Below are 50,607 nucleotides of genomic sequence, written 5' to 3' on the forward strand. Positions count from 1 at the left end.
CGGCGCCCGCCCACGTGACCCAGGACCCGCCTCCTTCTAGAGGCGTCTGGGCCGCGCGCGCGTGGTGCGCTCTCGCGAGAGCGGCGAACAAAAGGACAGCGCGGCGCAGGCCGTGTGTTGATGGGGTGGAAATGTATCGTGATCTCGCGAGAATTCGCCGCCGCCCTCCTCCCGAGGAGAGCCGGGCGGGAGTGGGGGGAGGGGAAACCTCGCGGTACCGCCGGGGACTCCGCGCGGGCCCGGCGCCCCAAAGTCTCGCGACAGCTCCGGGAGCGCGTCCCTCACCAGGCACTAGGCTGCGCGGAGTTCTCGCGATAGCGCCGGGAAGGGAGGGCGGGGGGGGCGGTCGCCGTGCGCGCTGAGGTCAGCGCGCGCGGCAGGGCGCGCGGGGGGCGGGGCCTATATAAAGGCCGGGCCCGCGGCGGGGGGGGCTCAGTCAGGGCAGCGATTCGTGGCGGAACCAGTGACACCCACGGCAGCGACCTCCCGGCCCAGCGGATCCCCATTTCTCGAGGCGGAGCGGGACGAGCCCGAGACCGATCTCTCGTTATGAGTCATGTGGCGGTGGAAAATGCCCTCAGTCTAGACCAGCAGGTGAGGGAGGAGAAGCGGAAAGGCCGCTCCGTTACCCGGAGGAGGCGCGCGTCGGAGGCTCTTGGGGCGGGGAGGGCGGCAGGGATGGTCGGGAATCTTCGCGCGGGGCTCCGCTCCTCGCTCCCTGGCGGTCGTGTCGCAGTTCCCCCCGCGGTAACCCCCACCTCCCCCCCTACGCGGCCTGTTGTGGCGCACTCGGTCGTTGCGCAGTTAACGCCGTGCGGCGGCCCCGCGCCTTGCCGGGCCTCTCCCGCGGGGGTGCGTTGTCCCCGCGGCCGGGGCGGCGTTGCCGGGGGTGCGGGGCCGCCGGTGCCGCCCGGGCCGGCCCCGGTCCCGCTTGGGCCCCGTGGCCCCCGCGCCGCGCTCGGACCCGCTTTGTGTGGGAGCGCCGGGAACGACAGCGGCCCCCGGCGGCCGCAGCGGGAACTGCATCGCGGGGGGAGGAGGAGGAGGAGGAAGGGGCGGTCGGTCAATGACCGCCATTGTGCGGGGCGGGGGAAGGGGGGACACACACACGACACCGCGCTTTGTGTGACGCCCCTTCCCCGGGGAGGCGGCGCTGGCGGCCGCCTTTGTTCGAGCTCCGGTGCTGCCGGGCCCCGGTGACGCAGTTGGGCCTGGAGTCGTGTTGGTCCGCACCATTTTTTATTATTTTCTTTTCATTCCTGCATCCCCCCCTCCCACTCCCCGCGCTGGGCGGGATCGATGGTTATCTAATCCTCGGGGAAGGAGGCAGGGGCAGGAAGAGAGCCCCATCTGCTGCAGCGGGACCGCGGCCGGGCAGCGCTCGCCCTCGGCCGCTCCCGCGAAGTAGGTCATGGAGACGATCCTGCCCTCCCCTCTCCCTTCTCCCCCGCTGCCCCCCCGCGCCACACGTGACGGGCGCCGGCAGCCGGATTAGCCGCTCCTGCTGCGCCGGGAATCCAGCCCGCAGTGCCGCACTGAGATGGCGCCGGGGCTGCGCCACCCCGGCCCGAGGCAGCGCCTGGGAAGTGTTGTCCGCACCATGGGCATCCAGTCCGAGAAAATTTATCCATCGCTTCTTGTTGGTTTTGGAGAACCGTCTTGACCTAGTGTAGAGAGCCTTTAAAATGCTGTTAAATATAAGAACCATTCTTAAACCCTGCGTTGATACTTCGATCAACTAGAAAGGTGGCATTTTAAGAGGTAGCTCTAAAGAGGATGTTACGATGACGGCCGATTCTTAAAGAATTGAATGTCATTTGGCGGCAGCTCATGCAGCTGAGCGCCGGAAAGCACAGTGCATTGGAGTCTTTGCTTGGGAGTAATTCAGCTCATGTTGAAAAATACCTCTGTGCAATACAAAACTCATTTGTATTTAAGCATGCCTTATTTTTCTGATACGTGTTTATAATCCCTGCCATGTAGGCAAACAACTGTAATAATTTGGTTCTTAAACTTTATCGGTTTCCCACTGCTTTCTGCTGAAATGAGTCCATATTGTGTTTGACTTAACACCTCTGAGCGGCACACCAGTACTGCATGAACTGAACATCTTCAGGGGAACTTTACTGAGAGACTGAAGACTATAAAGGCTATTGGGTTTTTTGGGGAAAACAACCCAAAAAATTATGTTTGCTGAAGATGTCGGCAGACATCACCCAATGTTTTGGGAGCAGTAGTTGCCTCAATCGTGAAGACTGTAATGTCTTAGTAGTTTTACTACAGCTAAAAATACCTTGAGTCTCTGCAAGTAAAGTGCCCAGTTAAATTGGTATTACTTCTGCTGAAGTTTCCGTAGCAAAAAAAAAAAAAATTGTCACTGACCCAAATCCTAATGCATTTGAGCGCACTGAAATTCAGTCTATTTAAAATAGCTCTTTAGCCTGCAGGTCGAGTGAAGCAGAAGTCTGTGGTAGTGCTTTGGTGGGTGGGATACTCTGCTGGCCTTGCTGCTCATGTGGGTGTGTGTTTATTGGTGGGTATAAAAACACTAAAGATGGTGTAGCCTGAGTAATAATAGGAGACCTAATTTGGCACGATATAAAAAAAAAATTGCAGTAGCTTGTTTATGATAAATGAAAAGTTTTTTCTTATCTTAGCATAAATTCATGGTAAAACATGTTGATACTTGTCTTATTTCTTCTAGTTTTCTGGTCTAGACTTGAATTCCTCAGACTCTCAGAGTGAAGGAAGCTCTACAAGTAGTAAGTACATGCAAATTCTCAAGCTTACAAACGCACTTTTAGAAATTGGGGGCTTGTAGCTGTGAAAAGCAATTTCTAAAGCCAAAGTTTACAGAGACTGATGAGGAAATAGGAGGTTGCCAGTTAAGCTTGCTTTGAAAACACTGTGTGTTTTAGATAGAACCACTTCATTTTGTGGTGGTACAGTATGTGTGCACATTTCTGAGGCACTTAATTAGCTAGAGGGAACTCAATGTTCCAGTTCTGTCCCAGATTTTCAGTTGCCTCTCATCTGAGGCCGCTGACTGTAGTAATGTGGTGATTTGTCTTAAAATACCAGGTGTGGAGCAGGAATGTCAACTGTGCTGATATCAATTCACTGACTAGAAAGTGATATTGATATACAAGGTTTAAGTATGTTAAGAGGGGAGAATCTTCCAGGAATTCACATTCAGCTTGTGGTTGGTATTTTCTCATTCATGTTGCTTTAGCAGACAGATGTTTCTGGATTGTAAATGGGGAATGCTATTCAGAGGCAGTTCATTGTGGCTTCTGGTTTGATCTGAGCTGAATGGAGGGGATGGGTGAATTTAAAGAGAAGGAAAAATACTGGTAGTAGTGTTGTGAGTGCCAGTACTTGAATGTCACAGTAAATATCTTGAGCTGCTCAAGTATCTGGCACCAGCTTGAGCCTTAATGGGTTCTAGGAAGACAGGTTTTGTCATAGACACTGTAGCACCCATAAATGGGTGTGTGATTTGGTCAGAGGAACACAAGACATCTGTGCCTTAAATCAGCTCCCTAAATGGGTATGCAGGAACTTTACCTGAGAGCATGCTACCAAGTGCTGTATTAATGGATTCCTGTTTAAAATACTGCAAGAGGCCTTAAAGGCAGATGTTTTTACCAAGCAGAAGCTGTTGTTGACAAGATGAGCATTTCAAAATGTGCTGACCCAACGGCCCTGTAACACTGCCTTTCTTTTGTCCTTTAGAAGGCCGATACATTCCTCCTCACTTGCGGAACAGGGAAGCTTCAAAGCAGGGTATGTATCAGAAACACTGTGCTAACACTAAACTGGCTCTTGTATCTCCAGGAGCAGACTGTGGAGGTTTTGACAGTACTGCTGAAGGCAATTACACAGACTGCTTGACTGTCCTGTGCAAGACATGGCAACTTTATCTTCTGCTTTTAGTTGCTCTTCTAGATCCCTTCACTAGCTTAAATCCTAAGCTCAGGTTTAGTATCCGACTGATGAAATACCTTCTGGGACTGTGTAACAATTAGCTGTGACTGAAGCAAGATGGAGTCTCCCATCTTAACTTGCTGTATAATTTTGAGTGTTGGTCTGAATGGATTTTGTGGGTACTAGTTTTTCCGCTAGTGACTGTGTTGTGGAACTTGGAGCAGTCAGTTGTTTATTATGCACAAATAGCAGTTTCACTTCGTAAGTGCATATCTTTACACAGAGAGGTGTTGTCCTTGTTCAACTTCCTGCAGTTTTTATGGAAGCCCCTTGGAGTACTTGCAGAAGGAAATGCAGGCTGTTGGTGAAGCAGACAAGAAGTACATGGCCTGTTTTGGTCACATGTTTACATAGGTGTTTATGCTGACAAACGGCCCTTCCGTCTTCCGTTGGAATCTCTAAACAGAACATAATACAGAGTAAACGTTTCTTGGGACACTTCAGTGAAGTAAATAATGACCTTTCTGTGTAAGATCCCAGGGGGGCAGGTGCTGCAGCATGTGTTGTCATGTCTCCTGGCTTGGGTGGATATGAGAGAAACATTTCCTCTACCACCTATTGAAATATTCCACAGTACAGCAGCTAAAACACTTCCTGCAGTGCTACAAGGTAAAGAAATGAGGTTTTGTGGCACGGGAAGACTTGGATCTCTCATCTGTTTCTGAAGCTGTAAACTTGCACAGATTCTTTTCAGTACTGCAGGAGGATGGCTTCCATTATGAGTGGGTGGTAGGGCAATCATTATATGATAATATGTCTCACAGTGCTTTTGGAGCTATGTTTCTTTAACTCTGACTAGATGAAAAATGCTCCATTCTAGCCTTAGACCATTTGAAGAAAGACCAGTCTGTTCTTGTCTTGCCTTTGTATGTGTCCAAGCTACTAGTGGGTTTTCAAGGTTTTGTGGGTTTTTTGTTTGTTTGTTTTATGGTTTTGGGTTTTTTTCTGGGGTTGTTTGTTTGGGTTTTTTTTCTGTTTGGTTTGGGGTTTTTTTCGTTATGTGAAAGTAGTATGGCCTGAAGCACCAAGTGGTGAACAGCATGTTAACAGCTGAATATTCGAGGAAAAGGAGAAGGACTATTGGTTGGCAGCCAGTTCAGTGCTCTTGTTCCCAGTCACACTGACCTCAAATATGAGCAGTCTTGCAAGAAACTGACTTGCCAAATCTGAAGAATGTGCAGGTTTCTCAAAAGCAGGGAACAGCTTTAAGGTGGTTGTGAACATTTGCTGTTCATAGATTTCTTCTTGTATGATGTTTAGTACCTACGTTTTGTGGGTAAACGATGCAGTAACCTTGAGTTCTACCATGACCTATTATGGGTAGGACTGGCATTGTACTTTCTTGTGTGCAAGGCCAGAGTTCAGACATGGCAGTGGGGGTGTGATTACATGAGGCTTTTCTGGAGACTTCATCTTCACCTTGCAAAAAGGTAAATAGGTCATGAGACCATAATCTGGCTTGTGGCTTGTCCAGTTTATAGAATTTTGGCTGCCAACTTCCCTTGGTAAACCTAATGCTCAAAAATTGCATTTAAACCTGGCTGAGTGCTGTAACACTGGCATCTTCCTGGTTCCCTGTGACAGGGTTCATAATTGCTGAATAGAAAAGTTCCAGTTCAGTACCCTGTTGGAAGCATCATGAGTTTGGACTTGTAAAGGTGAGCTGTCTTGTAGGATGATCTGGAGACTGTTCTGCAGTTGTACGTCCATTAAAGTGATATTTGCTTCTGTTTACCTAACTCAGTGATTTCTTCAGCTGAGTTGGAACTTCTGAATTTTGGCCACTCTCTGGAATTTTTAATGACAGATTTTTTTCAAAGCTTAGCTATGAGGCAGCAACCTTGCATGGCAGTGTTTAACCATACAACAGACTATTGAAGCAGCCTTACAAATCTGGCAATGTGATTGGGAAAAAAAAAATCTTCCATTTAGCTGCAGATCTGTCCCACTAATACTAATCTATTAGTTTTGTAAGTGGGGAGTAGGGTAGTAGAGAACTGCAGGAAATAACAGCCTGCATAAAAATAATGTCCTTAGGTTACTTAATGGTATTTATATTTCTCAGCTGTGGGAGCTCAGTATGCAGGGCTGCCTGAAGTGTCTTGCTTCCATGAGCTCACTCGGTAATACTCAAGCCTGTTGTCATGTAAGTTTCTTCTTAAACTTCCTGGAAGCAGCTTCTGGATATTTAAACTGTGATCTGATCTATAGTAGATCAAAAAGTGAATGTTATGAACTCAACTTAAAGGTCTTATCCTCCCTAAAGGATTCTATCATTCTATTTCTCATATCTTTAAAAAACAATGATTATTGCTACTTTATGTGGCAGGTTTTCAAGTGATCTGGCAGTGATTAGTGTTAGTGTTACAAAATGTGAATTGAAATGCTCTTTGAGGGAGATGCATTGGCATTTGTAATGCTGTTCATAGGTGTAAGGAGTACAGAGCTGCTCTGGAAGTCGATTAACTTTAGTGAGTTCTTATCCCTGCCATGAGGAAGATGTGCTGGATGGAATCTCTACTGGCTTTTACTCAAAAAAGCCAAAAGCATTGGCATTTTAGGGAATTTCCTGGTAGTCTTTGCACAGCATTGTAGTCATTATCTTCAGAGAAGGTGGTCTGTGATCTATTACAGATTTTCCTCAGAGCATTTACTTCCAGTTTTATTTTACCATTTGATGTCTGAAATTCTGACTATTATGCCTGTCATTCACTTCGAAATGACTTGTATAGCCTGGTCCTGTGTTCTGTGCTGATCCACAGATAAAGTCAGAGTAGGAATGCCAGACTGAAGGGCCTGGAATTGGTGAAGCAGGATGTGCACACCTGTCTTTGGTGTAGAAGTTGCTGTGCTACCTTAAAATTATGGCAAGGTACCAGCTTCAGAAATTAGTTATTCACCTGCTGTAATGAGCTAGGTGAATGAGGTTGCTTTCTAGGCTATTTGGAGTATAAAATTTTGACTCTTTGAGCTTCTGAGGCTTGGTAGAAAATGTGAAATAGTGTCAGTTGAGTTTTTCACTGTTAAGAAACTACATCTGCATCCCTGAAGATGGCTCTGTCAGTACCACTGCTGTTAGATCCCTTGACAGGATGACATATCCAAATAGTTAAAAGTTACTCATAATAAAATCTGTATTTAGCTATCTTTTAAACAAGCCAAAATAACCTTTTTGAAATTAATGTCTTTAAAAGCCTAATACTGCTTCTTGAAGCACTTTAAAGGTCTTGAAGCACAATCCATGATCTTATGTGCTAAAACTTACTGGATTATTAGTGCTGTGTATTTCAGTTATCCAGACAAAAGAGTTACAGTTAGCACAGTAGTTTTTAAAGTTCCCTTGTGACCAGTATATTTCTGGATTCTGGGTACTAGAATTCTTAATTAAAAAACAGGCAAGGTGAATGGCACTCTTTAGAGAACAATAAAAAAGTAGGGTAATTCTGGTACCAAAACCTTTTCAGTTAGGGACTGTTCTAGGCCCAGTCTTTCTTTGGAATGAATTTGTTCTGTGGTTGCTGTTACTGTCTCATGAATAGGTCTGGACTGTTTTTGTCATGGCAAATCATGCTCACAAGAGTGGCATTTTTTGTTTATCTGTTCTGTTATTTAACTTATTCTCTGCTGGAATCCCATAGCTGAGATCAAATATGTTACACAAAGTTGGGGAGGTTGGACCTCTGAAAGGGAATTTATAATTTCTTAGTCCAGTACCAGAGCAATGTTTAAAGTTTAACATTTCTGCTACCTCACAGCCCTGGTAGCAGAATAAAAGTGAGGTTTTTTTACTCTGGTATTGGCAAGCTGAGGTACTTTGTATTCTTTTGAGTTAACATATGTAAGTAGGCACCTACTGTAGACAAAAGTAAAAATGCTTTGGAAAAATACAGTGTGGCTAATTTGTTGTGAAGAGATCCATATACCTTCTCTGAGTGTGGTGCTGTTAGTTATAGTCTGTGCAGGTCACATTGCTTTGTGTACTTGCAGTATAAAACATTCTAATCTCTGTTTATATTTCTGATACTATTTATTGATCTGAGAGGCCTTGTTAATCTCCAAAAATTTAACATGTAGTCAAGGATTTGTGTTGGAGAGACGATGTAGATGAGGCTTGGCAAGACTTAGCATCCTAAAGTTTCTTCTGATACCGATCTTTCCAGGGTAGGCAACTGAAATACTTGTACTAAGGCAAGAGCGTGTTTTTTTTTAAAATCCCATCGTGCTTGTACAGGCAGGGAGAAATTTTAGTTCTAATGGGTGGTGAGAAATGCTCCAGTCCCTTGTTGAACAAGTCTCAGCATTCATGCATCTTCTGTTCATGAAGGAATTGAGTCCTATAGACTTTTCAGTGAAGACTTCCTGGACAGAGTGTTTTTTCTTGTAAAAGCCTGGGCTGCGCAGTGTTTGGCTGAACTGCCTTTCTGTGCTAGGTTTCGATAGCGGTGGCTGGAGCTCCAGACGAGACAAGGATGCCTACAGCAGCTTCGGTGCGCGCTCCGACCGCGACTCCAAATCCAGCTTCTTCGACCGCGGGACCGGCTCCAGAGGAGGGAGGTGAGTACCTCTTTGTCTGCGTGGTGCACACGAAGTCTGCCTCAGCTCTAGCACTGCACTTGTCATCTTGATGTCAAAATTAGGGTTCCAGGTGTGAGCAGTGTGAGGTAGGAGGAGCTTGGGAGGGGAGGAGAGAGGGAGAGGACCTTGCCTTTAAAGCTTCGTGACTTCAAGGATGGGCAACTTGCATGTTGAAAGATGTGCCCTGTAGTCTGCCACCAGCCACTCACTGCAGCTGTAGTGCCTGGCTGATTTCAGCATTCACCAAAGAAGTGCTAGGTGGGTGGCTACTTCCAGGAGAACCATGAAGAGCTGTTGGGAGCACACACAATACATCACTATGGATTTTTTATTTCACTATTTTTTTTCTTGTTTAAAAAGTGTAGTTAATAAAACTGGGTGAGACTCTTGCAGGTTCTCTGCCTTACTTGAGCAGTCTTACACACATCATGCGTTGTATGCACGAGTGTGGTGAGAGTGACCTTTACCGACTACTTAGTAAAGCTGACCTAGTCCTGTATCCAGACTTTTCTCAAACATGATTTACCAGGCCAAAAACTAAACAGTTGAGGTAAGGACTTCTTCCACCTTCTTTCCAAGTCAGTAATACAGGTGAGCTCCCTCTTTATGAAATAATTATATGACATAATGGAGGTATTTGGTCACATGTGTGGTGGGGGAATAAAGGAAGAAATTGTACGCCTGGAGGGTTTTGTCTGGACATGGGAAGCCTGCGTAGAATGAGGCAGAGGAAAGGGTGGGGGGAATACAAAATAGTGCTGCTTAGGAGGTTTAAACAGAGCTCCCTACAAAGACTGCGCAACTTGGGTTGCAGCTCCACTGGCAGATGGCTGTTTACATTTGTTATGCTTAATCAAAAAAACTTGTGCTATAAAGTTCAATGTGTTAAGCTAAACTGAGCTCTGAAATCATGACAAACTCTGTCTGACACAAAAAAAATATGACCTGGTCTGATGGTTAGGACTAATTTCTGTGCTTAGGTCAAGAAGCAAGTGTGGATAACCTAATGATTTTGAATTGTTCCACAGTTGTGTGTGTAATACACAGAGCATACAGTGCTGCATTGTTATGGCTTTGTGCATGTCAGTATCCCCTGTTGCTGGGAAGGGTGGTCTGATTCTCGTGCTGTATTTAGATATGAGGAGCGTGGCAGAGGCGGGGACTATGACCGGAGTGGCTTCGGCAGATTTGACCGTGGCGGCGGGAACAGCCGCTGGTGTGACAAATCAGATGAGGATGACTGGTCTAAGCCTCTCCCGCCGAGTGAACGCCTAGAACAGTAAGTCATGGAATAGGACTGATTCATGGGGGAGGGCCACTTGATAATTCCAGCAAGTAAAAATACTTTCTTCATCTGTTTTTAGGGAACTGTTTTCAGGAAGCAATACTGGCATTAACTTTGAGAAATATGATGATATTCCTGTTGAAGCAACAGGCAGCAACTGTCCTCCACATATTGAAAGTGTAAGTTGGTTTTTTTTTGAGTCTGTTTTGCTAATATATATAATAGTGACTATTTTGCCTGGGTAGCTTTGATGTCTTGATGCCTAGAGTTTAGGGATGAAAGGAAACGTTGTCTTCCCTTCCTGCAGCTAAGCTGTTTTGCAGAAGAGGGTTGCATATGATGAACTAAGACAGGGAAGAAATTGTGTAAGCTTTTTCAATTAGCACTCATAGCTTACTTTTTAACTGTAACTTGTCCTTAAACTGTGAACCTGTGAAGAAGTGGAAATGCTTTGGAGGTGCTGACTGGGAAGCAGCTGCTAAGGCATGGGCAGTGTTAGGCTAAACACGGTGTGTGTGCTAGTGCAGTCTGCACTTCAGGCTTGGCTGGCTTTTTAAGAATTGCTTAGAAAACTGGACTTAGTTCTGTGTTACTCTGTAACTTTATAGGCAATTTCTATATGAAGGGCAGAAACAAGAGGTACCTTGAAAATGACTTGTTAAACTGAACATTGTGTTACATGGTGGTTGAAGAGAAGGATTCTGATCTTAACCCTTTTAAATATCTTACAGTTCAGTGATGTTGACATGGGAGAAATTATCATGGGAAACATTGAACTCACACGCTACACCCGTCCTACTCCAGTCCAGAAACATGCAATACCTATTATTAAAGAAAAGAGAGACTTAATGGCCTGTGCTCAGACAGGTAAGTCAGTAACTCTTTGTTGCTTAGTCACAGTAGAAGTGGGGTCTTGTATTACTGCAGGTAAGAGGTGGAACCTCCTGTGCAGTGTAGCAATACTTGTGTTGGAAGCTAATTTTAGTTTTAGTCTTGCATCTGCTTTAGATGTGACTTGACTAGATTTTCTGTGTTTGTCCCGAGACATGTTCATGTCTTAAACCACATTTTCTTCAGGGTTTTGGGTTGCTGAGGGTGCTACAGTGCCACAAATAGCAGCCATAGCCTGACACAGGTGTTACTGGGAATGTGCTACTGATAGTGTTAGTGCTGTAGTAGATAATAACTCCTAATCAATACTGACTTGTGTTCTACTAGGGTCTGGGAAAACAGCTGCATTTCTTCTACCAATACTGAGCCAGATATATGCAGATGGCCCTGGTGATGCCTTGAGAGCAATGAAGGCAAGTATTCAAATACCCTCTCCTGGGAAAGTAGTGACCAATGCCGTAGATTTGGGGTTTTTTCACATGAGCTGATGTGTGCTACTGAACATGATAGGTGGTCTTATATGTTGTCGAAATTTGGTACGATAGCCAAGCATCTCAACTTCTAGAAGACTTCAGGTGTTTCCCTTACATCCAGGCTGTGGATTACTTTTCTTCCTGCCTGAGGAGTTGACTGCATAACTGTCCAATTTATAAAAAATGAATGGTTTTGTTGCATAAATTTAAAAGACACTTATCTTGCTACCAAAAGCTACTTGGTCGCACATCTGTGTCATAGTAATTTCAGAATAGGGAGTAACTGGTTCTGTGGCTGTTACTTCTCTGCTGAAGTTGTTGTAGAGACCAAGATTGTGTGCAGCTGTTGCCATAGTAACCCACAGCTGAACCTTGGGCTCTGTAATAGAGCTTTTTTCAGGGGCAGTGCTCAAATTGGCTCTCAGCCTTGCTTTGTCTTTCTTAAACTTGGTGATGTTTCTTAAGTATGGCCTGTAGTAGCTTTTTTCTTTCCCTTTGTGTTTTGGATGCTCATGCCAAGGTTGTTTTTTTTTCTTCAGGAGAATGGGAGGTATGGGCGCCGTAAGCAATATCCAATCTCACTGGTCTTGGCTCCCACTAGAGAATTGGCTGTGCAGATCTATGAGGAAGCCAGAAAGGTAGATCTAACAGTTTATTATTATAACATAGCTCAAGCAGAATTTTTCTTGGTGCTAACTTACTTTGCTTTACAGTTTGCATACCGCTCCAGAGTTCGCCCCTGCGTTGTATATGGTGGTGCAGACATTGGCCAGCAGATCCGTGACTTAGAACGTGGATGTCACTTGCTTGTAGCAACTCCAGGACGACTGGTTGATATGATGGAGAGAGGAAAGATTGGACTGGATTTCTGCAAGTAAGTATTGCTTGTCCATGTGCAAATGACATCTAAATCAAGATACAGTTAAGAACCACAGATAGTAGCTTTTGGACTGTCTAAACATCTAGTTAAAAATTTGTAACCCAGTGCAGACACCAGAGCACAGCTTACAGAAAAATGTTCTGAAGATGTTTTTTTAATGCTGTTTAGGTACCTAGTCCTTGATGAAGCTGACAGAATGCTTGATATGGGGTTTGAACCTCAAATTCGTCGAATTGTTGAACAAGATACTATGCCACCAAAGGGGGTTCGTCACACCATGATGTTCAGTGCAACTTTCCCCAAGGAAATCCAGGTACTTAATGAGAGTTCAAATACTTAAAAAGCTCTTAAGGCCAAAGAAATTTTACCTTTGGAAGGAGGGAAAAGTATGATTTGATTTTGATTTTTCTTTTTCCTTCCCACTTCTTAGATGCTTGCTCGTGACTTCCTTGATGAATACATCTTTCTGGCTGTTGGCAGAGTAGGTTCTACATCTGAGAACATCACACAGAAAGTAGTATGGGTGGAAGAGCCAGACAAACGATCGTTTCTGCTTGACTTGCTAAATGCCACAGGTAAAGAACAGCTGCAGATTAGCAAATGAGGCAAAATTTAGAATAGGCAAATCTAATGACTCCAAGCAAGAAAAATTTCTATTGATTAGGTGAATGAAAGGGTATTTTGTTGACATGCAGTGAGTGTATTGCACTGGTTAAATGCCAGTATCAAGTTAATGTAAGCATGTCTCTTAATAAAAAAAGGGGAGGGAGGTCCCCAGTGATGTTACTTAAGAATAAATGGGCAGAGAATTAAAGCTGCCTATTACCAGCTTATGGAGCCTGTATTTGTCTGTGCAGCTTTTCTTCTGCTAACCTGGACTTTAATTTTTATTAGGTAAAGATTCCTTGACTCTGGTGTTCGTGGAAACTAAAAAGGGGGCAGATGCTTTAGAGGACTTCCTGTACCACGAAGGCTATGCCTGTACAAGTATCCACGGAGATCGCTCCCAGAGGGACAGAGAGGAAGCACTGCACCAGTTCCGCTCTGGCAAGAGCCCCATTCTTGTTGCCACAGCAGTAAGTGAAATCTGTAAAACTCAAGCATGTGAGCCTGTTTCTTGGCCTGTGGAGTCTTACTGAGATTTGATTGAATCATTTAACCACTAGGTAGCAGCAAGAGGACTGGATATCTCAAATGTAAAGCATGTCATAAATTTCGACTTGCCAAGTGACATTGAGGAGTACGTACATCGTATTGGCCGTACAGGCCGTGTAGGAAACCTTGGTAAGTATCACCTGGGGCTTTCACAGACAGCACTTCATACCTAAGCTGACAAATGCAGTCCTATAGGCTGAGTAATAAATTTCAAATATGTACTTAAGAGAAGCTTGTGAGCTGCCTTCTCTGACCAAAAACTGGTCACTGCTGTGTAGCCACTGTGGAAAGCTTACCAGTTCCTTTGGGTAATGTTCTTAGTGCCATCAAAAGGCTCTCTTACTACATGTAAACCTGGTGTCTGCTGTGTCTGTCAGTAAACATGATCTTGTGATGAGCTGTGATGGATTAATGGTCTCAAACAGCTTTCTCTTTACGTAATGCTAGTGTTTTCAGGCTTGGCTCTGAGGATCTGCAATGTGGAATGGGTGTAAGTGCTGTGGTGTACTTGGTTTGTGTGTAGCCAAAACTGAGTATCTCCTTCAGGTCTTGCCACTTCATTCTTCAATGAGAGGAACATAAACATTACAAAGGACTTGCTTGATCTCCTTGTGGAGGCTAAGCAAGAAGTACCATCGTGGCTGGAGAACATGGCCTATGAGCAGCATCACAAAGGAGGAGGCAGCCGTGGGCGATCTAAGAGGTAAGAGGCACAGCTTTGGCTAGAGATGTATATTCAGTCTGTTAAGAGACGGTTCTTTTACTGGTTCTCAGTCTGAAAATAACACTTAGAGGATGATAAGTGCAGTATAAGCTAAGCTTGGTGTGTGCAAAGGTGACAGGGTCTGTCCGGTTCTGTCTGTTCATAAGACAGTTAACAAAACCTCTTTCATCTCAAGTGAGCAGCTAGATACAACTGAATGATGCTATCAAAAACCATTTTAGAACTGTAAAAGCAGCTGTTCTGAAGTTTGGGAGAACGTAATGCAGTGCCTGCTGACAAAATGAGAGAGAAGAGAATGAAGGTGTGAGGCCACTTGTATAATAGTTTTGCTGTGGAAACCTGAAACACTGTAATACAACCCTTTGTTTACTGGCTTGCGGGGGGTAGGATGAGAGAACACTTCTCTTAATATAGTTACCATCATCCAACCACATTTGGTTTGGTGTGAGTTTTTGTTTTTCCATTTTGCAGTACGCTTATAAAATACTCACTGTGTACATCATAAGATATAGTCATAAATCCATTGCTTATACACTGAGATAGGGTTGGAAATCTTGCAGAGGCAGAGACTTTACCGAATCGCATCTTTCCAAGTAGCCTTGGGATGCTTGGTGTGCTCACCTCAGCAGTGGCTGTTGTCCTGCTGTGGTTGGTACCCAGAGTCAGAGTACATCAATCTCAGTGTGTGCAGTGCTCAGAACGCCACCTGTTTGACCCCAGTGCTTGTCTCTTGCCCTCTGCAGCAGTCGGTTCAGCGGAGGCTTCGGAGCCAGGGACTACCGGACGAGCAGCGGCTTCGGCAGCAGCAGCTCCAGCAGCAGCCGCTCCACCAGCAGCCGCAGCGGCGGGAGCGGCAGCAGGGGCTTCGGAGGTGAGGGGCTGAGCAGCTACGGAGTGCTTGCTGGGGGAAAACTGGATGTAATGTTGGAATAAGAGATCATCTGGTGCTTGTCATGCAGTCTCAGCGACCTGCTTGGATCTAGGCCAGTGCAGGTTACCTGACTGATGGTTTCATGCTACCTGCCTTTCCAGAGTTAGTTCAGTGTTGTGCATTTGACAGTACTGCTGGGTGGGGTTCTCTAATAGCAGATACCTAGGTTGTTTTCTTGTTGTAAAGGTGCAAATCTTTAGAGTTAATTAAGCATCACTTTCTCTTGCCTTTTGTAGGTGGTGGTTATGGAGGCTTCTACAACAGTGATGGATATGGAGGAAACTATAACTCCCAGGGGGTGGACTGGTGGGGCAACTGATCTGCTTGCAGCAGATACCCCAACCCCACCAAACAAGCTAATATGGAAACCACATGTAACTTAGCCAGACTATACCTTGTGTAGCTTCAAGAACTCGCAGTACATTACCAGCTGTGATTCTCCACTGAAATTTTTTTTAAGGGAGCTCAAGGTCACAAGATGGAAATAAAGGAACAAGTAGCCCTATCTCGAAGGTGGTTTTGAAGACTCTTATTGCTGTAGTCAGGATTAACTCCCCTCCCACCCATCCCCACCCAGAAACTGCATTTATAATTTTGTGACTGAGGATCATTTGTTTGTTAATGTACTGTGCCTTTAACTTTAGACAACTTTTATTTTGATGTCCTGTTGGCTCAGTAATGCTCAAGATATCAATTGTTTTGACAAAATAAAAATTACTGAACTTGGGCTAAAATCAAACCTTGGCACACAGGTGTGATACAACTTAAACAGGAATCACTGATTCATCCATAATATTACAAAGAAAAACTTATGCGGTAGCCTGCATTAGGGCTTTTGGTATCTGCAGATTTGAAAAATAAAACATCTTGAAGCATATCAATGCAATTAGTTTCTAATGTGGCAAAACTGTACTAAGTTAAAGTTCTGATTTGCTCACTCTATCCTGGATAGGTACTTAGAACCTGATAGCCTTTAATAAGCCATTCCAGTCATGATGAGATGATGTATGGATACATGCATACATTAAAAGCACTGTTTTTGAAGTTAATGCAAGTAAATACAGCAATTCCTTTTTCAATATTTAGGCAGATCATTAATGTGAGCTAGCCAAACGTGGGCAGAACATTACAGGGAACGTTTAAAGGTCTGATATCTTGAAATAGTTTTTAGGAGAATTCATCTATTTAGACTTTTTAAAAATGCCTGCCATATGAAATTGAAATGGTAGAATGGCTGACCATGGCAGTGATTGGTCCTCCGTAAGGGCCTGACTGAATTTTTGGTCTAATAACGCATGCTAGTGTTGATGTTTTTTGGTCAAGAGGGTATGAACAGGAAGAATTATGCAGCAGGCTTTATTTTAATGCAGATTCACATTACTCTGTTCAAGCTGCGTGGAGATGTTAAACTGGCTTACTGTAGACTTTGTAAAATGGCTCCAGAAGAGTAACAAACAAACCTGAGATCACAGAGGTTGGAAATGTACATAAACTGCACAAGGTTTCAATTCTGCTATTAAAGTGCAGTTTTAGTCAGTTTTAGTTGCATAGGTTTCCATTGTATTTATAGTCTGTTATGCTAAATCTGGCCAAAGATAAGTATTGTCCACCAGAAATATGCCTCTGCCACTTGGAATATCTGTGCTAACTTTGCGGCCAGAGCATTTAACAACTAATCTACAGTGGCATAGGAAAATGGCAAAAATCTCCTAAAGTGCAATAGATTTTTTCAAGTGTATTGTGCCTTGTTCTAAAACTTTTATTAAGTAGGTGCACTTGACAGTATTGAGGTCATTTGTTATGGTGCTATTTCAAGTCTAGGTTTAGGCCCTTGTACATTTTGCCCATAACTTTTTACAAAATACTTCTTTTATTGCACATTCAGAGAATTTTATATATGTCTTGTGTGCGTGTCCTTAACTTCCAATCTTATTTTGTCTCTTGGAGATTGAACGCAGCTTGTTTAAGGAGAAGGAAATAGATTCTAAAACTTATTTGGGACCATGGGAATGATAGCTGGGAAGAAAACTATTTGCACACGACAGATTTCTAGATACTTTTTGCTGCTAGTTTTGTGTAATATTTATTGAACATTTTTGACAAATATTTATTTTTGTAAGCCTAAAAGTGATTCTTTGAAAGTTTAAAGAAACTTGACCAAAAGACAGTACAAAAACACTGGCACTTGAATGTTGAATGTCACCGTATGCGTGAAATTATATATTTCGGGGTAGTGTGAGCTTTTAATGTTTAAGTCATATTAAACTCTTAAGTCAAATTAAGCAGACCCGGCATTGGCAGTATAGCCATAACTTTCTGATAGTAAAACAAAAATTGGCAACTTAAAATTAAACATGCCAAGGTTTTGATACACTTGTCTTAAGATATTTATGAAACACTTCTAAACACTGATGTGAAGTGTCCAGATTCTCAGATGTTTGTTGCGTGAGTTTTGTTTAGTTGTGTGGTTTTTTTTTTTTCAGTGAATGTCTGGCACATTGCAATCCTCAAACATGTGGTTATCTTTGTTGTATTGGCATAATCAGTGACTTGTGCATTTTAGCAAGTTTTATCAGCCAGCAATATTTTCAGTTCAGATACAAGGATTCAAACCAATATGCAAGAATGGATTTAAACTTGCTGAATGTGAAAATTGAACTTCAAGTCACTGTAGGTTTAGAATTGCTTATTGTATTAGTTTAGATGCTAGCACTGCATGTGCTGTGCATATTCTTGATTTTATTAAAATAAAAAAGTTGAACTGCACAGTCTATTCATTTGTGAAGCGTCACTCCTGGTTTCTGAGCTCTGTAGCCCCAGCAGTCTCATTCACGTGCAGCTCTGGAAGCAGGTGACTCTAGTGTGGCACATGTCAGTGTGGTGGCAGATGGCAGCCAGGCTCAGGGCTGTAGCTGGGAGAACCTAAAATGGCCTGTGCCTCACAGTGCAGGGTTACTGTCAAGTGTCAGAGGTGGGAGAGATGAAAACCTCCTGGGTTTGTTCATTAGGGGAACCAAATTAGGCTATAACAACCTAATACAATCTTGTGGAGTTGGGCTTGGTTCCTCAGCCTCTGCTCATTTCACAGTTGTCCCTCTGAATTTCACAGGAGTGCCTTGTAGAGACCCTTAAGTTTTGAGGTCATACCTGTTCGTTGTTAAAGGTTTTGAAAAGCCAAAATGAGGTGAAATATTGGAATATCCGAGGGAGCAGAGTGGATGGAATAGATTCAGGTGTTCCCAGTTTCTTTGAAGTGAGATAAATTTGCTCCATTTGAGAGAAAGTGATTTAGAAAGAGCCTGGGTTTTGAGTTTGATGCTGAAATGACTGTAGAAACCTGTGGTTTTTCTGGTGAGTAAGGAAGGGGGGGGGGGAAAGCAATACCTGGGACCTCTGATCCTTAAAAGTGTGATGCAGGTGAATGGCATGGGGTGAGGATTGGTACAGGTGTGCTGTGCCCCTGCAACCCTGCATCCATCTAGGACATGAAACCTCCCCCACCAATCCAGTACTGTGTATGGGCCTTGGAGAATAATGGACAGGATGGAGATGATGGATTCCCAGGATAGCTTGCTGGAGCAGCTGCATTGAGCACACTGACTGGACCACACTAAATTTACCTGCTTTAGACTTGCATTAATTATCAACCTCATCATGCAGGGCTTTGTGTTGTCATGCCATGTCCCTGGATGTGCAACATGCACTTAAATACCTTCCAAAGGCAGCTCTCCCTCCCCTGTCTGTCTGTAGAAATACTAGAACCACACTTAGGAGATGGATATGCCAAGGGAAATGTGCACTGTGGAGGTGGCCTGTGGGATCTGGAACTCCAGCTCTGTGTGTGAAGGTTTGCACTTGGTGCTTCAGCTTAGGATTGTCCCTGGCAGAGTGCAGGAGTGGCAGAGGAGTCATTTGGCAGCCAGATCCCCAGGAGCACAGATCTGTGAGAGCCCCAGATCTGCACTGGGGCTTGCAAAGGTGGTGGAAGGGTAATGTAAGGCAGTAGTGGGCACAAAGTGGGTGAAAACCAAAGGAGGAAATCTGGTCCTCAGGGAGAGTGTTGCTACAGACTGGAGGAAACCATTTACCTTTGGAGATGGAAGTTAGGTTGGGGAAATGGCAGAGGTGGAGATCTTGAGGCACCAAAGCTACCTGGGGTAAGAGAAGCATAGAGCACGTTCCCACAGAGGTGGAAGTTTGTATCTCAGCAGTTCTTGGCATACTGGGTAGCAACATTTTTCCTACAGTAAAAGAGAAAATATTTGGGAAGCGGTGGGCAAGGCATCCAAAATTGTAAAGAAAAAGGCTTTGAAGTTAAATGGTGAAAATTATTATTGATTTGTCTTTGTGAAGCTTTGTTGTGTGAGGCCTTCAAAACATGCAGTAAAGTCAGCCTTTGGGCAATAAATGTGCATGTGCCAACAGTGACAGAGGTTATGGCAGGAAGGTTGTAGTAAATTCTGCTCTTGGTTTGCCAGTGAGGTCACTGTGACCTGTGCAGGTAGGGAGTGGTCTTGAAACTATTTGACTTGTGGTGACAGGGGTGGGACTTGGATTGATGTCCTGGTGTGGAGTTCATAGAAGTGGAGAGAGCAATGGGGTTACCAGAGAGACTTGGTTACTGTTTGTTTGGTGTGAGGATTGAGCACAGGAGAGGCAGCTTGTACAAGCAGGATGCTGCTGGGGCTGTGGCAGCCAAAAGCTGCACTATAAACCTCATTAGAGCTGTGTGTCTGTAGCCTTCCAAGTTTGTGAATCCTCATCCAGTGCAGTGTTCAGTGTTGCTCATATTGGTCAATGTGTTCATGAAAATAGCCTGCAGTCAGCCATGACAGGCCACGTTGGATTACAGATCCCAGGTGTTAGTACTCATTCTTAGGGGGAGGGGAGCAAAGGATGGGTCAGGGGTTTCACTCCTGCTGTGCCGTGAGCTCTGTGAACTTCAGTGAACCTGGCTGGAGCTGTCACACCAGCACTCAAACCAACCTCACAGCCTGTAAGTGGATTGTTTTGGAGGGATGATTGCCAAGGCTGTTGAGGTGACAGTTTCATGCTGTGTTCTGTCTTGGTTACCACTTTGTGTCAGAAAACAGCAGCACAGATCCTGTCTGGTTCTGCCAGCCCTTGGCTGGCTGCTTCCTGGAATCAGTGGCCTTGTGCATAACATGGGTAGCAGTTGTGTAAGTAGTCCCAGGAAGTGGGAAGTGGTTTGTGTATTTATCCTGTGCTCACAGAAAGATGACCCTTAACACCTGCTGGTGGTTAATGAGGCAGGCCTGGAGCAGAGCCAAGACCAGAAGTGTAAGTGGTGGGAGGCCTTTACTGATGTACCATGAAGAGCTCCTCTACTGCTGTCCTCAGCTCTTTCCTGGCATTATTTAGGGAAGGTCTGGAAAGGCTGTCAGTGCTGTGGATCTGCAAGTCTGGCCTGTCCATTTAGGATAAGCAAATTCTGCTGTATATTTAATCATTAAGGGCACTGTATCTCCTCAGAGAGTTTTTTTAAACAATTGAAATTCTGCTCTAAACTGCATTCCAGCAAGGATAGGTTTTGTTCTTTGTCCTGCCACTTCAGGGGAAATTCACTATAATTTGATTTGTCAGCAAAAAATATTGCTGCTAAAGGAATTGCGTGGTTCAAATAAACATTCAGTGTGTTCAGAGCATAGATTACACTATTCTGGGCCTGATTAATGTGCAAGTTTCAGTAAGTGATGCCATCAAATTATGTATTTGGTGTGATGAAAGCTTTGCTCCCACTGGACTTTCATGCAAACTAGGGTTTGTCATAGGGACTACAGGCTTTGCAGGGAAGGCTGAAGTACAGCCTGGAGCAAGTGTTGGCATTAGGTGCTTAGATAGTGCAGAAAATGAAACTGTTGCCTCAAGGTGGGACCTGATTACCAGAGGCTAAAGGGTTTGTCTAATCTCCTTCAGCTGATGACTAACTGGGAAAGAAGGAGTAGTGATAAATTTGGAAAGGAAGCAGAATAAAAGGTTTGGCAAAGACATAAAACATCTGCTCCCAGCTGTGCTGCTGCTCTGGGTTACCTGGGGTCAAACACATCGTCATGCTGCAACTGTTCTCTTTGTCTCTTGTTCATCCTGTCAGTGTGAAGACATCAGCTTTTTCAATCAGCAATTGCAGCACCAATATCCTGTCTCATCTGTCATCTCACCTGGGACTTGTAGGTTCTACTTGAAACTAGTAATTTGCAGGTACATTCAGCTTAAAAAATGACAGCCCAGTAAGGGCACAGGACACCCTGGCATATTCCTTGATTATTCTGCTCTAACAGGAGAGAGAAATGAGATTTCTGATAGCATTTCTCAAATATTTACCCTAGTTCTTTCTAACCCAACTTCCATTGTTTACTTTTTTTTTTTCCTACATACTTGTTTCTTCTTGCAGTCAAAACAAACATTGCTTCTGATGGCACTTGAGATCTCAGAGGCTCATGTGATTGAAAACATTTCTTGTGCAGCAAGGAAACAATCTCTCAGGGTTATTTACAAAGAAGGAACAGCCAGAAATTAAGTGGACTGGGACTCTTAATGGAGCTCTTTGTTAAATACCACTTGTGTGCTGAGCTTAGTCAGAGATTAGATACAGGTTAAGGGAAGTGTTCTCTGAAGAAATACAAAAACATTGGAGAGCTGAGAACTGGCTTATGGAAACAGAGTACCACGTTGCTGGTCTTTTCCAGCTCTCTCCATTTCTGCATGCAGAAGATATACCCAGGACTCTCTGGGTGAAAAGACTGTACCAATTATGTTGAATTGTGTGAGTCTACAAACATAGCAGGATCATGTACTTGAAAGCTTGCCTGAATTTTCTGACTGTATCAGCTGGTCTGAGAAAGGATGCAGCCTCTTCTCACAGCTCCTTAAGCAGCTGAGGAATCTGGTAATTAGGCTACTGTTAAATCACAGTGTGCTTTATGAGAATTCCCACAGGGACTCAAGTACTTGCCTATTTCATGTGGATAAATTAAAATGATGGGCTCATTGCAGCCACTGGTGCTTCTGCAGAACTTCTCAGGAGTAAATCTCAGCAAAGTTTGAAGGAGGTCAGCCTTGCCAGGAAATGGGGAGACAGAGCAGCCAAGCAAGAGGCCAGTGGCTGAGTTAGTGAGGAAGCCCAGCTCTCCTCTGAGTGAGTGACCCCGTGTTGCTCTGACACACAAACATCAGCTTCCTCTCACAATGACCTGGGGATCTGGGAGCAGCCCAGGCTCCTGCTCATAGCATGGGAACTTCACTCAGCCTGCAGCCACTGCCTTGGGACTCATTACCCTTAGGGGATAATTCCCTTGGAATGAGAGTTCCCCATGCAGGATGAGCCTTGTGGTGGTCACCAGGCTTTTAGGAGGTTTTCTGCTACTGCTCTTTGGTCTTTGGTCTAGCACCAGAGTTATTGACTTTTGCTTCACTTGCTATAAAAGTCTTAGGTGTTAACTGTGAGGTTTTAAAAGGAGTTAATTGTGACTTTGAAATGCCCTTGGCAGGAGCCCATCACAGACTGGTGGCAGCTTTCAGTGCTGCAGTCTGTGACAGCATCCCCAAAACTCACAGCAAATAGAGCTGAACCCTGCAGTGCCCTGCTGGATTTTCTGGCCTGGGCTGTGCTCTAGGGTTATGAATGTCTTAACAAGCTGGAAGCATCAGGACATTGTTGTTGATGTTGTTGACATCTGGTTGTTGATGTATGCCAACAGAATGTCTGTCTGATAACAGCAGACGTTCTAGGGCCTTGTTAACTCAGTGGAGACTCTGGGATGCAGCAGAGGTCAAATCTGGAGCCTCCCTCCCATGTCAGGAAAGGATCATACTACTCTGACCAGTACTTGCAATATTATTGGCACAGCTTTTGGTTTAGAAGTCTGATCATCTTTCTTAACTGGAGCCCACATGGACAGCCTGTAGACCCCACGTACAGGTTCATCCCTACCTCAGTTTCAGTTCTTGTGCTGAAGGCAATGGATTGGAGATGGGACTTGCAGCAATTAAAACATTCAAAAGCAGTTTAGATTAAGATTTATCAAGGATTATGTGAATTAATTATAAATTAGTTTTAAGGACAAGGAATCTGTTTCCACATGGATGGTTTAATTGGAAACCCCAATTGTTTTTTGTGGTGCACTCAACCTTGGCTGTTGGAGTGGTTTTCTATTTGCAGTCACCAGATTCTCTATGATTGTGCTGTGCTGTGCTGGGTTTTATATCCATCAGTGTGTAGGTAGGGTGTTAAATTGCCAGCCAATTAGGGTAGGCCATCAGTGTGTAGGTAGGGTGTTAATTGGGGAGCTGGGGACCCCCACTCATTTACTGCTGTGTGATTGTGCCATTTGTCCCCCTGGTCTGAAACCATTTTGTTTTCCTTCTGGCTTCCCTGACTCTTTCTACTAAGCCCAGGAACTTACACTTTCCTCTGAATCCCAAAGACCTGCCCTCATCCTTCTGCACCAGGTAACCCTTCCTTTTTTCCCAAACTCTGCCCACTATCTGCAACCTCTGCTTGGTTTGGGTAATTTCAGAGATCCACCTGCCTTCTCAAAGTCAGAAATTTTCCATGCTGTTGTTTCCCTCAGTGTTCCTGCTCCCACAGGCCTGCTTCTAGAGGAATGGTTTGCAGGGCTGCTCAGGCAGAATCTGATAAGTAATAGCTGCAGGAATATGGCTGTGCAAGGCTTTTCTCAGCAGATTTGTTATTGTAGGTTATTTAAACACAGCTCTACTGGGTCACTAAATTCTTTCAGCCCAGGGCAGTAGCTGGCAGAACTGTAAATGGATGTGGCTGTCAAATTTGCATGTAGTCCTCAAAAACTGCTTTAAGAACTACTTGGTATTTGAATTCTCATCAGTTCAGGAGAAGATACAGCTTCTTTGGGTTTTTTACTAATATTTTACCAATGGCATAAAAATAACAAGAGTGCAATGACTGATAAACCTCCAAAATGAGGAAGAGGCTGGTTTTATTTACATTTCATATTTAATCTTGTTTACTAGAGCATTCTGTGTTATTAAAATTAGACCTGGATGAAATGTTTTTTCTTTTCCATGGAATCTTTCAACTTTAAATTAAATTTTTTTCTCCTTGCCAATACAGATGAAAATAGCATGTCTTTGATGTAACATAAAGTCTGGGTTGTTTGATAGCTTTGGGCTTTGTTCTACTGCTTCCTTTATTAAAATGGTTTTAGTTTCTAAATCCAATTCTAAAAACACACTCTTTTAAAGAAGGGTGACATTTTGACAATTCTGAACCAGTTATCACAATGCCCCCACTCTTATAAATGTTTTTTCGAGTATCAGCATTTTCCAACAGCCACAGAACAGTTTTGTTGAACAGCTGCTGTCCAGCTCTGTGGTCACTTCATATCAGTGTGTGGCACCATTTTCTTTGTCACAGTGTGACTCAACATCTGCTGTGCCTGTCCCCAGTTCAGCCTTGGGTGCTGTAGGTTCAGGTGTTGATGCAGGGTGACCCCAGTGTAGGGAATCTTGACTCCATGATTCAGAAGGTTGAACAGATGCTTTATTAAGCTATACTACATTACATTATACTAATACTATACTACACTAAAGAAAAACCCATGACCCCTTACAGACAGTCATGACACAGCTTTGGCCCAATTGGTCAATCAGTCCAAACAACCATCAGCAGAATCTAATTAACAAATCCCTTTTGGTAAACAATCTCCATAACACATTCCACACGTGCCAACAACAAGAACAACAAATAGAGATAAGAATTGTTTTCTTCTCTCTCTAAGCTTTCTCACTACTTTCCCCAAGAAAAATCTTGGGAGAGAGAATTTTGTCTGTCTCTGTTCAAAAAGTATGTAAATACCACATTCAGGTCTCCTGTGTGTGACACCTGGCAAGAAAAACCTTATTTTAGCTCCAGTGAGCACCAGGGTTCCTGTTTTGCTTTGCTATTCACTGTACTGTTCTATATTTTCATTTTACAAAGTTAGCACCAATTTACAAATGTTCAGCCTCAGCAGTCTATGTGTTCAGTATTGTAAAATAGATCTGATTTATAGCTTCATCCTGGTGTCAGAAATGTAGAAACTGTCTATAGGATTTTCAGGAGCAAAAGTGGTCCTTTAAGGTCCAGGTCTCCCTCTGTGCACTGTGCAAGGCTGATTCTGCTGAGGCCAACACTAGCATTACATCATCTCTACTAATGCTCTTGCAAAGCACTTTTCCAGGCTCAGAAGAGGCAACTGAGGCAGTATTTCCAAAGCATCCTGCCTCTTGCTATGCCTTCACCACTGTTTTCTTGGAAGGAGTTCCCTGCAGATGCTGAGTGGGAAGAAATCTCAGCAGCACAACTCTGCTGACATCCTGCCCCACAACCCAGCACGGGCAGAACAGGGTGAGAAGAGCACCAAGGTCAGGTAAAAAAGGAAGAGAAGAGCACCAAGGTCAGGCAAAAAAGGGGACTTTCCTTAGGGAGATTGGGCCAGGAGAGGTGTTCAGTGGCCTGCCAAAGACACCAGTGTCAAATTGAAAGTTTTTGTTGGTTTTCATACAAAAGGTTTCCCCTTCCCTCAGTGTCACTGAGTGATGCTGTTTGCACACTAAGCAACAGCTACAAAGAGTTATATGAACAGCCCCACACATCTTTTCATGCAATAAAGAACCCTGCTAATGTCACCTGTGGGCTCTAGGCTTTGGCTACCAATAGGCCTGGCTTTTTCCCCCAAAAAAGAAAGACTACAGAATCTTTGTGTCCAGGAGGTCGAAGCCTACTCACCTGGCTTGTGGCAGATTTGCAAAGCCCAGTGAATAAAATTGTCACACTGTCCCTCCATACCCAGCAGCTGCAGGAAAACACCCCTTAATGGGATCCTTGGGGGTCTGGTATCAGCCTTCACATCCCTGTGGGAGCAGCTACAGACATCACCAGACCTTTTTTGCCCCACCCTGTTCTATTCTTTTCTTCCTGGTATCTCCTGTCCTGAGGATGTCAAAGTAAGCAGGAGGAAAAACACCATTCTGTGTTTCATTGTGTCTGCAGCCTGCAACATCCATTCAGTCCAGGCACTTTCTGGAAACCATGCTGGGTGACTCTGGGTTTCAGGAGGAGGTTTGTTATCAAGGGAGGAAATTGTATTTGGACAGTAAACAAAAGTTTCAGAATTCTTGATTTCTGTCCCCTTCCTTTCCAGTAAATTCCACTTTGGTTTTCAGAGTGGCACCCTCCCAGCTTAGTGCTCTTTGTGTCCTCCTTTCTCTTCTGCCTTCCTTTGCCTGCTCTGTTTCTTTCACAGTGTCTGACTTCACCCATGGCAGCTCCAGCCAAAAACCCTCCCCTGATTTTTCCCCCAGTCCATGTGCTGAAACAGCCCTGGCAGGGAGATGTCTTTGTAAGCTCTTGCTCCACTTGGGTTTCAGCCCTTTCAGAGCTTTGCCTTAGAGGGCAGGAACATCTTTTCCTTGCTGGGAACTGGAATTCCAGACCATTGCAGTGTGTGTCATGGATCACTGAGGGGAATTGCTGAGGTTCCCGGGGTGCTGTTTCTGCCTTGCCTCCCAAGGGAGCTGTGCAGGTGACAAGGTGACAAGTGGGACCATGAGAACCTCATGAGCTTCAACGAGGCCAAGTGCCAGGTTCTGGTCGGGGCAGTCCCTGAGTCCTGGATTCATCCCTGCTTTTGCCATTTTCCTGAAAGGAAAGTTTTCTGCTGATTCTCAGTGGGAAGAAATTTCAGCAGCTCTCACCACTGCTGATGGGGAGTTCCTGGTGGGCAGCTGAGGGTGATCCATCCTCTGCTGTGTCAAGGGCTCCTCTGGAGGAGACTTTCTCAAGCCTTGAAGGCAGCGGGTGCTCAGCCATGGGGTTGGTTCTGGCAGATCTCAGTGAGTCTGATACCCAGGGGGAGGCAGCTCAGCCTTGCTGAGGAAATTGCAGCGTAGGCTTTGCCCTCTAACGTCAAAAGCAGAGTGGGAATGAGATCAAAGCTTTGGATCTTCCTGCTTTTAGTCACGGGACAGATCCCAGTCTGTGTCCCGATCTGTGTACCCTGGGGGCTGGCTGGAAGCTCAGGGGGAGGGTGGGGGGTGGCAGCTGTGTGTGCTGGCACTGGTGCAAGCTGGCTGCTGCTGACGCTTGCAGGCTGGCAGGAGGATGTGCTTGATCAGCTTTGTGAATAGAGAAAATGTCCTGGATCAGTTTGTGCTGGCAAGAGATGAAGTGAGAAAAACACTGAGACTGAAGTGGTGGAAGTGAGTCCTTCCCTGGTTTTCCATGCAGAGCATTCCACAGGCCCCCTGCTCACAAGGTACATACCACATTTTTCTTTTGAACATCACTAAACTGATCCTCTCCATACAGAAATGATCTGTTTCCTTCTCATAGTGGGAGTTATTTAGCCATTTAACTTGTGAGTGGGAGATGTTATCCTTTATTCCCATTACCCTCCTTGAAGTTCTAATTTGTGTTTCCTTGGACTGGGAGGTGAGGAAAACCTTGTGGCTCTGGGGTGACACCAGCTTGATTTAACCTGTGATGCTGCCCTCAGAATTAGTCTGGAGTGGGTTGTACTTCTCCTTTTCTCCCAGCAGAAAGTTCCCATTGTGGATCTGCTGGAATCACTAAGGGGTCCTTGGAGTTCTGGCCTGGAATAGTGTTGGGCATGGGAGAGTGAGCAAAGCAGCAGCTAAAGTGAGTGTGTTGGTGGGTTTTATTTCTGTTGTTCTTGTGCATTGTGTCACCACTGACTTTCAGAGCACATTTTCAAGTATGCTGGGAAGTTTACCTGCAGGATAACATGGCAGTGTTAATAAGGGAGCAGGCAGGAAAGAAACATGTTCAGGTTCTTGCAGATCAAACTGGAAAAGAAGCAGCTAGGGAGTGAGGAAACTGTGATTTCAGTACAGTAGTGAAGGATGTCAGGCTTGGCTGGGTGATTGCTGACGGGCAGGGGCAGGAATGGAGCGCAGCAGGGTCAGAACATTCCTTCCCCTGTCTCCTCAAGTTTCCAGGGCCCAGCTGGTGCAGGATGCATATTTGCATTGTGAAGTGCCAGTGAACCAGGCTAGAGTGGAGCCAGGCTTCTCCTAGCTGACTTAAATAACATAGAACTACTGTCCTTTAGTGGGAGACACTGAAAATCCCAGGGATAGTGCTCAAGACCCGTTCGTGTGATGAGAAATTAATTCAATTTCAAATTCAACACTGCATAGCCAATAGTGAGCTTAATTTATGCTTCAGTTTCTAACATTAATCTTTAATTTAGCCCAGTGCCTCTTCATCTAGCTGAGAGCTCAGCTTTTGATTGAAGATGCTGCTCTTCAAGGGCTGGGGCCCCTCACACTCTACAGTCACACACAGCAGATGGTTACCCAGGGGAGCAGAGACAGACCTGTCTGCTCAGATTGCTCAGTCTGCTCAAAACTGACAACTTGTGGATTGGAAACTGGATGTTCCATTAGTTTTAGAGCTGGGCTCTTAAACAGTGCAAGAGTCCTTCCTTTTTAACTGAGGATAATTCAGTTTGAACTGGACAAGGATTTTGCATGTTCAAATACAACTTTTCACTCTTCCCTTCCAGCTTTCTTGTTTTGGTGTACAGTCATGTGTCACATGTGTTACAGCTGCTCATGTTCTGATGGACAGAAGCAATTTCAGGGGAAATCTGAGGCCCCAGAGCACACAGGGGTGTAAGCCCAGAGAACTGCCCAGGTCCCAGGCTCCATAGTTCCATCTGTTTCATTGTCTCTCACTTACCTTGCTGCCAGGTGCTTTGGTTTTAGCACCACAGAACTCCTGCATAAACTCTTTCTTGGACCATCTTTTTATATCTCATCCCACTTTGTCAGCTGTGGAATATGTCTCCTTTCCATTATTTACCTCTTTTGCCCAGATGGGATCATAGAAAGGTTAGGGTTAGGTGGGACCCTAAAGATCACTCGGTTCCAACCTCGCTGCCATGGGCTGGGAACTCTCCACTAGACCAAGCTGCTCAGAGCCCCATCCAGCCTGGCCTTGAACACTTCTAGGAACAGGAGTGCACCTCTCTGAGCAAACCTCTCTGGGATCATCCCTCTGGAGGGTGACAGTGCCCATGCCAGGACTTGTGGGGTAACAGGAAACCTGGGGAAACTGGTAGGAAAGCAGGAACACAGTCCCAGGAGATCTGTGATGTCCTGCAGCCTTTTGCTGCATGTTTGTAGAGCATCTAGGAAAACAGCATCTTATCTGAATTGCTGTGCAAATCCATAGGATTAGTCATGGGAGCAGGGAGGTTGAACTGTGTAATTCAGAGTGATGCTAATGAGAGCTTCTTAGAGAGGTTGTTTCATAGTGGTCTCTTTAGTCTTCTTCTCTCCTGGTCTCACCTGTGAGCTGTGAGAGTGTGGCTGACAAACTGTAACCAGATGTTACAGGCCTGAGCAGAAATTCCTGTCTGGGAATAAACAAGCAGTGTTTTACACTTTGCTGTAGGAAATTCAGGGATTAGCTACGGCTGTGTTTTAAACCTCTCCATAAACAGACTCCAGCAGTGGCAGTCCTGGGATCTGAACCCTCTTGCTCCAAGCTGTGCCAAATTAGGGGCAGGCTTTGTCCTGAGACGATCTCTTGGTTTGTGAGTGTGTTCTGACTTGGCAAAAACCCCCGTTGTTTAAGATACTCATCGAGCCAGCTGTGAACCTGCACACACCCATGGTTCAATGAGTGACCACAGGAGCCACAGCCAGTGCTGGTGTCAGGGCTCACAGCTCCAGCCCAGGCCATTTATGAACCCCTCATCACCCCTCACCTGTCACAGCTGAGAGATGGAGGTGCAGCTTCTTCTAGGAGACAAAAGGAAGTAAAATCCATCAGCAGCCTGGAAAAGCCTTGCAGTGTTTGCATTGCAGTCTTCCATGTGCAAGGCTAAAATAGGACATGTCTGTGTCTAGCTTAACAGGGGCAGAGTCCTCCAGTGACCTTCCTGGACTGTAAACCTCAGACTGGACCATGGTGTCTATTCACAGGTACAGAATCAAATGTCTGGGCCAAAAGGCTTGCTGCCAATTTGCTGTGCAGACTGTTTGATTAAATCTCAATATATGACTTTCCCTTTGATGGAAAAGGAAGGCCATCCCTGGCAACAAACCCCTGTGCAGTGTATTTATGACAAGTTAGGCAGATAAATAACAGTATTTGGAGGAAATTTCTGTAAGCTGCTTAGTGGTTCCAATAGCCACTGCTGATTTACATGTGTCATTTGTCCAAGTGGAGTCACTGCTGTGTCCCCCTTTACCTCACACACAGCACCACAGACACTGTGCCTGGGTGGCTGGGCACTAATGATGCCACTTCTCTTATTTAGGGATGATTATTTGCAACTTTCACTCGTCCTTTCATGTTAGTCCCAGGTGAGAGCACTGAGTTATCCAGGCTTATCAGTGGATTAAAGCTGGCAAGAAAGTAGAAAAACCCAATAATTTCTTCTTAGCTAGCTTATGATAGATAAAGGAACTCTGAAGTATTTCTATTTCTCCCCAAATAGGGAACTGTTTCCTGCCTTTCCTCTCAGAAGAATATGGTGTGGGAGGTCTCAGAAGTATTAAATTATTTTTACTTAATCAGGAAAACAAGAGTCTTGGAGCCTTAACAGAGACATATTTTCCCCTCAATGATTCACAAACATTTGAGCTACATCAGATTTAATGATACAGGAATTTTAAAGGGGCTGAATAAATCACTACTTTTGCTTTTCCTCAAGTGACATGCTGGTGATAAAGCTTCTGTTAAAAACCTGGTAGACCTTTCAGGAAACAAACATCATTAAAACCAGACTGAATCCACTGTGTCTGAAACACAGCAGTGGAAAAACATGCCTCAATTACATAAATGTTACTGTTCAGCACAAGAATGTCAAATGTGCATGAGGTTCTTGGAGCCCTTGGTTATATTCAGTAAATATATTCAGTTACTAGTGGTAACTTGGAAGACTCTTAGGAGCAGGGAAGAGAAGGAGGGATCACTGAACAGAAAGCTGACAAGGGCTGCAGCTGTGCAAGCATGGCTTGGCTGGCTGGAGCTGCAGCATGAAGGCTCTGGTAGGTCACAGCACAGTTTGTTCTCTCTGATTTACGAGTCCCACACTTTGAGCATGTCCTGGCTTTGCTGTGTTAATGGCTTCCAGTGCCCAGGAGTGTGTGCATGTCTTATCAGGGATCAGGGTATCACGAGTGTCAGTCATGGGGCAGCAGCTCTGTGCACACTCTGCTGCATTCCCACCTGCTCAAAAAGGCTGTTGCTTTGCAAAATGCAGAGCCATGTCACTGCCTTCCAAACAGGACCCTGAAGAGAGCAGTCAGCAGCTAGAAAGGGCACAAGAGCTTCTCATTGCTGTGTGCAGTCAGACCAAGCTTGTGGTGCATTGCCAGGTGAACATTGCACCCTGTATTTCCAGCACAGCTCAGCTCAGGGGCTGTTAAGCCAGGGAGAAGGAAAATAACTAAAGCAATATGCTTGCATGTACTGCTAATACATCACATCCTGTTTGTTGCATAGAACTCCTCCCACCCTATTAATAAAACGTCCCTAAGGTTTCAAAGTGGAAAACTCAGCAGCTGCTGATGCCAAATGACAAGAGCAGAGTGATGGTGCTTTATGCCATCCACAGATCAAGACTGAAAGCTTCATTTACATGCTGCAAAGCTGTTTGCACAAGGCCTTACCCACTTTGGAGCATGAGAAATCCGGTGGTGAAACAATTCAGTTGTGTTACAAAATTAAAAAGCCTTCTAAAGACTTAAGGCATTAAATGCTCTTTGTGTGCTGTTGTATTACATTCATAAAATACCCAAGCCTGGCTCTAATGGGCTGTAAATGAACTCTTGGTGAAAAATATATCAAAATAAAACTACAGGCAGCCTGGGAAAATGCCTTCCAGGTTCCTCATAAAGACTTCATACCAATTAGCAAAGCCAGTCCCAGAGAGCACATAACAGGCTTTTTACACTAGGCCTTGCACATACTGGGATGTTACTTTATTTTTTACAATATCAGTATTTACACCAACTGTGGCTTTAGTGAAAGAAATGCAAGATTTTCTGTGAGAGCAAGGAAACGGTATCATTTACAACAGAAGATAAACAAAATTGCTACTACCAGGAAAATGGGAAGTCAGAGCTGTGTGGGCTGAATTCTGTCCTTATTTGGCTTTAGGGAATTATGTGATTTTATTCTATGACTCAGAGTTGTTTTTACAGCATTTGCGTCACCCAGAAAAGTTGAATCTGCAGAAGACCCAGCGTGTTCCAGGAGAGAAGATTTTGTTCTGTAATGTGAACTGGCTAGCAGGCACTGACAGGTCTCATGTTTAGCTTTATTATTATTATTATTATTATTATTATTGTTGTTGTTGTCATCATTCAGGCATAAACTGCAAGATGTCTCAGAGCTATCAGTTTGTGTTACTGCAGCAAGTATATGTAGTACCAGGGAGAATCCTAATACTTGGAGAATCATTTGACAGACCAGCAGCAGTGAATTCCATTTGCTTTCAGTTTGCCTCCTTTGACCTCAGTTCACATGTGGAAAAACACAGCCTGTGTCTGACATGGATAATGTAACTTCCCTGCTCAGTTCCACCCGGATCTCAACGTATTATTTCACTTGCAGAGCCTCACCCATTACAGGTGCCACAAATCAGCCACTGCCCTGGAGTGTAAATGCTTGTGTTTTTCCATCCAGGAGTGTGGTTAGAGAATTTGGCACATAATGCTGCAATGAGTTGGCAGAACTGAAAGTAGGTGAGCTCAGACACTGGTCTGAAGAATGCAGCAAATCCAAATTTAGGGCTCTGGAGGCTGGATCACAAGTGCAGTAGCCCTGTGATACAAAGTGCTGATCTGATACTGGCTCATTCTCCTTGTTCAGATGTGTTTCTGAGAAGTTATTTTTGTGCTGGCAGGCTTTGTGAGAGATCAGGTGGTGTCTGTCTTTCTGCAAGGCTGGAGATCATTTCTCTTCCTGCAGCTGGCACGGAGCTGTCATTAAAAGTATGACACTGGCACAGGCACTGCTCTGGCTAATTAGACAGCAGGGAGGTTGTGTGCCTGCACCAGCCTGGGGCATCCTGGCAGCCGTGGGGGAGCCTCACCCCCCATCCATTGCTCAGGACAGAGGAACAGCTTGGGCAAGGCTGAAATCCAAAGCAAAATGAGTTTGTTTTCTTGTTCCCAAGGGTGGGACACTCACCTTTGACCCCTCCTCTTTGCTGGAGGGCGCTGGCACTGCACTTTGACTCCAGTTCCCTCTGTTGCTGCTTTGGCACTAAGCTTGGGCCCGAGGGTGCATCGTGGTCCTGAGGGCCATTCCTATAAAGCAAACTTCCTCCTCTCTCACCTACTAATTTTTTAAAATTTGCTTTAACAGTGTTTTGCTAGTGGTCTGCTTTTGGCTTTTGCTTTCTGGTTGCTCAGGTTTTGTCAGGACAAAAGGGTGAGGCTCAGCAAGATGCAAGCATCTCTGCAGCCTGGGAGAGGGGGCACTGCAGTAATTTCCTGTTCTCTCTCTCTCCCCTTGTGTCCAGAGGAGAAGAAAATGAAGCCTGACATGATTATCAGACAGCTCATTAACTGAATCCCATCAGATGTGGTCACTTTCTAAATTCTTGGTGATTTAATTCCCCCATTTTATTAATCCCTCCCCTAGAAATTATCAGCTCACATTAGAGACAAATTACCTGTTAATTTTCCATTTGATAATTAGTGCTCTTCTAGGCCTTAGTTAAGCTTTCTTGCCTTATGTCAGGTTTGATCAAAAGGAGACACCTGAGCCCTTTGATTTGTGTTCCTGCTACTGTTAACATTTCCCTTTATGTGTGGAGCGCAGGCTAAGGCAGGGGTCTGACAATGCCCACAGCACCTCCTGCACAGAGGGTTCCCTCCCCACTTCTGCTGGGCACTCTGCATGGGCCTGGGAGAGGGGAAAGACAAAAAACCCACCCCAAAAATAATGACAGTGCACGACTGTCACCTTTGCAGTTTCTGCTCTGCTGGTGCCCAGAGTGTCTGAGCGCTGAGTTTTATCTGCCAGGGCAGTGGCCTCCGTGGGGTGGCACTGCAAGGGCTGCTTGGAGGGCTTTGACGGTGGATGGGGAACTCTCTTGGGCTCTGTCTCTGCCCCCGAGGCTGCTGCTGAATTTTATCTACAGATTTGTTCCGTGCAAAATGCAGAAGCTGCCCAGGAAGCAGAAGGCGACGCTTCCCCCGCCATCCCCTCTGGAAGCGTTTGCAAATCCCATCTCCTCTTTGCTGTGTGCTCCTGCCAGAGGCTGCTGGTGTTATTTATTCATTTCACTGCACAGTGTCATGGTTTCAACAGGAGGGGGGGATAGTCCCCTTTTGATCCGTGCTGGCCCATGTCTTCTGTTGGTGGGGCACTGCTCTGGGGGAGGTGGTGGGGTGGGCTTGGCTCTCCTGGAGCTTGGGGCTGCTGCTCTTGGGGGTGCTGCTTACCAGGCAAGCACTGGAAAAGCTGCTGGTTCTCCGGCCTGGGGCTGGTGTGGCTGATGGTGCGGGTTTGCTGTGCTGCACAGTTTGTCCTTGCACCCTCCCAGGGCAGGGCTGGAAAGGCTCAGTTCAGGCTGGCGTGGGACAGAGCTCAGAGCACTTGCTGGGGAGGCTGCAGGGCTGGGCTCCCTGCAGGAAATGAGGGCTGTGAGCAGGGTCCCAGCCACACCTGACAGAGCCTGTTTGGACTGGGCTGCTTGGTCATGCACAGGCATGAGGGACAAAAGGCAAACACCCCGCAGATTTTTGTCATGGAAAAGTGATAGGCACGTCCCAGGCTTGGATAAATAAAATGTTTAGATCTCCTTCAGGTGCTGCCTACGACTCACAAAACACTTCTGATCAAACATTCAGGCTCAGAGCCTCAAGGGTGTTTCAGAATCCATGCTGCTGGCATTCCCTGGCATACACTAAATCCTTTTTCGGTCTCTCAAGTGTGAGTAGAGCCACCCAAACACAGGTGCTGCTGGCTGGCACAGCTCCAGAGCTGCAGGAGTGGGTCTCAGGCAAGGTGTGTTCAGATCTGGGCTTTGCTAGCACGAGCCAACCTCTCTGTACTGTGTCAGTGCCCTGGCTGCTCATCCTGCTCCCCAGGGGATGCTGCTGCCCATTGAGTTGTGTGTGCTCTTCTTCTCCCCACCTGAGCTCAGGCCTGGTGCTGCTGCCCTTAGCTGGAGACCCTCAAGCAGCACACAGCCAGCTTGAGGCACTGGTGGGGTCCCCCAGACTTGATGGGATGCTCTCACCCACTGAGCATCTTCCCCAAATAATGGTCTGAGATCATCCCAGCTTGGTGCTTTCATTCTTTGCTTCCACAGGCTGCTCTTTATTTTGCAAATTTGAACCTGCACCAATTGCAGCCCAAGCAGCAGGGTTTCCCTATCCAAGAGAAGCATTTCTGTGACACTGGTGGGTCCTTTGCTCTGGTGAGAGAGAGACTGTAGAGGCTGTCCCTAAGTGCACCTGAGTGGCTGCTGTGAATGCTCAGAGTGCCAAGGAGAGAGAGAGGATGTTTTGGATGCCCCAGAGGTGCTGCCCTATGTGGCTCAGCAGCTCCTTCCCCCTCCCATATTCTCATGTACCAAATGTGTGTCCCCTGTACAGCCCAGTAAGACTCAGGGAAGTGTGAAAGTGCTGTTGAAATCAAAGGGAAATTATAATCATGGTGAGAAATTCTGGATGGAACACAGGTTTTTTGAGGGTTGTTGTATCTTGGAGCCCTGGTGTGATTTATTTTTAATGCTGAACGCCTGGCCCTCCATCTCATTTCCCACATGTGTCGTTTGCCCCCTCATTTATTTGTTTCCCACCACACAAGGAGGGCAGACACTCTCTGTTATAACTCAAATTAGGCACTGTAGCTCCAACAGCTTGTTGCTATACTCATGGCTAAAGCCCAGCTGTTGTGGCACAGCTTCTCTGACAGGAGCACAGAGGGTTCCCCCACCTGTCTGCAGGCTCCTGTGAGCCCAGCACAGCCTGCACCCCTGGATGCAGCCCAGAAATGGAGCAGGGGTGAGCAGGCTGTGGTGCTGCTGCTGTTAAGCTTGCAGGAGTGGAGCTTTCTCTTCCTGTTGCCGGTTGCTAGGTTTGGGACTCAGCCCTGATCCTATCCAGGAGTGTACTTGCCCTGCTGCAGAAGAGCTGCATCCTCTGCCACCATCAATTTGATATCTCAGAAAAAGGTGCTGAACTGCTCGTCCCTCAGGTAACGAGGCCTTCTGCAGCTGGCAGGTAACAGAGTCTTTTGCAAGAGCAGAAGTGCTGTACTTCTGTGATCCATAAATACACCCCAGTGTGGGATCTGCTGTCTTTGCCATGTCATGGCTGTGGGGGCTTTTTTTGGCAACACCCAGGGCTGGTATGGAGGAGGAGGTGTCAGCAGCCCATAAAAGCACAGGCAAGGAACGAGTGGGAAGCAGAATATGTGGGTGTAAATGTGAGCTTATCTCCTGCAGTGGCTGCTCCTCTTCCACCCCCAAGCTCTGCTGACTTTAATCATCTTAGACCCGTGCAAAAACTCTGCATGTGTCAGGTGCAGGATGTTTGAGCAGCTGCATTGCTGAGCTGGAGGACCTTGAGCCCTTGAACTTGGGCTTTGTGGAGGTGGCAGATGGCTCCCAATGGCCAGAGCTCCTTATCCCAAGGCAGCTCCTGACCCCAGTGACTGCTCCATCCCCTTCTGGTGTGTCCTGGAGCAATGATGTGTTTCACATCTGGGCTTGATATATTCAGAGAATGCACGGCCACTGCATATTCAGTAAGGCATAAGTTCATTTAACAAACCTTCCACATCATCTGTTAGTGTACACTGCTCTAACCTCCTGCTTAATGTGCTGGTTATTGTGGTATGGAAGTTTATTCCTGATCTGATGCTTTCCTCCTTTCCTGCCTGCCAGCATCTCTGACAGACAAGAGAATTCTATTTTAGACCTGCATCAGGTAATTATGTTTGCTTGGCATGTTGCAGTGCTCCTTGTTACTCTGCATTCAGAAGTGTTAGGCAGGGGAAAGTGCCATGACAGGCAGAGTAAAATCACATTGCAGCCCAGCTTTAGCCCCCCAGGTCCCTTCCTCCAAAAGTCCCAGGGCTTGTGGTTCATTCTCCCAAGTATTTGATGTGGCTACAGGGCAGAATCCTGACATAAATGCCTGAATTAAGCAGAGACAGGTAAAGTGATGAACCTGACCCAAATATTGACTCTATACAGTGGGGAGAAGGTGTCACAGATCCTGTCCTGGAGGTGGGAGAGATGAATTACCAGGAGGTAAATAAAGTGTCTGGTGAGTCCTGGGAGGGCTGTTGGCTTGGATAATGTATGGCCTGCTGTGCCTTTACTGCAGAAAGGCTGTTTCAAAAGGTGTTGGCAGAGCTGTGTTCAATTCATTGTGCATTGCTTGGATGGGGCTGTGGAGGAACTTTATCAGGATGAATGGACCCATGAGCACTAAGGGGAAATTAGGCAGAACTCACTGCCATGTCCTTGCCTTCCTGTCTGCACTGTGCAGCCTTCCCATGAGATCACAAGGAGCTGCAGGAGCCTGTGGGAAGTGTGGCACAAGGACTTCTGCAGGACATGAGCAGCTCCCTGTCACTGTCCTGGGAGTGGGAGCTCCAGACAAAATTTACTAGAGAAACACTGCCCCTAAGTCATGAGGTGCAGAGAAGACCCCCTCGCTTTTTAAACTTCCCAGAGAGGATCCTGAAGGTGGCTGGATCCAATCTTAGCCTCAGACTGTCAACAATTCAAGGAACTTTGACCTGCAGTATTTGCAGATGACAAATCAGCTATATGTTTATATAAACCAAATTATTTATTATGACAAATGATTAGAAAAAAAGGTCTTAATCAGAATTACTTACTACACAGAATGAAAGCTGAAACCACTAATAGTTATATAGTATAACAGAGTGCACTAAATTAAAGCAATTGTATTAAAGGTAGCAAAAAGAAACAGTTACTTAGTGTACATTGATGTAATTCACCATCCCAACACTCAGAGTGGACAGGTCTTTTTCTCTTAACATTGAGGACCAACGATAAAGGCCATCTCCATTCAAGGGAGAATCTCCACACACTGTACCAGAAGTCAGAAGAACCTATTTTGTGGAAAGTGGACTGGATTTTTAGAGTGTAAAGGTGCTGCCAGTCATATGCCTGCAGGCCAGTTTAGCAGCTTATCTGCCAAAACTTTGCCTTACTGTCAGGATGTTGATTTGGGCTTGGTGTGCCAGGCTGAGTTTCAGCATAATTCAACACCAAAACAGCACACAGGACCCTTCTCAATACACCCTGACAGATTTGCAAACAGGACATTGTCCACTGAGTTCTTGACCACATGCCAGGTCAAAGCATGAGGGGGTGTGGGGGGAAAGCATCCTGCCACAATTCCTCAGGATAGAAATGACACCCCAGATGGGCTGGAGCAGAGCACAGCAGCTCCCCAGCTGCTGGAAAATGCATCATGAGCCCACACTCCCCCAGGGCTCCCTGGTTGTGCATGCATAGCACTGGCACCCTCAAGTGGCACCTTCAGCAGGGAGGTCAGGCTGAAGGTCCAGGTGCTGCCAGTCTTGGGTACCCCCATCTGCTGTGGGACATGGGAGCAGCAGCTGCTCCTTGGATGCACTCTGCACACTGGTGATGCCCTGCTGCATATGAGGGCTGCTCAAAGGCAGGAGGGAGGGCAGGGCAGGGCTCCCCTCACCCTGCAGAGGAAGAGGATGCAGCCCTGTTCAGGCTTCAACAGCAGCAGCTTTTCCCTGAACAGAGAACCCTGAGCACAGCTGGCCAGTTTTAAACAAAGCCAAGAGTCATAAAGTGGATGTGGAAACATGGATCCAAATCCCTCTTCAGTTTTCATTAATACAGATCTGAGCCCAGCTTCTCTCCCCTTCCCCAAGACTGTTTTGGGTGTTGAGAGGAGTTACCCAGCAGCCCAAATGTTGTTTTCCAGCACTGCATCCATACACATGTCCTGAAGTGGGGAGCAGGAGCTTGCTTCCACGGCAAACACCCAGCCCCTCGCTGCAGAGCAGCCCTCACTGCTCCTTTCTTGCTGGAAATGTTACTGTTTGATTGGCCTGAGAGAGACATGAAACTCATCTGCAGGATGGGCTGGAGAGACCTCGTGAGCTGATGTAAAATCCAGTGGCCTGGACAGACATGGAGGGGAACTCTGTCCTGCTCTTACCAAGCAGTGGGAGGGTTTGACCTTGGGGGAGCTACACTCCATGCCCAGGGCTCCTTGTCCTCTTTGTGTGGGGTCTGCTTGGTGCATTACAGAGCTGCTGGCAGAGGTTTGGGCTGGCAGATGAGTGCACTGGCCTGTGGTTTGCTGTGCACTGCATCTGCTTCAGGCTGCCTACCCTAGAGTGTGCTGTTCCCTTTCAGAAATGCTCCTGCTGCAGCTGCAGGCTCCTGGACCAGCTCCTGCTGCACGGCTTGGCCATCAGGCACCACCTGGGCTGGGGTGAGATCTGCTGCCCAGCTTGACCATCTCTTCTTCCTGCTGTTTTATTGGCTTTAATTCATCACTTTCCACGTGGGTTAAGTTGCTTTTTGGTGGCTATTTCTTGCCAAGTGCTGCTGCTGGCTGCCTTGTCTCATCCACAGATCCGGTGATGAAGATTCCTCCTGCAGGACTGCTCCTGCAGGCAGGCTGCTCTGAGACAGCTGCTGTGCCCTTGGGCTGGGTTTGGGCATCGTGAGGTGCTCTCAGTCCACAGTCAGGTGTCCATCAGGAACCTGTCTCCACTCAGACCCCTCTGTGATGGCAGCCTGTGTGTGTGTGTGTGTGTGTGTGTGTGTGTGTGTGTGTGTGTGTGTGGTGGGGACATGGCTCAGGTGGGATGGTGCTGTGAGCTTGAGGCCCTCCTTGCTGAGGATCCACAGGGAGGAACTCATGGAAGGAACCACAGCAGCTCTTCTGTCCAAGGGATGTCTTGAAGTGGTGTTGGTCTTCTGCAGGGGTGGGACCAGGGGAAGGCAGGCTGGCAAGTACATGGCACAGCACCCTGAGGGGGCTGAGCCTGTTGTGAGGAAGATCTGGAACTTAATGCCTGAGCAAAGTTTGGTGACCTCAGTCTACACAAAAATGAAACCCCAGCCTGCAGATGGAAATCTGTCCTCTCTTCTGAGCAAGGGAAAGATCTTCAACTCCTTGCTCTCAAAGGCCTGGTTGGCTCCTCAGCTGCTTCTGCATCTCCTGTGAGCAGCCACATCAGGCGTGTACCGAGTGCTATTTCTGGTGGCAGTGCAGGCTGTGCTGCAGCTGCAAACCCCAGCACGGCCACACTGGTCCATCCTGTCTGCTCACAGCTCCGTGATCCTACCACAGGACATGTCCTCCCTGCCCAAACTCAGCCCAGCTGGGGCTGTGTGTGTCCATCCTGTGTGCAACCTGGTCCCACGGGCAGTGCTGGCAGCAGGAGCTCTGCCAAGAAACGCTGAGGCAGCTCTTTCTAAGGTCACCCTGGTGATTACAAGGACAGGAAAGGCTCAAATGTGTGACACAGCTGTGGCTGGGAGATGAGGGGAAGTGTGCACCGAGCTGTGACTGCTCTTACAGGAGCTCAGGAAACCAAAGCCTGCGGAAGGAGGAGGGGCTCGGGCGCTCTGTGACACGAGGACCTCACCCCCAGCACTGGTCCCATGAATGCCAGCAGCTGGTAGAGAAAAAATCAGGGGAGTGAAGATGTTCAGCTACCAGAGTCAGGCAGCAGCTCTGCTCCTTCACTGCCCAGGGGAAGGCAGCACTTGGCTGGAAGCGTCGGGATGTGCAGTGCTTGGGTTCCAGCTAATCCAGCACTGGTGTCATCAAAGCTGCACCTCCTTGGCTGTCTTGCCATCCTGTCAGAGAAAGTGAGCCCTGCTCTGGGCCTTGGTGGTGCCCACAGGTAAGTGGCTAAAGTGGGTGAAATGAGACCTGTCACCTCCAGCTAGGTAAAATGAGCCCTACCAGCTGTTCTTGGACAAACTTGGAAAATAACAGGAATATTTTAATGTGCAAAAAGCAGTCCCCAGTGATAATTAAAATCATATCAATGTATATTAGAGATAGGAGCTACCTACAGATCCTTAAGTCATCATCACATGAAATGCCCCTGGCCATGAAGAAATGGGCTCTTAGAAGCAATCTTTGAACTGAGTCTACACAGGGTTGCCCTGCAAGGCAGGCTTGTCCTCACTGCCAGCTGGTGAAGCTGTGCCAAGGTTTATGTTCCCACAGCACACACCTCTGGAGCAGAACAGGTGTGGGGGTTTTTGCAGGGGTCCCAAGAGGAGAGAAGAGATGAGGATCTGACTCCAAATTTCAGAAGGCTTGATTTATTATTTTATGATATTTATTATATAAAAACTATACTAAAAGAATAGAAGAAAGGATTTCATCAGAAGGCTTGCAAGCAAGGAGAAGAATGGAATGATCACAAAAGCTTGTGACTGACTGAGACAGTCTGGACAGCTGGACTGTGGTTGTCCATTAATTAGAAACAACCAGATGAGACCAATCACAGATCCACTTGTTGCATTCCACAGCAGCAAATAAGAATTGTTTACATTTTGTTCCTGAGGCCTCTCACCTTCCCAGGAGAAAAAATCCCAAGGAAAGGATTTTTCATAAAACATATCTGCAACAAGCAGGTTCCTTCAATCAGGACTCAATTCTCCAAAGTATTTTGGTGGAAGATCAGATATGAACATATGTGGGTTTTTGGTTTTTTTTTTTGTCAGTGGCAGCATATTTCTGCATCTTTCTGGTCTTGTCCCCACTGCTCTGTTGACCACTGGCTTCTCTGACTTCCCAGAGATGAAAAAGAACAGGATAGATCATGAGAAGGAACTCTTGGTGGCAAAAGAATTTAACAGCACAGAGCTGCAGTAGCACAGCCTGTAACTTCTGACTCTACTTCCAGCCTGGCAGCCACAGCAGCTTCCCAACACTGAGCATCTCTAGTGTGCTCAACCCTCAGCATTAACCAGCCATGAGTCATACTCTAAATAATGCTGAGATGTGGTTTAGACCCCAAGTTTGTTTCTTTAGAGAATACATGCTGGCCTCCTTTATGTACACTCTGGTATTTAAGTTTTTCTACCTAAGATGACAAGAAACTTCTCCTTTTCAGGCCTCTTTCTCACACTGTCATGCCCTTTCAGGGCCAAGGGTTATCAGGAAATGAGTCAGGAGTCACCAGAAGTTCATGAGAGCACCCTGCTTGGTGCACCTGCAGTGCTCTGCTGAAGCCACTCACAGGGCAATGCTCCCTGACTTTCCTAGAAATTGGGACCTCAGTTGCCTCCCAATCCCAGCTCCCCAGCCTTCCCCCAGCACATGCTGGGATGTTCTCTGTGCCAGGGGCTGGAGGTGTGCAAGGCTGCTGCACCATGGATGGTGCAGAGAAGTACAGTGCTGGGAGCTCTGGAGCTGCTGCTGGGCAGGCAGGAGCTCTGGGTGTGCCAGCACGACGTGGCTGCTGAGGCTGGGGCTGGTGAGGCTCACAATGGGGCAGGACACAAGCTCTTCCAGCTGTTTGACCTCCAGCCACAGCAGGAAATGCAGAGTGGGGCTGGGCTGGCTGCAGTCACTGCACTGTGTGTGGGGTGGATGCTGATGGCACAGCTGCTGGCAGAAGCTCCTGCAGGAGCAAATGCTGTCTGTGCAGGTCTCTGGTGAGGCTGCCTGCTGCAGCAGCTCTCTCAGAGGTGCTCCCTGCCTGCCTTCCTCCAGATGCTGCTGCAGCCAGCTTTGGCAGTGTCACCTCCTCAGCAACTGCTGCTGATTCCTCAGTAGGCACCCACTGCCACTGCTCCCACCCCCAAAAGGGGCTGCTGAGGTGCTCACAGTTTACCAAACCCACCAGTCCACACCCACCTGCTGTGCATAGCAGAGGTTCCCAGTGCCCTTCATCGGGAATTGTGTTGGTCCTGCAAGCTGCTCCTCTGAGGGAGATGGTTCTGCTGATCACAGAAACACTTCCCAGGGCTCAGTGGTCCTTCATGTCCCATCCCTCCAGCCCTTATATGTGCACATGGAAAAAGAGCAGTGAGGCACAGGAGAGCTCCAAAAGCTCACAGAAATCTGAGATTTTGTGGTGCAGAGCAGCCCCTCCTCCTTCCCTGTGAGCAGGTTTAGTGCTGCTCTGTAAACCCAGCTGCAGGTCTAATCCCTAGGGAGGGGAGCTGCCAGCTGCTCAGACACCAGTTTGTCCCCAAACCCCACACACCCTCCTCGCCCTCTGCCTTCCCCCTTGCCAACAGCATGTGTGCACCTGGGGTGGTACCTCTGGTACCTCTGATAAGGCTCTTGCAGATACTGAGGAAGAAAGAAGTGGGAATAGCACTTCCTCCTCCTCCCCTCTCAGTTTCTTCACGGCTGAAAGGTCAGTGATCTCCTTTCCGTGATCGTGTAGGTTGTGGCTTCCTGGTATTCCCATGGGAACCAGGGCTTCCAGAGCAAACATCAGCTGACCCAGCACTGGTGAGGACACAGCTGGTGCTGGTTCTGTCACCACAAGGTCTCCAGCAGCTTCAGCTCTGTGGTGGAGGCTGCAATGTGCCCGTCTGTGGCTTTGCAAATCTCTTTCCTCCTCTACAAAACGGTGCCATGCAAAGCACTGAAGTGCAAAGCTGGAGGGTTTATTACAGCAGGTGGTGGGGAAAGGCTTAAAATCTAAAATTCAGCTAAGATCTGTGCTCTATGGGTCACCCCCTGCCCTGCAGCCTCACCCCAGCACAGCTTGCTTACAGACTGTTGGGACAGACAAATTGCCTGAGGTGCCAGCCAGATGCCTTAAGACTGAGGGAAAGCCAAACCAAAATAAACCTGATGTAGCTGGATGCTTTAATTTGCAGGAAGAGCTGAGCAGCAGCAGGCTGAATCTTTCTTGCTGTATCAAGCATAAATTCATCAGGTATTCCATTTCCTGGGAAAAAAAAAAAAAGCAGAATAATTCACTTGGAAATAAAGAGTGGAGCTATTTTCCCCTCTGACATGGTGAATGCAATTACCTAAGGCATGGGAGGCTGAGATAACTCACTGATTCAGCCCCCACTCTCCAAAGAAACCATCATCATTCTGTCAAAAAAGGCTTTAGACTCCAATTCACATCCTGAATGCTAAAACATCACCACATACAGAAGCTGTCCTTATGATTTCCATGCACCAGCTGCTGCATCACAAGGAAAACACACTCGTAGACAGGCCAGAATTTATTATTGCCAAGGCCATATACACAGTGCAAGCTCCCTGTGTTTGCTGACCCTTTTCCCCATGCTCTTGGTATCTCCTTGTCCATCAGGAGCAATTCCTAGTGAAGCAAAGCCCACTGACACCCTGTTAGTAGTGTGTGAGCCATGCTGGGGCTGGGAAAATGTGCATGGGGGTTGAAAGTCTCAGGCTGTGTCCGTTTGGAGAGCTCGGTGCAGGCTAGCCATAAGCCTGTGATTGCCCCCAAATTTAATTCCATTTAGGCAGCACTCTCCCACCTCTTCTGCCATTACATAATGGGGAGCAGAGTAATGACTTTCAGCAATACTATTTGAGTGGCAGCAGTCCAATTCTGGACTTTATTTTTTTTTTTAATAGTGGGGGGAGAGCAGGTTGTCAGAGGGGAGGAAGCATCAGTTTGGTTCATCTGCAATCCCTGTTTCGCTCTGGGAGCTTTAGAGGACAGACACATTCTTCCATCTCTGCTAATCCTCCTCTGATACAGAGGATTTTCCTGCCATTAAATGATAGCTTGTGAGAAAAAAATGCCAACTTTTCAGGGGCTGACTCCTATGGCTAAGAGCAGCCTCATGAGCAGGAGGGAGGACACAGCCACTGCCTGGCCAGGTAAGCGACGCATCTGGATGGTTTCTGTTGGGAATTCTGGTTTCCACTATTTGATGCTAAGCTGGTTACACTCCTCTGTACCAGCAGCTATTTCCTGGGGATACAGCCAGTCCCTTACTGTTGGTGATCCTTTTCCACCTCAGATGAGAGGAATCTGCCTTTGGCATGGCTTGTGGGAAGGACGCAGATGAGCTCCTGAAAAGCAGTGGCACAAAGCTGCAGGATTCCCTGAGAAGGTCAGTGGTGGAAGAAAGATACTCACCAGGAAGGTGCTGGGGACTGCTGCAGTTTGAAAGTGTGTGAGAGAAGAGCGTTTTCCTTCATCTTCCTTTCTAAACATAGATCTTTTTATGGAAAAATGGTGCAGGGAAATGACAGAGGATGGAACCCATCTCTATTCTTCCTGTGTGCTTTTAGATCCCTTAAGTTTGCTTGCCAGACCTGAAATGCCACTAGAGGATAATCAAGGTAATGTTTGCCATCGTTCTAAATGGTGAGTATACTCTTATTCTGCATTATCCAGTAGTGGATTAGACAGATCATTTGGAAAGGTGGTGGTTAAATATTCAATTATTGCAATCATTGCCTCTTTACCCTTCTTAAGAATCTGCAACCCTTCATTTTTGTTTCTTTTTGCTTTGGTCTCTCACTCTTTCTTCCAAATACTGAGTTACTGTAGTATTTGAAAGAGCCAAAGATATCATCCATGGGAGGAAATTTTTTTTATTCTTTATTGTCACAAATGTTTTTGACCTTACTGCTCTATTTCACCCTTTTGATCCAACACTCATCTCATTTGAGAGTGTTCAAATGTGTCACTGAGGGGCTGAAAGCTTCCAGCTCCTGCCCTTTTCTAGGGAAGGGAAAGGAGTGAGGTGGGAAAGATGGGAATGTTTCAGGCTGTGTTGATCAGAGGAGATCTTGCCAACGGGGAAGAGCTGATCTCTTTTGCCCTGAGCAAAAGCTCTCCCAAGGGTTTGGTACAGTTCATGTGGAGGATTTTTTCCAACTTCCTTTCCAGGAGAAAGAGGGGAAATTGCCCACAAAGGCTGCATTGCTGGGTGGTTTCTCTGAGCTCCCATTGCTGGGGGGATATTTTCTCATTGGATGGTCCTCACACTCTTGCTGTCCATGTCCCACACATTGCAAAGATGCACCTGTAAACAGAGATCTTAGAAGCCTGCTATGAAATGCCAGTAGCAGAAGACCCAGATTTGGCACTTGTGTATAAGGAAAACAGGCTGGATGTGGCTTGGGGGCAGACATTTCCTTTATTGAGTGATTAGAGGGGAAGCAGGGAGGGGGGAGGAGGGATCTGATTATCATCAGGCTCATTCCTACACTGCCCACCATGTGCACAGCCGTGGGTGGAGGTCTGCTCTGAAGGCCAGGGATGGGATTGAGCTTGGGACAGCTGGAGCTAAACATGGAGCTTGCCCAGGACAGCCTCACCTAAAGGACAGCCTATGCACAAAGGCCCCTCTGGATGTCACCCTGAACCCACACACGGCTCCCTACCAGCAGCAACCTTTGCATCCATCATTTTCCAGACAACCACCTGCACTCAGACATTTGGGAACAGGCAAATCCTTAATCTGTCTGGCCCTCAGTTTATGTAACAGCCTAACAAAAACAACATATGCCCCTGTTGGCACGCAGAGGGTGCCCTGGTGCAGAGGGGAGCAAACGAGGCAGCTCCTGGGCAGGCTGCACAAAGAAAGAGCAATCTGAGACCAGCTTATTGTTCTTCTTCTGGTCCTTAGACTCCAGCTGTTGTCAGGAGGATTGAAGGGGACTTTCCTTTAGCTGTGGCTGTTAGATAAGGGCATGGGAAAAAGGGGAAGAGCAGACAAACAAAATGACAACCTGTCTAAAATCCTTTCCACCTCCCGGAGTCCTTCACTATCATTTATCCTTGAAGTGATGTTGTTTTGCTAATTCTCCAGTCACAATAGTGTGCCCAGGCATGATGAGACCTGAATTTTGATGAAGAGGCCACAGCTCATCCTTTTGTGATGCTGTGTATTTAAATACCTTTCCTACATGCAATAACCAGAAAGGTTTGAACAGACCCAGGCTCCAGGGCAGCTCCTGGGTTGATGCCCTTCAGCAGGGACTTGCCCAACAACTGGTTTTGCAAGTCTTTTACACAGGCAGTGTAAACTCCTAAACACAGCCCCATGCATGTTGTCTTTAGAAAGGATGGAGGAAAGACAGAGCAGTTGTAGCCCAAAATGTCATTTGTCCTGTACATTAAAGCCTTAAGGACTGCAAAAATAACACTTGATGCTTGCTGAAGCTGATGCTTCTGGGCATATCACCTCAGAAGTCTGCCTTATTAAAAATGCCCATGGGAACACAGCTGTAGTGGGCAATCCCTGTGCTGCAAGCCACAGGGAGAGGCAGCCCAGCTGCTGGGAGCTTCCCCTTCTGGACACTCAGCAGGAGCATGGAGGAAACCCCCCTGATCCCAGCAGCACAGTAATAGAGGTAGCTGTTGGTGTCTCATGTTTTATTGAAAATAAAAGAAGAAAAGGGTTTTGTTTGTATGGGAGCTAATAAACTGCAGCAGAAAACCAGTCAGCAGCAACAGCACCATTTTGTGCTTGTGACTGCACAGAGATTGCTGGTGTGGCTGCTCATTTTGTGGAGGAGGAGGTAGGGTGTGTCTGGGAGAGCAATTAGGAAAACTGCCTTCAGTTCTTCCTCTCTAATGAGTTTATATTCATGGAATCAGAGAAAGGAATGGACCTAAAAGATCCTCTCATTCCAGGCCCCCTGCCATGAGCAAGGACACGTTCACTAGACCAGGTTTCTCAGAGCTTCATCCAGCCTGGCCCTGAGCACTGCCAGGGTTGGGGCATCCACAGCTCCTCTGGGTATCCTGGGCCAGTCCCTCACCACCCTCACAGTATAGAACTTCTTCTATATATCTCACCTAAATTTCCTCTCTTTCAGATGGGAAAAGCATTTTGTAATTAAAAAAAATAAAAAAAGAAAAACCGCTTTTCAGATTTTTTTTGACTGGATATTTTTTCCTTGCAAAAAACCTGTTGGTGGTGGCTGATGTCTCCCAGTCCTTTTGCTCCTTTTTGCTCTTCTCTCATTTCTCCCAAGAGCATTCTGCTCATCCTTGTTGTTCATCTACCTGTGTGGGACTAACTGGGAGGAAACAACAGCCTTGCACATCCCATGTCAGGCTGAGAAAGGACAAAGTGGCTGCTCCCATCAAACATAAGGCACCATGGTGACTATCTTGAGAATTGGCAAAGCAGCAAAAACTGGGCTGGATATGCAGAGTTTCTCATCTATGATGAAATCATGAACCAGCAGTTGAACAATATCTCTTAGTTTGTTTTTACTCATGCTGTCATAGCAGTACACAGTGGGAATGTGTTTTCAAACACTGCATGACATCTTCTTGAGAGCTGAGAGTTCCCCTTCCAGTGCTGCACCAGCTCATGGCTCTGGTGGAGAAACATTAGGAAAGAGAGAGAGAAAGAGAGAAAGAGAGAAAGAGAGAAAGAGAGAAAGAGAGAAAGGGAGGAAGGGAGGAAGGGAGGAAGGGAGGAAGGGAGGAAGGGAGGAAGGGAGGAAGGGAGGAAGGAAGGAAGGAAGGAAGTGAAGGAAGGAAGGAAGGAAGGAAGGAAGGAAGGACGGACAGGAAGGACGGAAGGAAGGACGGAAGGAAGGAAGGAAGGAGGAAGGAAGGAAGGACTGACAGGAAGGCAAGAAAGACAAGAACGCAAAGAAAGAAAGACAAGCAAGAAAGAAAGAAAGAAATGAATTGACACTTTGGGCAATTAATTGATCTCCCCTGCCCATTGCCAGACTCAGCATGCACTGCCATCCCCTTTCCACACCCAGGAATACTGTAACTCACCCAGAGCTGCTGTCCTTCAATGCATTGCTGCCCATTCCCTGGCCAAACCATGTCCCCACCAAGCAGCAGAGAAATACTGAATTTTAGGTGAGCCCCCTCTTGGGGAGAGGAATTAATCAGAGATTATACTCTAGGTGACATATTCTCAGCTGGTTTAGAAACCCCAAAAGATTTTTAGGAATTTTACACAAGAGCTCCTCAGTCAGCACTGGTGTACAGGTGGCAATTAGCTTGGCTAGAGGGGAGGAAAAGACGGTGTAATTTCTTTTTACTGCTCTGATTGATTTGCTAATGATGCATTCTTTTCTCTGTGGGGATGGCAGTGATCCTTTGGGTCCCACAGGTGCACGGGGTGTGGGCCTGCGTGCGCTCCTGCCCTCCCAGCTGCGTGTGCACCCCGGAGAGGAGCTGCTCCGTGCGCTGTGACCGCGCCGGGCTGGGCCAGATCCCCAGCCAGTTCCCCTGCGAAGCCTCCTCCATCAACCTGGATAAAAACAGCATCAAGTTCCTGTCCGAGAGGGCCTTCGGGACGCTGCCTTCCCTCAAGTCCCTGTCTCTCAACCACAACAACATCTCCTTCATCACGCCGGGCGCGTTCAAGGGGCTGCCCAGCCTGACGGAGCTGAAGATGGCCCACAACGAGTACATCCGCTACCTGCACACTCGCACCTTCACCGCGCTCCGGCGCCTCGTCAGGCTGGACCTGGCCGACTGCAACCTCTTCAACATCCCAGACAGGATCTTCATCGAGCTGCCTGCTCTGCAGGAGCTGTTCTGCTTCCAGAACAACTTCCGGAGGATCCCGGGTGCCATCAGGGGCATGGAGAACTTGACCCATGTGTACCTGGAGAGAAATAGGATCGAAGCGGTGGCCTATAACTCCCTGCAGGGCCTGACCAAGCTGAAATACCTGAATCTGCAGGACAACAAGATAAATGTCATCCACGAGCGAGCTTTTCAGGGCTGTCAGAGGATGGAGTACCTGTACCTGAATGACAACTTGATTGCTGAGCTTCCAGAAAACTCCTTTGATGGCCTGAGGCGCCTGAAGATGCTCAACCTGGGGGGGAATTTTCTCAGGAACATTTCCAACACCTGGTTCCGGGACTTGGGAGAACTGGAGTTCCTCTACCTGGACCGCAACAGGATCAGCTACATCGAGGAAGGGGCTTTTGAGAACCTCACCAGCCTGGTGGCGCTGCACCTGAACAGCAACAACCTGACGACGCTGCCCTTCTCCGTGTTCGAGCCCGTGTACTTCCTGGGCCGGCTGTACCTCTTCCGCAACCCCTGGGAGTGCGACTGCCGCCTCGAGTGGCTCAAGGAGTGGATGGAGAACTACAGGCTGGTCAGGGACATTCCGTGTGCCTCCCCCTCCTCGGTGGCTGGCATCGATCTGACGGACGTGCTCTTCGAGAGGTCCCCCGAAGGTTTCTGCCTCGACCCCGAGGAGCTGAACGTCACATCCGAGCGGCCGACGCCCAGCGAGGAGCCTTGGTCCACCACAGAGAGCAAGTTCAACAGCCTTATCTCCAAACTGCTGCTCCAGATGGGCCTTCCCGAAGAGGTGGCAAATGCCACTGAAGTGTACAGTAACAGCACGCAGCCCGACGGACAGACTGAGGGGGTTTCTTCCGGCGTGGGGGAAGAGAGGAGCGAGGCTGACTCCTGTTCCCTGCACCTGCCTGCACTTTTGGCAGTGATTGTTCTGCTGTGCAAATAGTCCAAGGGCTGGATGGAGCAGGGGCTCTGCTCAAGTGTTTAGACCCTGCGCCTACTAAGTCATCAGTGAAAAGTTTTATTGTGGGCCTCTGATATGTAAAGGGCTCCAAATTCTTCCAGGTTGGGTTTGTTGGATCTGGCTCCAGATTCCCCTGGGAGCTGGTGAGATCTGGGTCCCACTCTGGGTGACAAACCTGCCCTCTGTGTGTCCCAGAGCCTCCTGGCTACTCACAGGGAGA

General features: G+C 46.7%; 2 protein-coding genes across 2 annotated transcripts in view; both read left to right on the forward strand.

The window, feature by feature from the left end:
* The first annotated feature begins 411 nt into the window (after positions 1 to 411).
* On the forward strand, positions 412 to 17,667 carry DDX3X (DEAD-box helicase 3 X-linked). The gene is made up of 17 exons (XM_009089618.4): positions 412 to 594; positions 2,705 to 2,762; positions 3,736 to 3,786; positions 8,418 to 8,541; positions 9,698 to 9,841; positions 9,927 to 10,026; positions 10,579 to 10,714; positions 11,066 to 11,151; positions 11,751 to 11,849; positions 11,925 to 12,085; positions 12,260 to 12,404; positions 12,522 to 12,666; positions 12,986 to 13,167; positions 13,258 to 13,375; positions 13,793 to 13,949; positions 14,714 to 14,841; positions 15,138 to 17,667. Exons 1-17 carry the CDS (start codon positions 550 to 552, stop codon positions 15,218 to 15,220), a joined length of 1,962 nt encoding a protein of 653 aa, XP_009087866.1. The 5' UTR covers positions 412 to 549; the 3' UTR covers positions 15,221 to 17,667.
* Positions 17,668 to 48,559: 30,892 nt separating this feature from the next.
* Positions 48,560 to 50,607, forward strand: part of NYX (nyctalopin) — a 2,845-nt gene continuing 797 nt past the window's right edge. The window contains exon 1 of the mRNA XM_030234698.2: positions 48,560 to 50,607. This exon is cut by the window's right edge and continues 797 nt beyond it. Coding sequence (XP_030090558.1) covers positions 48,963 to 50,369 — 1,407 coding nt within the window. The 5' untranslated portion in view covers positions 48,560 to 48,962 and the 3' untranslated portion in view covers positions 50,370 to 50,607.

The sequence above is a fragment of the Serinus canaria genome, chromosome 1 (genome assembly GCF_022539315.1).
Source record: "Serinus canaria isolate serCan28SL12 chromosome 1, serCan2020, whole genome shotgun sequence".
Taxonomy (NCBI): Eukaryota; Metazoa; Chordata; class Aves; order Passeriformes; family Fringillidae; genus Serinus; species Serinus canaria.

What these genes read in the sequence shown, in the direction of transcription:
- DDX3X (XM_009089618.4), top strand. Translation starts at nt 550, where the DNA reads ATGAGTCATGTGGCGGTGGAAAATGCCCTCAGTCTAGACCAGCAG. An exon ending in AATGGCCTGTGCTCAGACAG is followed by an intron (nt 10,715 to 11,065) that starts GTAAGTCAGTAA and finishes GTGTTCTACTAG; the next exon opens with GGTCTGGGAAAACAGCTGCA. An exon ending in ATTGGACTGGATTTCTGCAA is followed by an intron (nt 12,086 to 12,259) that starts GTAAGTATTGCT and finishes AATGCTGTTTAG; the next exon opens with GTACCTAGTCCTTGATGAAG.